Consider the following 58,998-nt stretch of genomic DNA (forward strand, 5'->3'; position numbering starts at 1 on the left):
ATGTGTAACATGCAAAATATGACTGTCTAGTCGGAAATATAAAGCACAGATATATTTATAGGACTAGGTTTTTGCGTAAAACAGCTACAGAGATAGAGCTACGTCGGCCAACAGATCTGCACATTTTTCTGACAAATCATGTCAAATTCAGACGAAAAAAAAACATTAATATTTTTGCACCAACGAGGTGATGCAAAAATTAAAAAGGTAATGGGGTTCATGGTGTGTAGGCTATACAGTGAAAAGATAACACTTAACATGATTGATGTATAGGAGAAAAATAAATCAGGGGCTATCTTTTATTTCACAGAATATAACGTAGCAACGCATGAATGCAAAACTTCAATACATCCTGTTAGGGAGATACCCCCACCCCTAACATTTTGACTTTCTAAGGAACAATACACTAAGTTAAGAATTTACGGTGTTTAATATGCCGATGGAATATCCCCTCGTGTTACTGTGCTCTAAAGATGTGCAAACCCTAAGCTCAATTAATGCAGTACTTTTTGAGATGCCACTCCTAACATTTTGTTTAACATTAAGTTTAATACACAATGCACTAACTAAGTGAGGAATTAAGTATCTTATTGTATTTAATATGTACACAACGAATCAACGATGGAATATTACCCCTCGTGTAATAGATGTCAATGGCTTTTAAGCCGTATTATTGGGGAAACAGAGCCCTCTCAATTCCGGCCTTTGTACCTGTCCTGGTCCGTTATTCCATTCTTTATGCCGGTCCCATTTCAAAACTTCTTCTTAGACCTCTTATATACGTGAAATGGCGGAGCGTATTCGAATAAACAGCCAGTTAAGCCGTCACCAGACTTGGACATTTCACTAGTTACTATGTACAGTACGGCAGAACACAGCCCCAGTATTTACATACATACACTTTAGCACATGAACAATCAATATGCCAGAACAATCAACATGCCAGAACAGCCAACATGTCAGAACAGCCAACATGTCAAACTTGAACTTGATCATGTTCCGGAAAAAGTTTAGTCACGTGACTCGACAAGGAATGCTTCCTGCAAAAACATAAGTTTTTCATTGCTTTTTGTTTTCTTTTTTATATATATTTCAAGCCTAAATTTAGATTTTGCTATGTGGAGGGTATTTAAAAAAAAACAGCCAATTAAGTCATCATTGAACCTTTACTTATTACTCAGTACAGTGCGGCACAACACAGCCCCAGTATTTACACACGTACAGTTTTAGCACATGAACAGTCAATATGCCCGAACAATCAAAATGCCAGAACAATTAACATGCCAGAACAATCAACATGTCAAACTTACCGGCTTCTAGACACCACAAAGCTGCGATCACAACACAGATGAATCGTTGTGAAATCATATTTCTAGGGATTCGTAGCAGGCTGAGTTCTGATTTCTGAGCTGTCAGCCTCGAACTGCGCAACATAACGTCACTTCGTTTGTAAATTATCAAGGTCCGGGTAAAGTTAGTCACACGTGACTCGACCAGGAAGTCATGGGTATATGCAGGATGCATGTGTGGCAATGCTTCAGCTTAAGTCATTTTTTTTGCTTTTTTATGTATTGTTCAGACCAAAACTTACATTCTATGCGATGTAATCCAAGAGGACGATAAAGCACTGATGAGAGTATTACTGAAGTACAGAACGATGTGACAGAATTGACAGCCAGTTAAGCCGTTATCACACTAGGACCTTTACTTATTACTCAGCACAGTACGGCACAACACAGCCCCAGTATTTACACACGTATAGTTTAGCACATGAACAATCGACACGCCAAAACAATCAACATACGAGAACAATCAACATGCCAGAACAATCAACACGCCAGAACAATCAACATGCCAGAACAATTAACATGCCAGAACAATCAACATGTCAAACTTACCCGCTTCTAGACACCACAAAGCTGCGATCACAACACAGATGAATCGTTCTGAAATCATATTTCTAGGGATTCGTAGCAGGCTGTGGGTTCTGATTTCTGAGTTGTCAGCGTCGAACAGCGCAAGATAATGTCACTTCGTTTGTAAATTATCAACGTCCGGGTAAAGTCTAGTCACGTGACTCAACCAGGAAATTATGGGTGGTTTCAGACGTGATAATGTTTCATTATTAAAAGTCATTTTTTCTTTTTGTTTTCTTTTTTTTATATATATGTTTCAGACCTAGATTTAGATTCTATGCTATGTGATCCAAGAGGTAGATAAAGAACTGATGAGAACGATGTGACAGAATTTACTAAAATTGGGCGCTTTAGTCCCAGGCATATTACCGGTGCCTGTTTTAATTCAAGCCTACTAAGAGAAGAAATATCAAAACGATTCAACACTTATGCGTATGCGACGACTTTATTTATTTGTTTTTTGTTTTGTTTTGTTTTTTGTTTTTGTTTTTTGTATTTTATTATTATTATTTTATTACAGTCTACCTGAGATTAAGAGACCTGTAGAAAAGAGGAAAAGCTTGTTTAAATACGCTTGTTTTTCAAACACTTCACAGAAAAACTTTCGTTGGTCAGTGCGATTAAAGTAAGATTAGTCACTCTGTAGTGACTAAGATAACCTCGTCACGTTGTGTCATACTGACGAATTTAAGCTTATATGCCACAATGTGATACGTTGTGTTGACTAAGGGTGAATTCAGGAGTTCATCATTTCGACTAACATATAATTATTCACCTAGTGTGACTAACATAATTTAACTGCAGTAGTCAACTTAACTCACGGAAAAGCAGATAACTTGCATTTTTCGTCCGGATAGATACGAACGTCTGGCTGTGGGGAACTCGAAGGCAAACCAATGGGGACAAACTCTTTACTTTGGTTACCATGTGAAATATTTAATTATCATTATATGATAGTCTCAGTGGATTTCGCCACGATATGGTTTAAATACTGCTAATGTGGCGTTATAAACACCAATCATTCATTCATTCAATGAATGGATTCAGCTTTGGCGCCGGTATTGTAATTTTGTTTCTGTGCTGGTACCAATCTAATTAATAAAAGCAGATCGTATATGTATCGTTAGCGCTGACTACATTCTTACTCTCTTGCTATCAGCATGTAAAAGTATGAACACGGTATTTGTTTTTAGTTCCATTGGCGTGGAAAATATATTCTGCCTATTGTTGGTTTGTCATTTTGAATACGGGTAGTACTGCATGTAGACCTATATACCAGTTGAACAGCAGTTTAGCGTGAATTTTCAGAATAGGTGAGTTAGCTGTGTGATTTTGAGTACAATGCTGGTTGATTTATCAGTTTAGTAGTTTGATTGTATGGATTCACTAATCAATTCACTGATTGATCAACATAAATCTTTATATTATCAGTCATATATCAGAGTGTCTGGCTGTTCATAAATTCAGGGTAGATAATCAGAATTTCTACTCACAAAGAGGGATTGGTTCTGCATTTTGTGGTGAAGGTAAAGGGTTAATCAGACGCAATCTGCTACCCAAGCAGTCATGTTTTTTTTATTCTGAATAGTCCACTGATCTAATGCTTCCATCTAAATTTAATTAATGTAAAAATCTCAACCGATCATTAAATTTCAGCGAACTCTTATACATTTTCGTTTCGATTAACAACAACAACAAGCTGACGACTTTTCGACTGGGCTCATGGTTACGTTTGTGTAAAAGTATACTGATAAGTTATCGATGGGTTTTTCCGTCCTGTTTCTGACAACTGCAGCGTACGGTTAATTCTGATGATAAACTGGATGTATTTACCAAACGAAAGCTGGCGAAAGTCTTTATCATCAGATCATACCAGTCTCACTGAGGAAGCATCCAGCATTCTGAAAACATATCTACAAGACCACAGAAACACTGACGTACAAGTATTACCATCTTTTTCTGATTTGCAGACTGGTGAGTTTAGGGAGGGTCTGAGTGCATCACTTGACATTAATCATACAGCAGGAAGTGATGTGGGGAATATCAGTCAACAAGCCGAAAATTTTGATTTTCAGCGACATTTTGCTTGCTTTCTCCTTTTCGAAATCAGTGAAGGTTGACGGTTTATTATATGAATCTGGTTGCGCTGTAATCACTTCTTTTGATCACGATTACTATCAGTTTGTTAAGATAGAAAGCCGTTTTGTGATTGGTGGACCTGTTCACTTTTTGTTGATGTCATTGTACACTGAGGAGTTTCGTTCTCATCTCCATACTAGTGTCTCTGAAACAGATAGGTTTTGCCTTGAATCAACAGATGCGCTGCTTTCACATCACCAATTGGGTATTTACAGAACTGGTTGGATTATTTGTATACAAATATCCTATATCCTGCATGCCAAGGTATTTATTAACCTAGATAATCCATGGGGAATGAGCTCTGCAAGTACATGTAATATATGTGTTATCAGTGAATTCAATTTCATGCACCAACAAACGTTTGTAAATGAAAGTCCATATAACTGTTTAAATGAACAAAATGCTTATGTAAATACTATTTTTCAGATTTTCCACTCCCTGCCAGACAAGGCAAAACTGTGTTTCATTGAGAGTGACTCAACAGCACCAACTGAAACACTGTCAGCAAACTGACAAGGCCAGCAATAATCCCGAATGTATCAGAGTGAAACTTGAGAATTCTCAAGCTGATGGCGACACAACAGACCCTGCAGTTAACTAAAGAATCAATGAATTCCAACATAGTGACACACTTTTCTAGCCAGTTCCAACTGGCCTGCAGTTCAGGTCAGAAACAGAGATCTTATTTTTCTCACAACCATTAAGTGGGTTTGTTATGAATATGACTTGTATAGAAAATATACCTGCACCCTATATTTTAGTAATTGGTTATTAGGGTATAGTCCTTAAACATATTACCCCTAAATTTAATGTTTCCTGTTGATTTCCAGTAAATTATATTGCTTAAAATGTGCTTCAATGGGATGTAGGTCAGTGGGTAAGCTGTGCGACTCAATCCTAACCTTTAGTCTGACACACTAAAGTGCAGGTTCAAACCCGACATGGAACTAGGAATTTGTAGATTCCCACATTTTCGCTATTTATAGGGCCTCAACAATAAGCTGTCAGTGGTGATTGTGTGGCCGTTTGTGTATTTAACTGAAGCTCGTTGAAAATAACTTGTCTTCCATCATTATAGTGTGCAAGGTAGCCTGTGTGTCACATATAATAAAGTTTGTAAGTTTGCATCTAAAGGTCAGTGGTTTTCCCTGGGCATTTTGGTTCAGGGTCTTACATGAACAATATTCACTGACAGTCATTCACTGACAGTCATTGCATACGTGAAAAAAAACACCTATATGGCATAAAACAACAGTCAAATGAACAAGTAAATAAAAAAATGTCTATACAATTCTCATGTACGCTGAGTACTTATGAACAGTGTATTCTCTTTTCAGTCAGATCATAAATTTCACTGCATCAGTGCAACAATGGCCAACACAGTTTATTCTACCCTCAGCCAGATTTCCGCAATCTCTTAGAGAGGCGTTACAGCAGGAAAAGCCCATCACAGGACTTCTGCTGTGTTAACTCACCCCAGCTATTTACGAGGAGATGACACATTATACATTAATATCTGCTTTCTTTACTTCCCTTTGCTGGGTTTCATTTCATTTTTTATAATAGTGTTGTATTGTACACATGAAGTATACGTAAACTAAAAAGATTGTCTAATTGATATTAAAGACTATTGTTACTAGATTTTCATATGGTGTCAATTATGTATTTTATATTTGTATTAATGTAAAGAATTATTGTATGGCTTTATGTTTATATCCATATGTGAATGATTTATGCATGTACATATGTTATTAAATTTCATATGGGGGTCTACTATGTATTTTATATTGTATTAAGGTAAAGAATTATTGTATGTTCATATGTGGGTATACACATAAGAGTTAATTTTGTATTTTTATATACTAATATATATGGTCTTATGACTAACGGTCAACACGGTGCTTTCCCTTCAGATTATTATACAGAACACAACAATCCACCAATTGTTGACCGTTAGTTCTACTTTATTCAACAGTCCAGTTTGTGAGTGAAGTGCTCACTGCTGGCTGTCCTTATACAGAACACAACAATCCACCAATTGTTGACCGTTAGTTCTACATTATTCAACAGTCCAGTTTGTGAGTGAAGTGCTCACTGCTGGCTGCCCTCATAAAGACACAGAAACTGTTGTCAACCACCACGTGTCCCTTCAAGTTACACTTGTGTTGTGTTCCCTATGGTGACCTAATCCCCAATCAGCGTCTGACTGGACATGGTAACCATAGGACTACTGATTGTTAGACAAAACTCAAGTTAAGGTGAAGCCTGCAGTTTGCACTGGTTTCCACAATGTAACTAATAAATCTTCCGCATCTAGCATGACAAGTAATACACACTTATTCCTACATCTTTGTTAAAAATAAGACCATATTAGTATATAAAATACAAAATTAACTCGTATGTGTATACCCACATATGAACATACAATAATTCTTTACCTTAATACAATATAAAATACATAGTAGACACCCATGTGAAATTTGATAACATATGTACATGCATACTTCATTCACATATGGATATAAACATAAAGCCATACAATAATTCTTTACATTAATACAAATATAAAATACATAATTGACACCATATGAAAATCTAGTAACAATAGTCTTTAATATCAATTAGACAATCTTTTTAGTTTACGTATACTTCATGTGTACAATACAACATTACCTCCTCTGCTTAAGTAATTTGCTCCGTCAAATTAACAAGGCACTCAATAGGAGCATAAAGAAAAAATGTCTTATATTGTTAATGTGATACTAGGCCGTTTATCCAAGTGTAAGTGTCAATCGTCTAAATATGCCCCAGCTGGGTACAGGGGTTTGCGGTCGGAGTCAGTTTCTGGTAATACAGTGTAACTATTTGGGAACATCCTTGTCCCAAGTGGATATGTAAAACCTCCGTGTGTGACCACACGATGGGCACACACCAGATGTTGGGTATTTAGCAGGATTTTCCTTATGGAATATGCCTGGAACCATGTAAGATTTAATTGCTTTGGAATGTTAAGAGGTTGAGCTGACCATTCTTAAGTTTTGTTTTCTGATTGATTCAATATGTTGCTCTAGTACCTTCATATCACTGACAGTCGCTGTGCCGAAAAGTGTTTAGATATAGATCCAATAAACGGTAATAAGGATCGTCTTGTTCTAATCCTTTTCGACTGGGGCTTTTCGGGAATGAGCTCCATAATTTGATCAACTGTTCGGTTAACCAGATGACTGCTAGATAACCGTAGAGCATTTATGTAGGAAATGACTTGGTTCAAGGTGGAGCAAACAGCAACAGTGTGGTGTTTTTGACTACACAGTTTAAAATTTTGTATCGGTGCCTTCTGTGGCATTTTAAATTCATAAGTATGTATCCAATAATCATGTGCAAAGCCAATAGTTCCTAAATCTTGGAACACAATGCCGTAATTTGGACGTTGCACTTGTGTCGTAGCGATGGATAGGCCAAATTTGGTTAGCATTAAAGTCAGGATGATCATAAGCTTGTGAATACCTCCAGATATTCCTTTCAAAGAGAAAGAAGAGAGGGTAAAGATTAGAGAATGGGACATGGGGGTGGCAAACTACACCATACATGGTGATCAATCCTGTTAGCACTATGACACTATGTGTCAGTTGGTGTGTTATACCGAGTGTCGGAAAAAATAGTGGTAAGGATATCTGAAAGTCAACTCAACCCGTGTCATCTGTGACCGGTACCACTTTCAAATTTCTCACTAAACAAAGTATTTTAGCCTATCAGGTTTCCTTCGCTGTCGGCCGGATGCCGTTCTGGACACATGAAAAGTCTGTCTTAGTTCTTGTGGAATGTTTTCAGCGCGCTCCCACGAATTCTCTACCTGACCTTTTTTCGTTATTAGATACTTTTTAACTTTTCCAAAGTATTTCATCTTATGTATCTTTTCTATATCGTTGCCCTTTACGACTTCGCTCTTCTGGGCATCAATATCTGTATCCTTTGTTGTGGGTGTTTGTTCAACACCCGGCTTATCAATGTATGTTTTAAGCCGTTGGGCGTTTATCAGTGACTTTATGGGAGAGTCGTCCGAACACCTCCTTAGTTTGTACGTGTGATTAGGATGCGCCACTGTGATGTAAAATTGTCCCACCCATTTATTGGCTAGTTTACTCGACTTCCCTAATTTAACTTTAGGATCAAACTACCAAACCTTTTGATCCACCTTAAATGAGGTTGCTCTGGATGTTTTATCAAAATAAGTTTTACTTTTTACCTGTGCTCTCTGAATATTTTCAGTTGTGACCTTCTCTATGTGCTTTAAATGCTCTATTAAGTTTTCGAGATGCTGTTTAGCGTCTTTTCCTAATGTTTCTTTGGGAACCTTGTCAGTGTCAAAATTCATGTTCATTCGTTTGCCAAATGTAAATTCTAACGGTGAGTGTCCTGTTGAATTGACACCGGGAGACATGCGAAGAGCCATCATTATTCCTGGCAGCAGAGACGACCAGTTGTCATGGGCTGGTGTAATGTAAGCACGCATCATTTCCATGATGGTTCTATTCTGTCGTTCGCAAGTAGAATTAGTTTGGGGATGGTAAGAACTTGTGTGGATTGGTTTTACTTCAAAAAGTTCACACACAGCACTGACTAACGTTGACATGAAATTTCTACCTCTGTCTGAAAGGAGGGCATGTGGTGCACCATAACGAGTAAAGATTTGCTCATACAGTACCTTCGCTACTTCGGTGGCTTCTTGCGTTTTTAAGGCAAAAGCCTCTGGTCATCGTGTAAAGCTGTCAGTAACTAAAATTATGTGTTTAAACCCATCTGGTGTTGTTGTCAAAGGTCCAATGAAGTCTATGTGCCATCGGCTGAATGCCGACGTGACTGGCATAGAAGTCAGAGGTGCATTACGAGCATGAGGGTGGTTTTTGGTTTCCTGGCAGACATTACAGCTTAAGATGTATTCTTTGACTTCTTGGTACATTCTTGGCCAGAAATACTTATCTCTTATGGATGCAAACGTTAATGATACTCCTGTACCCAGCTGGAGTATATTTGTGGCAACCTCCTGCTTTGGCATTATGGTAGCACGCAAGTACGTTTGATCTGAGTGTTTTAGGTAGGGCTACTTGTGGAATTAAGCGTTCTGCTTTAATTACGTTTTTAGATCGTGGCTGGAAGAAGTGATACAATATGTCGTCAAGTAGATCAAACTGAAAAGATGTATGTACAATGGTCTTGATTTTCCGTTCATCGTCCGGTAGTGTGTCATTTTCTAAGTATACTATCATGTCTTTGAAATCAGGACACTCCCTTTGCAGGCGTTTCAGGTTTTCTCTGCTGGAGACATCGGTTAAAGGGTATTCCAATGGATGTCCTTCAGATGGATTTATTGCTGCTACAGTGGGATTGTTATCTAGATGATAACTGAGCTGTATCTCAATGCTTTCTCTATTTCTGGAATTATTATTCCTTTGTATCTCAAGGTCTGCGTTGCCATGTGATTTTCCCGCCCTATGCTTTACCTCATACTGGTATGACTGCAAGGTCAGTGACCACCGATGTAACCTACTATTGGATAGCTTAATAGTTTTTAAATATTCTAGGGCCTTGTGGTCAGTGATAACTGTAAATTTGGTGTGGGACAAATACTCATGGTAATTTCTGATGCCTTCTACAATTGCTAAGCATTCAAGTTCAGTAATGTGCCATGGAACTTCGTGTCTCCGAAGGGCTCTGCCTCCATAGGCAATTACATGCTCTTTTCCTTCTTCGTCTAATTGGCCTAAGATGTACCCTATAGCAGATGTAGAAGCATCAGTGGTTAATATGAATGGTCTATCCATTCTGGGATATGCAAGAATAGGCGCTGTCGTGAGGGCTCGTTTTAAGCTATTGAATGCGCTTTCACATTCGTTCGTCCATTTGTATTCTACATCTTTCTGTAACAGCTTGTTCAGTGGGAGGGTCATTTGTGCATAGTCTTTAACAAACTTTCGGTAGTAGTTTGTTAAACCTAAGAAACTGCGTACTTGGGTTACGTTTTGTGGGACGGGGAATGAATCGATAGCATCTGTTTTAGTGGTATCAACTCTGACACCGTCTTTAGTTATTACATGTCCTAAGTATAATACTTTGTCTAAAGCAAATCTGCACTTACTTGGTTTAAGGGTAAGGTTAGCTTGCCTTAGTCGCTGAAAAACATTGTTCAAGTGGGACAGGTGCATCTCAAAAGTTCGGCTAAAAATCAAAATGTCGTCGATGTAAACTAGGGCGTATTTCCAGTTTATGCCTTTAAGTACCTGACTCATAACTAGTTGGAAGGTCATGGGGGAATTCATGGCATTCTTGTCCATTCATAAATCCCGGAATGAACGATAAAAGCTGCTTTGTGTCTCGTTGTATGATCCATCGGTATCTGCCAAAATCCACTGGCTAGGTCAAGAGAACTAAAATAATTTGCCTTAGGTTGACCTATTGCATCAAACACATCGTTCAATCGGGGTATTGGGAATGACATTGGTTGTGTGACGGCATTAAGTTTCCTATAATCAACTGCAAACCTGTATTTTCCACATTTCTTCTTGGCCATAACTACAGGGCTATGCCATTGTGAAGTGGATGGAACAATAATGTTATTTGTTCGCATTTCATCTATTTGTTTGTCAATTTCGGCTTTAATAACTGGGCCTTGCCTATATGGTGGTAGTCGTACTGGACGAGCAGTTCCAGTTTCAATGTGATGGTGGTGAAGGGGAGTTTCTCCAGTTTCACTCATATATCTGGAGAACATGTCTGCATTGTGTTTTAACAAGTCTAACAGCTTTTGCTTTTGTTCCCAATTTAAATCTGTTTTTGACAGGTCAAATAATGTTTCTTTGTCAGTATCATCTTTTGCATCAATGGATGAGATTACAGGTTTGGATTTAGAAGGATTTTCATTGCTTTCTGTAATCGGTTGTATTGTGCTCTCATCTACTTCCCAGGCTTGTGCAATGACCTTATCAACTGGGATTCGGATTGCTTGATCCGTATGGTTAAGAAGAGTAAACCATGCCTTGCCATTCTGCATTTTAACAAGACTTCTTCCGCCTGCCAAATTAAATTTTGGTAACAGTGATTTAACTGGTTCTAACAATGCAACAGTGTTCGGTTGAGGGTTGGAAATACGCACTGGAATTGTTTGCTGTGAGTTTGGAGAAATTGTGACGGTCGATACTGTTCTCGCTAAGCTTGAGGAGCACTGATTTATAGTCACACATGTCGTGTCCTTTATGTACATTGTTTTTGTTGTTAAATCTAGTTTTACCTCATTTTTCTCCAGAAAATCCATTCCTAATATCAGTGAATGGTGCAAATGTTCAAATACGTGGAATTTAAAGATAAATTCTTCCCTACCTATGCGAACAGGGAGGAGCATAGTGCCCAGCACAGCATGAATCTCTCATCCAACCCCAGTAACTTGTACTATTTCCGCTTCCTCACATTTAGTGTGGTTAATACCAGCTTTAGTCAGAAATGTTACCGAAACACATGATATACCTGCTCCTGTATCCACTAAGGCATTAGTGTATATGCATTCAGAACATTCACTCTAACAGTATTTTTTTCCATTGGAGTTACAAAGGCTACATGTGAGTTTTCTGTTAGGGATTGAAATTCTAGTGCTTGTCTATGTCTATGCCTGTTCACAGGTGTGTACCTTTGAACAGACTCACACCCCTATTGGTTACTATTAAGTGAACAGCACCTTGCGAAATGATTAAATGTGTTACACTTGTTACATTTTTTCCCTCTGCTGGACACCTACCGCTTCGCTTCCAACACTGCCAGCCACACTTGGAACACACTGCATTCTGCTCAGGTGGTCGGGGTTGCCTGCTGTCGTTGTACTGTCTTTAACCTTGCCTCGGGGTGTATTGTTGCTGTTGATAATTCTGTGCAGTATCCTTAAGTGCCGTTGTATTTATGGCATTCACTGCTTCTGTTTTCTCTTTTAGCGCTGTTCTTAGGTCCGCTATTTCGGCTCTCAGCATACTAACGTCCGTACCGGGAGTTTGTACAGCGGCTAAATGTGATCTTTCTGCCACGAGGGCACATTTCCTTAGATCCTCCACTGTTTGTGGATTACTCTGGATCACATAGCTTTTTAAATGAGGCTGTATTCCTTGGCTCAGGAGGAAAAACATCGTTGCCTCCGGCATGTGCTTGTTCACCGTAAGATGTCGGACACGTGAAAAATAGTCCATCACGGTTTCGTGCGGCCCTTGTACCGTTGCTGTAGCCGGTATATCCACTAAGTTGCTGTCTTCTGGAAAGGCAGTCTTGAATGCTCTTACTAATACAGTCCAATCACTCTTTGTGCCTTCTGTTTGGCTTTCATACCACTGGGTGGCATAAGTCGAGAGATGGAACGGAAATATTGCCACCTTTTGACTGTCGTCTATGCTATGGAATGTGCAAAATCGCTGGAACATTCCCAACCAGCTCTGTGCATTCTGTGAAGCATCTCCGCGGAATTTCTCTAGGGAGATCAGAGCACCAGGCATGTTGATTTGTCTTTGTCCGACTGATGACCTGACACTTCTATCTTCTGATGTGGATGGTTGATCTTCTGTGTTTGTCACTTGTGATAGCACTTTCTGACTCTGTAAAATTACCTTTGCGTTCCTGAGCACTTTTGGACTGAAGTTAAACGGTGTTACTCCTCGCTTTGACATGAGAGGTCGGTATCTTGAGTTCTCCACCAATTGTTGTGTTCTGTATAATAATCTGAAGGGAAAACACCGTGTTGACCGTTAGTTCTACTTTATTCAACAGTCCAGTTTGTGAGTGAAGTGCTCACTGCTGGCTGTCCTTATACAGAACACAACAATCCACCAATTGTTGACCGTTAGTTCTACTTTATTCAACAGTCCAGTTTGTGAGTGAAGTGCTCACTGCTGGCTGTCCTTATAAAGATACAGAAACTGTTGTCAACCACCACGTGTCCCTTCAAGTTACACTTGTGTTGTGTTCCCTATGGTGACCTAATCCCCAATCAGCGTCTGACTGGACATGGTAACCATAGGACTACTGATTGTTACAAAACTCAAAACTCAAGTTAAGGTGAAGCCTGCAGTTTGCACTGGTTTCCACAATGTAACTAATAAATCTTCCGCATCTAGCATGACAAGTAATACACACTTATTCCTACATCTTTGTTAAAAATAAGACCATATTAGTATATAAAATACAAAATTAACTCGTATGTGTATACCCACATATGAACATACAATAATTCTTTACCTTAATACAATATAAAATACATAGTAGACACCCATATGAAATTTAATAACATATGTACATGCATAATTCATTCACATATGGATATAAACATAAAGCCATACAATAATTCTTTACATTAATACAAATATAAAATATATAATTGACACCATATGAAAATCTAGTAACAATAGTCTTTAATATCAATTAGACAATCTTTTTAGTTTACGTATACTTCATGTGTACAATACAAGAGATGTGTGGTCTAGGGCTGGGTTATTCTGTGTCATTGTGATGTGTGATCAACGTCTGGGTTATCCTGTGTCTGTGTGATGTGTGATCAAGGGCTGGGTCATCCTGTGTCATTGTGATGTGTGGTCAAAGGTTGGGTTATCCTGTTTCAGTGTGATGTGTGATCAAGGGCTGGGTTATCCTGTGTCATTGTGATGTGTGGTTAAGGGCTGGGTTATTCTGTGTCATTGTGATGTGTTATAAAGGGCTGGGTTATCCTGTTTTAGTGTGATGTGTGATCAAGGGCTGGGTTATCCTGTGTCATTGTGATGTGTGATCAAGGGCTGGGTTATTCTGTGTCAGTGTGATGTCTGGTCAAGGGCTGGGTTATCCTGTATCATTGTGATGTGTGATCAAGGGCTGGGTTATTCTGTGTCAGAGTGATGTATGGCCAAGGGCTGGGTTATCCTGTGTCATTGTGATGTGTGGTCAAGGGCTGTGTTATTCTGTGTCTGTGTGATGTCTGGTCAAGGGCTGGGTTTCGAAAAATGCAAAAATAATTTTCCAGGTATAGTGGGCGTTATTAAATCATTTACTGAACAAAATTAGCTGTCTCGTTTATCTGAGACCATCAGCGGTCTGCTGACAGACCTTCTTTCATACGACCGTAGGGGAAGTCAACATGAGCCTTACTTGAACTTACAGTGACTCCATTGGTAAAAGGCTCTCGGTAATTACGCTCTGCTTGCACGGTATAAGCACCTCGGCCCCCTTTAATCTTCCGTTGTGAATCAGGGCCCGTATTCATCAAGCAACTCAAGACTTATGTCATAAATGAGGTTATTAAAAAGCCAAAGTCAGAAGAGGAAAATACTGAAATTGTGGGTAATCCATTGTAAGGAATCTGTGTACACAGTCTAAACTTTCAAATATTTTTGTTGTAGCTGTGTTTGAAGTTTTGACGTAAGTCTTTATACGCTTAATAAATACGGGCAAAGATGGAAGTTATAAATAAAAACTATTTTGAACTTCTGGGCAAATTCCAGTGTTACGTATGTATGCTTGGGGTTTAATGTCGTAATCAACATTTAATTCCAGTATTAAGCACTTCGAAGACAATTTTACACTGTTCAGGGGGTTATGTCGATATTTTGTTTAAAGATTTTTCAATTCAGTACGTGCCATGGTTCTTTTGGTGAATGTAATTATAGCTCTTTATGTGTATGCAATTTGAATTCAAAAGTCTGGCAGTCTGTGTATTATAAGTGACAAAACCTGAGGTGACCCATGCTGATATGGTCACACAAGGTCATAGTGGAATGTCACGACGTAAAGATCGTATGACTCAGATAATGTAAACGTTGAATAAACTGTAGACTGACACGGGTATTCAACAGAACAAAGGGTAAAAAGAAAAAAAAACGTTCAACTTTAATCCAAATCTGGATACTGTCAACAGTAACAAAAGCAAACAAATAAACCAGTGACCCTCATTTTACCAACGATGTAAATAGCGGCAAGGTTAAAACTATTTTGAAAAAGAAATGAACAATAGGGACAGCAGAACACAGCCCCACCCGTGAAATACAATAAGACAGACTATGACAATTGTCAATAGTGCTAGCCACTAGCTAGTTGTAGGAGATATTGTTTTCATAGTTCGTGTTTTATGATACACAGGGCTAGTTCAGGTTTTATGTTAGCCAACCCTTGGCTTGGTAGGACCGAGACTAGAGTGAGTAGTGGTTGTATTGCAAATGGGCAGAGTATGCTGCTGACTTCTTTGAGACTAAAGTTCAAGGGGATGGGTTGTGGACCTTCAGAATAGGCCCAGAATTGTTGTGAGTTTCGTGTCTATTGGTAGTATATCTTTCGAGTCGTTATTTCGAGTCAAAGTGAATAATTCGGTCACGTTCAGCCACGAGTTATGATGATGTTGTTGTTCCATATGTAAACAAAATTTATACATGCAAATGGTCATCCAGATAACAGGTACGTAAACGTAAAAACAGGATATAGAAATTATTGTAGGTTGATATGTAAATGTAAAGTCATTTATCTTTCAATGGTTAAATGATAGACATGGTAATTGAAGTTGGTAATGGTAATTGGAGTTGGTAATGGTAATTTGATATGGTACTTCGGGTTTTGGTTGTATTTCCTTGTACAGCTTGAACCACGAATGCACCCAAGATCACACACGAGTAACTTTCAAAATCTGTTGTGTAATTATAGAGAAGTCATGGATAAGAAATCAGTGTGCTTCGTGAGTACTGAACAACGTGCTTTCTGAATTTGTCCACTACGCTAGTATAAGTAAAATAATGGGGTAGTTCAGTTGTCTCATGCGTTACCACGGTACCAGAGTTTCAGTGTTTTAAATCTAGCCTTTATACTGCATGAAAGTCCGGGACCACATCCCCTGCTGATACGCACCGTGCGAGCCACACTGTAGGCCTAACTGAAATCAACCGTCAAATTTCCAATGTGCAACCAACGCAGTATAATTGTCAGGCAATGCCACAAATTCTGAATACAAGTTAAGTCCATATCACAAGTTTTGAACACAGGTGATTTCCATATAAAATTTTGAACAAAGGTGAACTCCACATCCAAAGCTGTGAACAAAGGTGAACTTCATATCAAATTCTGAACAAAGGTGAACTCATTATTGCGAGGGCTCTGTTGGTTAGCGCGCCAGCACAGCGCAATGACCCAAGAGTCTCTCACCAATGCGGTCAATGTGAGTTCAAGTCCAGCTCAAACTGGCTTCCTCTCCCCTGGGCTCTGCCCTATTTCTACCCACCATAATGCTGGCCGCCGTCGTATACATGAAATATTCTTGAGTACGGCGTAAAAAAACCAATGAAATAAATAAATAGATAAATTATCGCCATGAATAAAGAGCCAAGTACTGCTTTGTTTCACCACAACACGAATCTCTCTTCACAGTGAAGGAAAGATTCTCTTTCTCCAGCCAATAATTTTCACGGTGTCCTCCAAGACACCCCCCCCCCCCCCCGATCATCACAGTAACCTCCAGTCCTCTGAGAACAAAAAAGTCCTCCGTCCCACTTCGCCTTGCGTCTCGTGTCACACCTCCAGGAATGAATTAGTTGGTACCCTTCAGGGAACGCGGCAGCTTCGACATACCTGGTACCTGGTTCCACAGGTTAAACATTACTTAATGGTATTATGTATATAGCTTTAAAACGTCTCAGTCGGCAAAATGTTATCTAAATTTTTAAATCATTTTCCCTATAAACAAGGGATGTAGTTTATGTAGTTTACTCTGAAAACTTTATGGACAAACTTTGCTGCATGATAAAACTCTTCGATAAGTAGCTTTTCTAACAAGTATACAGAGTATATGTAGATGTCGTACCAAATATCAGATGAAATTGCTGAGCACTAAATAAGCTCCCGTACATTTTTCTACTTCAGTAATTCTGTTGTCTATGGTGCGTCCATTTTGACAGTGACCATTGACAGTGACCTTTGACAGTGGTTTGAATAGTGGTTCTCGTCGGAAGACGAGAAGATCGCAAATAAGCAAATCAGGAAAACACGCGTATTTGGACATTCCCTGACACAGAAAGTATAGGCCTACCAGACTAGAACCAGAAAATTAAACAACATATAACTTCTTTAACAGATTACATCGTTGTGCCTTTACACAAGCTACTTATGGTAACTACGTAGATCTCTTCTGGAACTGCCTCCAACTCGAATGCACCGCCTCAAACGTCTCTTTAAAACAAACCGTGCACATCTGCAGTTTCAGTTCTCTTGAAAATTGTCACGCATTAAGATAACATAAATTACATGTAAATAAATGTAAATAATGTTCATAGGCGGGTTAAAATCTTCGTTTCCAGGACATACACGTGGGTTAGCATTGTTCATATTCCACATGTATAACATGACTTAAATAGGAAGGACTACACATTACACAAACCGCATTTACATTGAATATATAGGAATATACAGGGGAGTTAAATGAGAACGACATCGAGTGATGACATTGTCGTAGTTTACAATGGTCATATACAAAACCGATGAAATCTGGTCAAATTGCCAATTTATACCCCAGTTAAGATTTTATTCTAGGCATGAGGTGGTTAACACACTGTTCATATTCAACATGCATGACTGGGTAATTTCTCCCTAAACACTGGTACACTGTATATGTGTATTTATTTTCTATTTTTCGACGACATTTTCACAGAGGAAAGGCCAATATTCATATTGTTGGTAGACCTACTGGTAACTATGTACCCGGTAACTGGAACGGATTTAACTTGTAAATACATCGCCGCGTCCCAGACACACGTGTTACTTCTCACGCTCACCTTATTCTTTGTATAAACTTTTCTGCAGCTACGCTTATGTCATGAAATATCCGTCACAACTTTGTTAATAGTATATACAATTAAACGTGAGTAATGGGTCGTTGATTTATGTTGTAGTCAGACCATATGTGATAAATAAGTCATTGTTTTTCTGTTGTAGTTAGACAATAAATGCTAAATAAGTCATCGGTTTTCTGCTCTGGTTCGGCCATCTCTGATAAATAAGTTTTGACGCCATGCCATGCCATAATGTTTAATTTATTGACGTGAAGAATTCAGTTGTCATGCGCATACATACACTGCAAAGTATTATAGTGTGATATACACTATATATCACTGGGCACTATTTGTTCACTGGTTCACCATAATATTCGACGTCTCGTTCATGATTTTATATCTCATTGGACTCGTCACATATAGTACACTTATGGTCCCTGCTTTATCGCAGGCTCAGTCTATATGTTTACTTTACCCCCAAAAGCAATAAAACTGCGTTCTTACTGTATTTTTGTATTTACGCTGTTTTTTTTGCATTCGAGTTTGCTTCCTGCATGTTAGTTTAATTATATTCCAAATGTGTGTAAATGTACATGTGGTTCACTGATGTTGAAGCAGTTCTCTTCTGTAACTTTCAGAATGAGTATTTTGATTCATGCGCCGGGTTTAATCTGTTAATTAACCTTTTTTTGCAAATACAGCTGTGGTGTACTGTCCAATGTCATTCCTCACCAACAGCTCACGGCAGGATTACATATGGAACATTTTACTTCAAACCATACACAAATACATAATACATAAATAAAACATAAGGTACAATATTTCATCAAACTGGGTAAATTTTATCTCCTCTGCGACAATTAAGGAAATGAAGAAATACATATGTAATATGTAAAGGTGACAAAGCTGGACAAGTATATTACAATTCAATATGCAATAGAGCTGAACAAGTATATAACAATTCAATATGCGATAGAGCTGAGCAAGTTTATAACAATTTAATATGCGACAGAGCTGAGCAAGTATATAACAGTTCAATATGCGACAGAGCTGAGCAAGTATATAACAATTTAATGTGTGACACAGCTGAACAAGTGTACAATCTAATATGTGACATAGCTGCACAAGTATATAACAATTCAGTATGCGACAGAGCTGAACAAGCTTACACCAATTTAATCTCTGACACAGCTGAACAAGTATATAACAATTCAATATGCAACAGAGCTGAGCAAGTATATAACAATTTAATGTGTGACACAGCTGAACAAGTGTACAATCTAATATGTGACATAGCTGCACAAGTATATAACAATTCAGTATGCGACAGAGCTGAACAAGCGTACACCAATTTAATCTCTGACACAGCTGAACAAGTATATAACAATTCAATATGCAACAGAGCTGAGCAAGTATATAACAATTTAATATGCGACAGAGCATCTCAGCAGTATATTTTGCCAAACTAGGTAAATTTTATCTCCTCTGTGACAATTAAGGAAGTGAAGAAATGCATAAGTAACATGTAAAGGTGACCAAGCTGGACAAGTATATTACAATATATGACGGTAAAAGACAATTTTGTAAATGTGATTGTGACGTCATAATACATGTACTCAGAGCCAAACTATCTAACTGTTTTGTAAGGAATTGACCTGATCATTTCATTACACCATCAACCTGCCTGAATATTTAAAACAGACACCCCGAATATATTTTAGGATGTGATGTTAATTGACAAGGGTTTTGGTTAAATTTCGAACAGCACTTAAATGTATTTCAAGAAATAAATCCTGGTGCCAATTTCACAAAGCCACTTTTAACTTTAATTCAAAACCTCATCACAATGTTTATTTTTTGGTGCTGAAAGTTTGAGACATTTGATAACAGTAATGTGGTGGTCACTATTGGGATTACTGGGGTTAAACAATAAGCTCTAAAATGGTATTCAAATCTTGACTTAAGTCACAAATGGCTTTGTGGAATTTGCTCCTGGTTTTTGCAAACAAATGCCTCTGAAATAAATGATTTAATGGCGTTTCAATGAACACATTCTTCACTGTTTGGTTGACGGCACTGTTGTGTTTGGGTAAACACTTGAGCTCAAATTGGTGTAATTGGTGTCCTTGTCCGCCTCCAGCAGGGATAAGCGGATCTTGTCATACTTCTTCTCGGTGACGGCTTCATAATGACCCTCCTCCTCGACCGCCATGTTGTAGTACGTGACCGTGTCGGAGTCATGTCCGGCATTTGGCACCTCAGGGATGGGAACCTCGTGTGTGACGCCAGTGTTCCTGGTTGAGCTCTCTGTTCCATCTGGGGAACCAGACTGACGTCTTCTTCTGAAACAAGACATGTACCTCCTGCTTATTTCATAGCGGTAAAAATCAACGAAACATGTCAACACAACGAAGTATACATCTGTTATAGACCGCACATTTAATATGTTACTGGACCACTCGCTGGCTGAGCGGTAAAATGACCTGTTCACATTTATATCCACTTGATCTTGACCCAAGAGGTCGTTGTCCTGTGACCTCTACCACAGAATTCCTTGACTTAAACCCGTTATACAAGCGAAAAATTTTCATGACTTTATGAATGAATAAAATGTTCCTGCTTATGCCCTTAACAGGGGTAAGGTCTCACTAATATCATGTTTTAGACTGTAACCCCACAAGAATTGATTTTTTTTTTTTTTTTTTTTGATTGGTGTTTTACGCCGTACTCAAGAATATTTCACTTATACGACGGCGGCCAGCATTATGGTGGGTGGAAACCGGGCAGAGCCCGGGGGAAACCCACGACCATCCGCAGGGAGCTGACAGACCTTCCCACATACGGCCGGAGAGAAAGCCAGCATGAGCTGGACTTGAACTCACAGCGACCGCATTGGTGAGAGACTCCTGGGTCATTACGCACAAGAATTGAGCTCCACCTTGATGGGACATACTTAAGCCAGCGAAGGACAGATGTTTCACGTGGCTGTATACAGATCAGAATGACAAATAGGAATTTGAAAATCGTTCGACACTTACACGACGAGGACCAAAGCGGTAATGATAGCTGCTGCCACAATGACACTCATCACAGAGCCGATAATCACACCAGTGTAGTCGATGACTAGTACTGAAATGATAGCAAGACAATCGTCATTAAACAGGTCTGTGTATTTTTTACTTATTTCACACAAGCTCCTTGAATGAGACTAGCGTTGCTATCAATAAACAAAACGCATCTCATGTGGAGATTTTCGGGTCAAAGTATAAATGTGTTGGATGAAAGAATTAACGTATTATTACAATTCAACATTATATTAATCGGCGTCTGGAGACAATAATTTAGCTCATTTCAGTTATTTATTTCATTTATTTGATTGGTGTACTCAGGAACATGTCACTTAGACGAAGGCGGCAAGCATTGTTGTAGGAGGAAACCGGACAGAGTGCGGGGAAAACCCACTACCATCGGCAGGTTACAGACAAACCTTCTCACGTACGGCCGCAGAGAAAGCCAGTATGAGCTCTACCTGAACTCACAGGAACCGCACAGGCTCCTGTGCCATTGCGCCGTGCTGGTGTATAGACCCCCTCGGTCACGGAGGCCCATCATGTCAATTAAGAAGCAGAAACTGTTACAACTAGGCATAGTTGATGTCAGATCTACTGAAATGATAAAGCATTCGGTGAAGGAAAGCTCTAATCTTTGCAGTGGAAAGAAAGGCATCCCACGACAGATCAATTTCCCGATGGTGATTGTATTTGTAGACATAGGGAGCTTTGCGGAAGACGTGGAGCTTCGTTGAAGACATGTGGTGCTTCCAGGAAGACTTGTGGAGCTTCGCGAAAAAAATGGGGTGCTTGTGGAGGACATGTGAAAATTCGCGGAAGACATGGGGTGTTTTCTGGAAGACATAGCTTGCTTCGTGGAAGAAACGAGGTGCTTCTCGGAAGATATGGGGTGCATCGCGGAAGACATGGGAGCGTCGTGAAAGAAAAGGGGTGGTTTGTGAAAGACATGGTATGTTTCGTGAAAGACATGACATGTTTCGGGGAAGACATGGGATATTTTGTGGAAGACATGGGGTACTTCGCGGAAGACAACGAGTTCTTCCTGAAAGACATGGGAATGTTTCGTGAAAAACAGCCTGCTTTGTGGAAGACATTGGGGGCTTCACGGAAGATATGTGGAGCTTCGAGGAGAACATGTGGAGCTTTGCGGAAGACGTGGAGCTTCGCGGAGAACATGTGGAGCTTTGCGGAAGACGTGGAGCTTCGCGGAAGATATGGGGTGTTTCGCAAAAGACATGGGGAGCTTGGTGGAGGACATGAGATGGCTCGTGGAAGACATGGGTGCTTCCAGAAAAGCATAAGATGTTTTGTGTAATTCATTGAATGTTTCGTGGAAGGCATGGCGTGCTTCAAAGCACCAAAGGTAACATTACACGTGGGACTGATGCAGTTCTCACTACAGGTGTTTACACAGTTATCTCCCCGTGACCCTGATTATGTTACCTGTCCCACAGCGCCCCCCCCCCCCCCCCCCCCTGTGTAACCAGAGTTACATTCTCCATCACAGACACCAGTTGTAACGTTACAGGTGAGCTTGACACAGTTCTCACTACAGGTAAGTACACAGTTATTTCCTCGTGGCCCTGATTATGTTACCTGTCCCACAGCGCCCCCCTGTGTAACCAGAATTACATCCTCCATCACAGACACCAGTGGTAACGTTACAGGTGAGCTTGACACAGTTCTCACTACAGGTAAGTACACAGTTATTTCCTCGTGACCCTGATTATGTTACCTGTCCCACAGCGCCCCCCTGTGTAACCAGAATTACATCCTCCATCACAGACACCAGTGGTAACGTTACAGGTGAGCTTGACACAGTTCTCACTACAGGTAAGTACACAGTTATTTCCTCGTGACCCTGATTATGTTACCTGTCCCACAGCGCCCCCCTGTGTAACCAGAATTACATCCTCCATCACAGACACCAGTGGTAACGTTACAGGTGAGCTTGACACAGTTCTCACTACAGGTAAGTACACAGTTATTTCCCCACGTGCCAGGGTCACATGCTGAAATGAAAATAAACAGATTATTTATTTATGTCCATACATGTTTAGAACTATGACTTCCTAATCCCAGTACACACTTAATGTCTAACTTGTACTTAAGGTGTATTATACCGGCTATGTTCACTCTTACGTCCTAATGATTTAGCTCTCTAATCAAGCTAAAGATCAATCTGCCATTTGTCCTCGAAGCTTAACTTCGTATTAACACAACATAAACAAGACGGCCTATCAGTAGATACAGAACTGTATCCCTCCTGTTTTATATACTCACAGACTGTGAACTACAGTGAGAAAACTCAGGAAATTGGGCGGGAACATATAGCTGGTTAAACACGAAACAAATATTACATTACAGAAAGGAAGAAGGATCAACTGTTCAATATGAACGCATGTTTACAATAAAGTTTTGTCTTGCGCAGCTGTTCAAGGTTTAGTTATTTACCACAGCTTCCATATATTGCTAGGTTTTCTGCTGCACGTGAGGTATACCCTTATCTCCAACTGAAATCCCCCATAATGTAATATAGTGTCGGTGTAGATCGGGCTAAAGCCGTCCAGTGTTTGAAGCTTTCTCACTGTATCTCTCCATCGATACAGCTTTTGTTTTTTGCTTTCAATGGTCAATACTCTACTTCTGCGTACTATATACCTCCAATTCGACTATTATAAAAAAAATTCAACTCTTTCACCACGGCGGTATGTGAAAAGGTCTGCCGGCAACCTGCGGATGGTCGTAGATTTTCCCTGGGCTTTGCGTGGTTCCCTCCCACCATAATACTGGCCGCCGTCGTATAAATGAAATATATTCTTGAGTACGGCGTAAAAGACCAATCTAATAAATAAATCAAATAAATCTTTCACCACGGCAGTTGGCTCGTAGAGTTCATAGGTCAACACATAACAGTGTGTCTTGGAAAAACTACAAGCAATCTTACAGCACAAGTAGGGGCCTTCGTGGCTCAGTTGGTTAGCGCGCCAGCGCAGCGTAATGATCCAGGAGCCTCTCACCAATGCGGTCGCTGTGAGTTCATGTCCACCTCATGCTGGCTTCCTCTCCAACCGTACGCGGGAAGGTCCTCCAGCAACCTGCGGATGGTCGTGGGTTTCTCGGCTTCCTCCCATCATAATGATGACCGCCGACGTACAAGTGAAATATTCCTGAGTACGGTGTAAAACACCGATCAAATCAATAAATAAATACAGCACAGCATCTGCAGAATTGGCCTTTAAGTTGAATTACTCTTAAGACAAGGCCTTTGCACACCAACTTCATTTGAGAAGAATATTTTCAAAGCAGTAGCGAACATTGCACCGACGAGTACACCGAAGTTATGTGTGTCCGGTGGCACAGCAGTGAATACCTGATGAACAGCTGTGAATGCAGTAAAGAAAAGTCTACTCACGTGTACAGCGAAGTCCTATATGTCCGGTGGCACAGCGGGGATCCCCCGTGGGACATACCCAGTCAGGGCCCCATCTGTACGAGCTGCAGCCTGATCGTATAAATAAATCACTGGTATTATTTGTCCAGTTTACAATTATATAACTAATCCAACGCCGATAAGTTTACAGGACCATGTTCAAATGTAGCTGTCAGGGCTGTCAGCTATGGCGAGGGTTCAAGGAAGTATTTCATGTGCCGATTCCTTGTAATTATTCAACATAAGAGGAGAAATATGAAGAAAAAATATCTGCTAAGACAGTTAATGCCCCATCAACTGAAACGAGGTCTGACATGGCTGACTGGTGTGAGCAATAAAAGTCTAGTGCGAAGTGCCTGATGTCAATTTCCTGACGTCTATGATTTTTTTGTCTCTTGAAAAGAAAGTTTGTTGACAATATCATACAGAAACCTTCTTAAAAATAAAAATATCATTCGTGGTTAAGATTGTCGTGCACAAATCATCAGAATTACAGAAAAGTCTGTGTCTACGGCAGCAACATAACAACTGAACCTGAGCTGTGAAGGCTGACATAGGGGTTTTGAGAAGTACGTGTGTGTTGAAATGATATGAAGTTGGTACCTCACTAAACAGCCGACTGATTCACACCATTTTTCAACACTGATGTGAAAATAGTTTTCATTGGTGAAACATTATCTTCGAAAACAAGGAAATTCCTGGCTTTGTAAATTGTCAGCCTCGCCCTGCTACAAACTCGGTTGACAAACAAAAAGTTAACTCTCTTTGGACCTTTCAAAAGCCCAAATAACATAAAATACTGATAAGGGGTAGTCTTTAAGATTATCGGTGAACCATGATTGAACTATATCAGGTATATAAGAAATAAAATCCTTCAGCTTCTCACAGTTCACAAAGTGATGCAGGAGATGTTCTACATATACATTACAAAATACACGTCAGTTAGCATGTATTAACCCGAACCTATACATTTTTTCTCTCGTATACACAACATCATGCTTTATTTTCCAGTCTAACTATATGCAATCTGTACTTTTTCCCTGAAGGACATACGTCTGTAAAGAATTCATCAAACGCTAATGTTGGGAAAACTCGACGCCAGTATTCATAAGCCGCAGGGTCTTTTTGAGAAAAGACTGACATTTGCCGGCTCACCGTCATGCATAGCCTTGAGTTCACATATGTTTTGCCATTTGCCAATGGACTTGTCGAATTAACCAAAAATTTAAAGTGTCCCCTGTTCTTAAAATCAGGAATTGGTGCATCACGAGATAGCTTTCATTAACATTAAGTACCGTTGAAGTGCCACATATGATATCTGTGCGTGCAGTATTAATGGAGACATGGGCCAGACTGCTATTCACATTGCTATTCACAAAAGCGCCTCCTGGTATTAGAATCGGCAATGACTGCATCACGTGATAGCCCATATCAAGAGTCATTAATGTACCAACTATGATGTGTGTAGATGCAGCATTAATGGAAATGTGGGTCAGACTGCTATTTACAGAAGCGCTCTCTGCTCTTAAAATCGAGAATTATTGATATTACGTGATAGCCCGCATTAAGTGCCGTTAATGTACCAAAAATGATGTCTGTAAGAGCAGTATTATTGGACATATAGCCTAATATATAATTTATAGAAATAATGACTTGTCAGCGTTGAATAGCCAACCGCTATCTGTGAAAACAGTCAAACTTTACTCATGTTCAAAAACTTAGATCTGGCAGCAAGGCTACCAAGAGCTGGCCTGTACGAGGCGAAGAAATGCATAACTTTAGTTCAAAGTCGTGAATTTGATAATTTACAATAATAAATATACACACAGAGCATCGACGATTGATCATACCCCTAGTGTCATAGTGCTTTATATGTATGTAATACAATACATTACTGTACAATACTCTCTGAGACACCATCCCTAACATTCACTTTAACATTGGTTCTAATACACAATACATAGCGCTGCGTAATGACTCAGGAGCTTCTCACCAATGCAATCGCTGTGAGGTCCAGCTCTGGCTTCCTCTCGTACCACTTCATCCAAGATTGAATTTATTTATTTATTTGATTGGTGTTTTACGCCATACTCCGACGGTGGCCAGCATTATGGTGAGAGGAAACCGAGCAGGCCGGGAAGGAGAGGAAACCGGGGGAAGCACACGACCATCCGCAGTTTGCTGCTTCAAGATTAGAAGTTTTTGACTTTAGCTCAAAGCGTTTTATCAAAACAAGCCCCCATGACTGCCCTCCATGCACTCACCTGTCTTATAAACAGGCCCCATGACTGCCCTCCATGCACTCACTTGTTTTACAAACATGCCCATGAATATCCTCCATGCACACATCTGTCTTACAAACAGACCCCATGAATGCCCTTATTACACTCACCTGTCTTACAAACATAACTCATAAATATCCTCCATGCACACACCTGTCTTACAAACAGGCCCCATGACTTCCCTCCATGTACACACGTGTCTTATAAACAGGCCAAATGATTGCCCTCCATGCACACACCTGTCTTATAAAGAGCCCATTACTACCCTCCATGTCCTCACCTGTCTTACAAACAGGCCCCATGAATGCTCTCCATGCACTCACCTGTCTAACAAACAGGCGCCATGAAGCCCTCCATCCACTCACCCGTCTCATAAACAGACCCCAATACAACCCTCCATCGACTCACCAGTTTTACAAACAGGTTCAATGACTGCCCCCCATGCTTTGGGCTAAAGTCTTATAAACAGCACCCATGACTACCCTACAAAAACTCTCCTGTCTTACAAACATGCCCCATGAATATCCTCCATGCACGCACCTGTCTTAGAAACAGGCCACATGATTGCCCTCCATGCACCCACCTGTCATACAAACATGTCCCATCATTGCCCTCCATGCATTCACCTGTCTCACAAACAGACCCCATGACAACCCTCCATCCTCCCACCAGTCTTACAAACAGGTCCTATGACTGCCCTCCATGCCCTTACCTGTCTTACAAACAGACCCCATGATTCACCTCCATGCATTCACTTGTCTTACTAACAGGCCCCATGAATGCCCTCCATGCTTGGGGCTAAAGTCTTATAAAAAGGACACATGACTACCCTCCATGCCCTCCACTGTCTTACTAACATGCCCCATAAATGTCTTCCATTACAAACAGGCCCCACGAATGCCCTCCATGCACTTATCTGTCTTACAAACAGGTTCCATGACTGTCCTCAAAGCACACACCCATCTTACAAACAGGCCCCATGACTTCCTTCCATGAACTCACTTTACATAGAAGCCCCATGACTGCCCTCCGTGCATTCGCCTGTCTTACAAACCGGCCCCATGAATGCCTTCCATCCACTCACCTGTCTTATAAACTGGACCACTGACTACCCCCATGCCCTCACCTGTCTTACAAACAGGCCCCATAAATGCCCTCCATGCACACACCTGTCTTACAAACAGGCCCCATAAATGCCCTTCATGCGCACACCTGTCTTACAAACAGGACCACTGACTACCCTCCATGCCCTCACCTGTCTTACAAACAGGCCCCATAAATGCCCTCCATGCACCCACCTGTCTTACAAACAGGCCCCATTAATGCCCTCCATGCACACACCTGTCTTACAAACAAGCCCCATGACTGCCCTTCACGCCCTCACCTGTCTTACAAACAGGCCCCATTAATGCCCTCCATGCACACACCTGTCTTACAAACAGGCCCCAAGACTGCCCTTCACGTCCTCACCTGTCTTACAAACAGGCCCCATTAATGCCCTCCATGCATACACCTGTCTTACAAACAGGTCCCGTGACTACCCTCTACTACTCACTTGTCTTACAGACAGTTCCTTTCCAGCCAGCGGCACAACCCTGGCAGCTGCCATCAGTGTGATGACAGGATCCAGTACCATCAAAACAGTTTCCACACTCTTCAGCACAGTTACTGCCATAGTAGCCATCATCACATTCTACAGAAAAAAGATTACAGGACTGAAGAACTATGTACACTATATTACTATGTACATCATGTTGCTTTTTTCGTTAGGATTTTTCTTCATTGGTAAAAGTGATGTTTCACTCAGTTAGATACAACTTTTGTTATTATATGATATGTTACACACACATGCCATGATGTCAAAAGACAAGCATTTTATGACGTTCCCATCCATACTTCCCGCATCAACACACGACATCACACAAGATGTCATACTCGTGTGAGAGATGAAAATGATAACCCACGTGACGTGAAGCCTTGTACACAAGTGTATTTAATAGCTGTTAAGCGCGGTACTAACTTTAACCTAAACTGAAGTCTTAATAGTTTTGTATTAGGCCAAGACTGGGGTTAAGATTTAAGCCTAGCCCCAGTAGGATAGCAGTTCTACTGCTTGTCAGCTGTTTCTAAACCTGCTCCGTGACTGGAAACCAGGTGCCTTCATCAGCTGGAAATCCACTGAAAAACTACTGATATTCAACTGCCATTTGGTAATGAACTTAAAAGAACTGATATACCTAACTTGTACAGCTCTAGAATACCCTTTGACCATGAACAACGGATGAGGCAGAAATCATTCTCTTCCTGTTCATATAAACTGTTAACATAGTTGTAGACATGACAAGGTAATACATGAAATACAGATCCCTTGCAAGAAACTAGCATCAGAATCCGATCATGATGTAACTAGCGGATGCTCGGATCACTGAACAAGTGAATGGGCAGGCACACTCCAAAAACCGATCAGTTCCTGTTATAAAGTCTTGCAGAATTACATTTAATGGTAAACTTCAGACCAAGGTTAAATAATTTCGTAAAAGGGGTTCTGGGGATATCGTTATGTAAACAATCAATGCCCTCCGTGGCCGAGGGGGTTAACACACCAACGCGGAGCATTGACCTAGGAGCTGTGAGTTGAAGTCAAGCTCATGCTGGCTTCATCTCCGGCCGTGCGTGTGAATAAGGTCTGACAGCAACTTGCCGACTGTAGTGGGTTTCCCCCAGCTCTGTCTGATTTCCTCCCACCTTAACGTCGGAAATATTCTTGAGTGCGGCGTAAAACACCAATGAAAGAAATAAATAAATATAAACAATCAAATTCCTGAGATATCAAACAGAAAAGATGACAGCCTGCTTCAATACCAATATACTGACGATCAAAAAGTAACAGGCATATCCTCATGAAAAGGCTTTAAGACAGATTTGATTAAATTTGTCCGAACAGCATTGGATCGAGATATCGCACAAACATGACAGACCAGATTTTTAACTACTGCAGTGTCACAGAACAGACAAACAGACGAATGAACTGACCAACCCCAACAGTTGATCAGTTCATAATGCCTTTCTTTTTAAAATTTCAACATAAATCTGATGAAATTTGGTTCAGCAGTTCTAGATATTTATAGGACGGATAATTTTATTGCACATTACAATATCACAATACTGATGAGCTTGAGCAACCTAATGAATAAGAAAAACCTTAAAGTTGATCAATGCTCGAGACTCATGTCATAATACTTGAACACAAATTTGGTGAAGACAATGGCCATGGTGAGTTCCCGAAGCTTGGTACATGTTTGGCACGAAAATAATATATCTACATAATATTTAATATAATAACAAGTGTCATTTTCAAAGGCCCACAACCATGATAAGATTTACAGTACAGGCCCCAAATTCAGCCGGATCTCCAAATTAAATTATCTTAATTAGCTCAGATGCATAAACTGAATTGATTGTACATTACTTGTCTTTATACCAATAAAAGAATATTGAAGTCACAGTTGATTATTATGTCACAGTATATAACACATGTGTAATATCCTCTGGGGTAGTATTTCTACAACTCAGTTATATCCTTTGTTACTGCTACAGAAAAGAGCTATTCGAGCAATAACTTGATCAAAAACTGAAGATGATGCTTTGTCATTCTTCAAAAAGTTACATATGCTCCCATTATCTAGTCTTAACACTTACCGTGTTCTCCTGTTTGCACAAAAGTATTGTACTGTCCCACTCATTCTCCAATTGTATACTAACAGTATTTCATAAACAAACCATCCATCGATATGGCACCAGGGCACAAACTTGAAATTTATAGTGTTATGTTTAGCGTTGTTATCTTTTTTGTTATTCAGTCAATTTGAATGTTGCGTGTCCCAGGGAATAGAATAAACTTCCTTTAAACTTCGGAGAATAAAGTTCTCGGTAAAATTATCTCATTTAAATCTAAATTAAAATCTTACTTTAACGGTTCAGTTGTTACAAAATCATATTTTCACACAACCATCTATGCCATATTGACGCATGCTCTTTTATGATTATTATCTATTGTGTATATTGTTATTACTTATCTATAATCGTATTTATCATTACATATAATTTTGATGCCATATATATATCCTGTAAGTTCAATATTTTTCTACGTAATGGGATAAAAAATGCTCTTTTGGAGCTTTATTCCCGCCAGATTCATACCAGCAATACTATCAATATGTTTTTGTTTGCAAACATTAATGACTGCTGAGGTAAAATTGTATCCTTTGGTTCTGATGAAATAAAAGACAATTGAAAATCACGTTATATGAATATAAAAAATAAGAATATGCACTTGGTTTTATACAATTACTCCTAGACATAAACTCCTTAAGCTCAGGTCTACCATGTGTAGGCTAGGCTAGCTCACCTGTCTTACACTTGTTCCCAAGCCAGCCTGGGGCACATCTTAGTGTCTCTGTGCTTGGGCACCACCCACCCACTCTGTCACACTTATCTGAGCCACCTGCACATTGACCACAATCCTCCTCACAGTCCGCACCATAAGTACCTGCTGGGCAGTCTAATAACCAAAAAAAAAATTACCTTTGTTTTGGCAATTTAATTATAACATAATATGTTTTATCCAGTCACAATTACAGTAAGTCTTAGATGCAATTATTTTTTTTCATCTATACATTATTTTTAAAGGAAATGAACATGTTTAAAATATTATTCCACTGTTATCCATACTTTCATCACACTTCCTTCCCTGGTATCCAGCCTGACATCTCGGATTCGGTGACCTATCCGGACATTCTCCTGTTGTCCTGTCACAGACTGTTCTTCCCTCAGCACAGTATCCACATCTCTGCCCACAGTCAGGGCCATACTCTCCTCCATCACAACCTGCAGACAGAAATTAACAGTCATACCTCACTTATTGTTTTTTGTCACAGACTGTTCATGCAGATATATGTACACCAAACAAGCATGACATACGAGCGCATATGCATTACCTCTGACTTTTAGTTTTGCAACAGGCACAAATTCACAAACAGACATCTCCACACAGGACGTGAATCATGTCCTTTCAATTCAGGCCCCTTGAATCAACAGAACAGCCCATATGATAAAATGTAAAGAAGCCAGAGTTAAGATACATGTAGGATGTAAAAAAAACACCGATCAAAAGGTTTAAAGGGCTGCTCATTTGTAGCAAAACACACTGTAAATATCACATGTAATGCTTAGATGCCATATCATCCGGCTGACTCATAGTTATACGTTAAAAATTTCTGTCATTTCTATGTCACATTGACTATAATGATTTGAGATCTGTTTCATTCTTCCCAGCTTAGGTTTCAGAACATATATATTTGTGCCCTAGCATTCACTAACCTGGAACTGTCACATCACATATAGTGTTCTCAACATTATAAAATCTTGTTTTAATCAGGTACAGGTATTTTCATTTTCAGATTACTTACTTGTTTATGAATGATGAAAACCATCACGTCAGAATTAACATGAAGGTTAACTGTAAATGACACCCTGACACTTGTATCCGAACATTCGTACTTGGCCTACATTTACTGTACATGTGCATCACGGATATGTACATGTACACCACGGATATGTACATGTACACCACGGATATATACATGTACAACACAGATATCTTCACCACCTATATGTACATGTACACCACGAATAAGTACATGTACACCAATAATATGTACATGTCCACCACGAATATGTACATGTACACCACGGATATGCACACCATGAATTTGTACGTGTACACCACGTATTTTTACATGTGTACCACGCATATGTACACCACGAATATGTACATGTACACTACGGATTTGTAAATGTAGACCATGTATATGCACACCACGTATATGTACACCATGAATATTTACATTTCCATTATGGATATGTACGCCATAAATATGTACATGTACACCACGCATATGTAGACAACGAATATGTACAGGTACATCATGGATATGCTCACCATGAATATGTACATGTATACCACCACGAATATGTACATATACACCACGGATATGTACACCACACATATGTACTAGTACACACTGGTGGTGTACTAGTACACCATGGGTATACACACCACAAACATACACACGAACACCACGTATATGTACATGTACACCACGAATATGTTCATGTACACCACAAATATGTACATGCACACCACGTATATGTACATGCACACCACGTATATGTACATGCACACCACGTATATGTACATGTACACTACAAATGTGTACACCACTGATATGTACCTGTACTCCACAGACATGTACATGTACACCACAGATATATACACATACACCACGAATATGTATATGTGCACTACGGATATGTAAATTTACACCACGTATATATACATGTACACCACAAATATGTACACCACAGTTATGTACATTTACACCACAGTTATGTACATGCACACCATATATATGTACATGTACACAACAAATATGTACATGTACACCACCGATATGTACATGTACACCACCGAATTGTACATGTACACCACAAATTTATAGACCATGAATATGTACCTGTACACCATGGATATGCAAACCACAAACATGTAGATGTACACCACAAATATGCACATCTAAACCACACATATATACATGTATACCATTGATATGTGCATGTACATTACGGATATGTACACCACGAATATGTACGTGTACAGTAGTGATATGTACAAGCACACCACGGATATGTACATGTATACCACGAGATATGTACACCTACACCACAGATATCCACACCACGGATATGTACAGTGGATGTGTACATCGGATGTACAGCGGACGTGTACATCTACACCACAGATGTGTACTTGTACACCACAAATATATACACACCATGAATATGTACATGTACAAAATGGATATGTAAACTACAAATATGTACATGTACACTACGAATATGAACACCACGAATATGTGCATGTACACCACGAATATATACATGTACACCAAGAATATGTTTATGTACACCACGAATATGTACATGTACATTATGGATTATGGATGTACCCTACAAATATGTACACCTCGGATATGCACATGTACACCACAGATATGTAAACCACGGTTATGTACATGTACACCATAAATATATACACCATGAACGTATATGTACATGTACACCACAAATATGTACATGTACGCTACAAATATGTATATCTACACCACAAATATATATGTACCCTACAAATATGTACACCACGGATATGTACATGTACACCACGAATATATACATATACACCACGAATATATGCATGTACACCACGAATATGTACATGTACATTACGGATATGTCCACCACAAATATGTACATGTACATGTACTCCACGAATATGTTTATGTTTACCACGGATATGTACATGTACACGGATATGCACACCACGGATATGTACATGTACACCATAGATATGAACACATGAATATGTACATGTACAATACGGATATGTATACCCACACCCAGGATATGTACATGTATACCACGGATATGTACACCTACACCACAGATATGCACACCACGAATATGTACATGTACAATACGGATATGTATATCCACACCACGGATATACATACCATGGATATGTACGCCACAGTTATATGTATGTACACTATTATTATGGTGATAAACAACACATTCTGGGGCATTAACTTTTCCTCATTTTTGCAACTACTATAAACTACTGTGTAAAAAAAAATGATCTTAATATGTTAGCATCAACCAAGTGCTGCCCAACAATTAGCCCCATGATTGGTATTTATGGGGATTAGAGCTTTTTTTACACTTCCAGCCTATTTTGGACAAAAACAAATAGGAAATATAGGAATTCTACACCCCAAAAGTAGGAGGTTAATAGGAAATTTTGGTAAAAAATAGGAGAATTATAGAAATAGGAATATCTGAACACTATAAATATAATGAGCCAGACCACCCTTTACAGGCCCTGACAAAGCTCTTTTTATTCACAGGAAAGCGATAATTGAAAACAGAAATGAAGACGGGCTGCAAGTCATAAAATACAAAAAAGTCTTTTGTTGAATTGACTGGAGGACAAACAAATGACCACATAACAACTACATTTGATGGTCATAGTCTTTTAATGGATGCCTCAGTCAACAGACACCTTTCTTTTGCAACAGTCTTGCCAATAATGGTAAAGATCATGTCAACGTCACTATTGTCATGACACTATTTTTCAATACACTCTCAAAAATGCTCTTGTCCCTCTTCAGTGATCTGCATGTTAAGGCCTATTGCTAACTATTTCTCCATTTCCACCCCTTTCTTAAAAGTTACACATGCCCAATTCAGGTCATTGGGTCCAAGATTTGTCTCCGAACTGAAGGAGCACTGATTGGGTAATACTGCCACACAGACAGTTTAGGTTGGTGATACACTATAAATATCTGCACTGCTATTTTGCACCCAGTTTAAATCTATGAGAATTTTCTGTGTTTTGGATAGAACTGAAAACTGTTTTCCCAATTTTTGCCTCTGTATTCTCCTGTGCCTTCCCATCACACCACATTAGTTATATTTTGTATTTTGCTGTGTATTTTCCATTGTCTATCATCGCATTTCCATTATTTTGTTGTTTGTTCCCCACTATCTATTATCCCATTTAACTTGCACTTTAGTCTGTTCGTCATTGTCTATCATCCCATTTCCATTAATTGCACTTTGTTGTTTATCCTCCATTGTCTATTATCCCATTTCCAGTGCTTTTTGCTATATATTCACCATTGTCTGTCACCTCATGGTCATTGCATTCTTTGTTGTTTATTCTGCCTTGTCTACCGATATCATCCAATGTTCATTGAATTCTTTGTTATTTCTCCTTTATGTTTTTCACTTCGTGATAATGGTTTTATCGCCACCTTTTTATTACATTTTTGTCTATGTATTCTCCATTGTTAAGCTATTACATAATCCTAGTTATATTCTTTGCTGTTTATTCTTTGCTGTCTATCACCCAGTGTCCAAAGTATTCTTTTGTTTATTTTTCTTTTGTGCAACACTCCATGTTGACAGCAATCATTGCTCTTTGTGAATAAGTCTGTTTCCTTTTGCTTTCTTTGTTCTGTGCTATTCATGTCCATTGTCCATCAGTCCATGCCGGGTGCACAGTTTGTTGTTTATACGCGATATTCTGTCACACCTTTTCAATTACATTCTTGTCTGTGTATTCTCCATTGTCTAGCTATTACCTAAATGTAGGAATGTTGCTGATGACAAAAACGTATCAGAAAGTTAAAAACCTATGAAAAGGAGGCTAGCAAGCTGTGTTGAGCTGCCGTACAACATCTACAGAACAAGGTACCTCTGGCCAGTGATATTTTGAAGGATGCCATATGTTTGAATCCGCAAAGCTAACTGGTCCCTTGGTTCAGAAGAAGTCTGTGCCAGCAACTGAGTTGAGGACATGACAGTTCTGTCACGTTCTGTCTGGCTTATGGATTGTGAATGTACCATGAACAAAGTGTACCTTACAATATTTCTCAAGGTTAAACGAGCGCATCGATTGATAGTGAACATCCCAGAAGTATGTTTTGGTTAAAAGACTGATCTCCACACAGTAATCATATGATTGATAGTGAACATCCCAGAAGTATGTTTTGGTTAAAAGACTGATATCCACATAGTAATCATATAACTGACAGAGAACATCACAGAAGCATGTTTGGTTAAAAGACTGATCTCCACACAGTAATCATATGACTGACAGAGAACATCACAGAAGTATGTTTTGGTTAAAAAACTGATTTCCATACAGTAATCATGTGACTGATAGTGAACATCCCAGAAGTGAGCTTAGGTTAAGAGACTGATCTCCACACCATAATCATATGACTGATAGAGAACATCCCAGAAGTATGTTTTGGTTAAAAGACTGATCTCCACACAGTAATCATATGACTGACAGTGAACATCCTAGAAGTATACTCCGCTTAAAAAACAGTAATCATATGACAGACAGTGAACATCCCACAAGTATGCTTAGGTTAAAGAAATATTGTCCACAAAGTAACCGTTTGTAGGTGATAGTGAACATCCTACAAGTAGCCCCTATAAAAGATCTTATTGAGATAAGCAGATAATCTGATATTAGAATTTGATCATCATCAATGGATGTTACCTTGGGATACAGTCATACAGTACATGTGTTTGCCATCAACGATGGAATATCCCTCTCATGTTTATGTACTAAACATGTGTGCAAACCCTGATCTCATTACCTGCAGTACTTTGTAAAATACAACCCCTAACATTTTGTTCAACACTGCTTTCCCTGTTATAACACGCTGACGCTCAGGGTACGACAACAACTAAAAATTATGGAAGAGAGTGAAATGTCATTTCCAAATAGTGCAGTTTAATTTGAGCTTTTTTTCTGGCAGGCGAAAAGGGTATTTGAAAATATTTTTGCCTGGCGGGTATTTGGTGCCACGTCTAATCTCCATACAGTAACCACATAATTGATATATACCTTTCGGGTAATATAGTTTTTACATTATAATATTCTAAAGAAGGTTTAGAATATTTAATATGAACATTATTTTAACTTGTAATGTTTGGTATTAATACTGCTTAGATATGGCATATGTTTGTGTATTTCCCTTTGACTTACTTATATTACAGGAGGGTCCTTTATATCCAGCCGCACATTTGTTATCAGGGCATCTGCCATCGGTCTTGGCACACTGAGCTCCACCCAGGCAAAAACATTTCTGAGAACAGTGCTCACCCCACTTGCCATTCCTACATTCTGAATAAACAAAAAAGAGATTAATGGATTAATGGATCATTCAGCAATTACATACAAAAAATCTAGGGTTATGAGAAACACAGCAGCTCGACCATCAGTGCTTCAGATTAAACAGCCACAGCTTAAGTTGACTTGACATCGGACGCAAACTAGAAAAGTACAGAAGAACAAAACTTGGTACTTCTACACAAATTCATATATTATTTCAGATCTAAAAGGTCTGCAAGGCCATATTTAAGCTTAAAATGCGAGGTGAAGTAGAAGTGAAAAATATAAAACTAGTTAACTCAAACATTAAACTTTATTATAGGATCTGATAATGTGGTAGAAAAAAATTTCAATAAAAATTCAAAATTAGAACTCCTTCACGAGGATGAAGTGAAAACTAAGACATTAGCTGACCCAAACAGAAACCTGTCATTGTCACTGCTTCGCATAAAAGCTAATTCATATATCATCATTAAGAGCTTTACATATTCAATTCATATCTATCATGCAGTTCCATTATATAAAGTTTCCTGAAGATGTAGCGAAGTCTGTGATACTATTTGACCCAAACATAAAACATTACTCTGGGGCTAAACTTGCATCGAAGCCTTGGAACCATTGAAAAAAATAATATATGGCATCTCGGCCATCGATAGAGAAATCACAGTGAAGAATAGAAGTAAAATGACTTTGTTGTAAATTGTTTATTGATGAAAAAGTCTTTGTCTTTGCCTCTTTGTAGCGACGACCTTAAGAGATATTTTGCTTGCATAAATGTGCATGTGCTTTGGTTTGCCCAGGGCAGACGGGCAAGTTTTGAGTTCTAGCACTGTATTTTACGAAACACTCACCTTCACATCTCAGCTGACTGCTATCACAATGTGAGCAGTTTGAAGAGGTTTCACATTCATAATCACATTCTTCTCCATACCATTTTTCACTGCAAACTGTAAACAACAGTCCACATTCAATAAGTCATACGATGATCAGCTCCCAACTATTCATATGACTATGATCAGCTCCCAACTATTCATATGACTATGATCAGCTCCCAACTATTCATATGACTATGATCAGCTCACAACTATTCATATGACTATGATCAGCTCCCAACTATTCATATGACTGTGATCAGCTCCCAACTATTTATATGACTATGATCAGCTCCCAACTATTCATATGACTATGATCAGCTCACAACTATTCATATGACTATGATCAGCTCCCAACTATTCATATGACTATGATCAGCTCACAACTATTCATATGACTATGATCAGCTCACAAACATCCATATGACTATGATTAGCTCACAAACATCCATATGACTATGATCAGCTCACAACTATCCATATGACTATGATCAGCTCACAAACATCCATAAGACTATGATCAGCTCCCAACTATCCATATGACTATGATCAGCTCCTAACTATTCATATGACTATGATCAGCTCACAACTATTCATATGACTATGATCAGCTCACAACTATCCACATGACTATGATCAGCTCCCAACTATTCATATGACTATGATCAGCTCACAACTATCCATATGACTATGATCAGCTCACAAACATCCATATGACTATGATCAGCTCACAACTATTCATATGACTATGATCATCTTACAACTATTCATATGACTATGATCAGCTCACAACTATCCACATGACTATAATCAAAGCAGATTTACCAAGATAGGTCACAATGTATTATATGTACTGGTTTACTTATTCATAAGCGTAAATATCAGAGAGAAAGGACTGACTGACAATACAGCTGCATGATAAGGGAACAATTACAAACCATTTACTCTATCTGGCTCCTGCATCTCAAAGCACTACAATTTATTTATTGATTTAACTGGTGTTTTATGCCGTATTAAAAAAATATTTGACTTATGTGACAGTGGTCAGCATTATGGTTGGAGAATACCGGGAAGATGGAGTCCAAGGAAAACTCACGACCATCTGCAAGTTCCTACAAGACCTTGGAACCTAAGACCGGAGAGAATACCAGCATGATCGAGCTGGAGAGGAACTCACAGCGATGGCATTGGTCATGTTGATGAGAGGCTGCTGGGTCATTGTGCCCTATAACACGCTAACGGAAAGGCCACTGAGAGCACGTACAAACAACTGATGATCGATATTACAGGTATACCACACTGGTAAGAGACAGATAAAAGGCATAATTTCTACATTAGAATTCTTGTTGTCAAGCTGTCAGAGGGTTCTCCACGAAGGCATATATCCAAAATGACCAATGGATATCAGCCTAAGTCATAGCATGCTGCTGTTATAAAGTTCCTGTCAATAAAGGGGACTACATCTGCAGCCCTCAAAAATTGGCGCAAACGATCGCTCGTTCAGTTCACGCAGAGGTTACGCAAATTCAAAAAATCAAACAGTTTCTCATTCGCGCAAAATAGCACAAAAAAGAAAGACTGAAGTAAAAAAGAAGTGGCAAGTTGTATCATATCTCCATCAATTGCGTGGGCAGTTAAAACTTTATTTGGTGTGAAAATTGACAGCAGTTGAATTTGAATTGGGTCGAAATAATCGCTGGCCTGGGGATAGGGTGATATACAGCAGGGAGGACAAAAAAGGCATTAAGTATACAAATTGTTACGAATCCCGTCTTTAAATATTGTATTTTGTTATTTTTTCTTGAGCTCTGACCTACATTTCCCCCTCTGTGTACGTCATAGCCTTCACTGTAATTCTGTCTCAAGGCTTCGCTGTTTAAGAGTTTAGTGTCACTGTATATAGATATATAGAGTATACTTTCTGAAAATATGTAAAAACCATCCAGAATTTTCTTTGTGTTAGTCTATAAATATAAGCGACGGAGTTGTGAAGCTCGCAGTCATTTACTCAAGTCCACTTGAGAGCAATTATATTCACTGTCATCGACTCTGATGGATTTTTCTGAGTTTGGAGATATCATCATTCACGCCATTCAACATTTGTCATTTGTACCTCTTTTCCAGTGCGTAGCACTTTGTGAGCTTGTGTTTCGCCATTTGCTAATTATTTGAGATATTCTTTTGGAGATTGTATCACCCATTGTCTCTTTGTGCGATTACGTACATTTCATCCCAGTTTACCCTGAATGTGACTGTGTATATATCCAAGGAGTGAAACATACATCGCCTGCTCGACATCACCGAGGTTACTGTCAACCCGTCCCACGTGAGAAGTTACACCTTCACAGGCAGTTGAGGATCAACCATCGTCAGCGTGCTGTGCCCACTACAGCTTGTCACTTATCAGACTGTCATCCTTCGATTGGGGAATTCCTCTTAACTGTGGATTCTATATTTCCGTGGTCTGACTCGCCTTTGGAAGCCGGAATACTCCATCCGGTTTTCGACGCTGTCATCAGTAAGAGACTGTATACTTTTGTAATCATTTCTATTGTTTTTTTTATATTATTGTCAGTTGTATTATTTGTCTGTTTTGTTCAAATATATGTGTTGAACTTATTCAAGCGATTTCTTGTTTCTTTGCTTGATCTTGTGTAAGGCCTATCGCTGATCTGAGAGTTGAAGAAGCCAGTTGTTTCTCATATTTACTCCCCGATTGCGATACCCTTACAAGATACAAACTCTGGTTTGGGCGTACTTTGTGAGTAAACAAAGTGGGAGTTAATTCGTCTTACTTTAATAGATCTTTCGGCATGCCGGTGAAAGTGAAGGAAAAATAGATAAAAGTACATTGCTAACTTCCAATGAATGACATTTATGATAAGCGCTATCCCATTGGCTGTGTCTCTCATGTGGATCAATGAGTGCAAGAGCTTCTAACAAATTGTTGGAAGTGTCGTCGGTGTACGACAAAAGGACAATTTGACGACTATGGTGGTAGTAGTGGTTTCTGACTGGCTACAGAGGATGTTTAAAACCAAAACAATCCAAAACTAAGGAGAAGATTTCAACATAGAGCTATGCCTGAACAGGGTGTGTGAACACGGTAAATGACCTGAAGTTTCGCCCTTGGATTCGAAAAGTGCATCCCAGGATTCATTGCGTTGATTGTGGTTCTCACTGAGTGGGCGCCGCGGGAGAGGATCAGGGATGGTCAGGGGATTATACTAACAGTTCCAGAAGGTAATAAACAACCCCACGCTTCATTGAGCAGTCAGTCTATGCTCCTACCATCAACAGTTCATGTTTTCTGCAGTTTTAATCATAATAATGTTACTGCCCTTCACAACAGGTTATTTTATTATGGTTGTTTGGGTATAAATGGGAATTGGGGAGAAAACCCTGGGGAGAATAAGCCTGACTACCCAGTTCCTTTACACATGTGGAGTGTCAGGTCAAATATCCGTTTTTAAACTGCAGGGCTCTCCGTATACAAAGCTGTATCAGAATTTAGCACACCGAGAATCCATACTTGTATACTTGTCAAGACTGTCAACTTCCGCCCATGTTTCATAAACATTAATACTTAACTTACTTCATATTTAATCGAGTTCCCTCAGGTGAAATTTTAATCATACAGACTGGTTTTATCTACACGAAGACACAAGCCACTTACAATCACAAGACTCGAAATTTTCACGTGTCTACCCATCGGTCATGTGACGTTTGCTGGCAAAAGGCAAAACAGTAATCATAGTTGTACACACCTCACTGGAACTAAAGCTGATTGGTCTACGGATGGTTTTTACTAGTATGTACTAATGTTATTAAAGCATATGCGTGGACTTCCAGTCCCCAAACATCTTACCCAATATCAAAAGTTCACAGCTGATTTCTTGACTACAATCCTGCATAGCCTATTTCCTTAAGAACATCGCCTATATTCAGCTGTCTGTAAAATCATTCATACTCGGTACTAAAATTGCCTTCCGTCCGTGAAACGCAACAACACAAGCTCTACCAGAAATTTTGGGAACGAGTATGACTTATCTTACAGGCAGCTGAATATTGGCGACTCTCTATAGGAGATAGACGATACTACCTGAACTCCTTTAATAAAAACGTTTTCTCATGTCATTATTAATTAGTCATATCTAATTTAATTCGAAAGCTATTGAATTATTACAACATTTTCCTTACAAATAAGGCAACTGGAACTGTCAATCACTCAATGGCTTACAAATGGTGTTTACTGTACTGGGAGTGTCCAGTGTAAGATAAAATTTGTCCACTTATCTAAATGTTTTGTTGTAACCCATTTGTAGAACTCGTAGGGTATGCAAACACCATTAGCTTAACCGAACTAAAGGTTTCGCAAGATACATATGAAAATTAACCTTTGTTCTGGTTTCAAATTTTGAGGGTTGATCTGTGTAAGTTACGTGAATATTAATGAAGACAAATATTCACTTTGACCAATGAAAATTTGTACTCCTTTCCCATCGTATTTTTTCTTAAGGAAAATTCATTGACTAACACGGATTGCACGATTGTTCACACATATCAGAACACAAGGTGTCTTTCGAGAGAGCATTGGGCTGGTGCATTTGACTGGTCTGTCGTGGAGAGAGTTGAAGTCACCTAATTTGGAGTTCATGGTACACTACTCTGTACTGATAATTAAGGGTTCACGCAGCTTTACGGGAATTCCTCTTGTTTTTCTTATGGTTATTATTGTAATTCTCTTTACGCAGAATCTATACCACTATGGCTAGAAATCTGTAATTTTAGTATATGATAGGTATTTAAAAGTTACGCCAGAAAACAAAAAAGATTTATGTATTTCACATGGTTTGGCAGCTTTGATTGCCCAGAGAACTGCCAAAAACGAGACACACAGCTGATCATAAATATTTCGTCAGATTATTGAAGTCATATAAAAGCTTAAGTGAATGGACGAAGACAAATTTATCTGGGACTATTGAGGTGGCAACCGTTATAGATGATTTTTTACTGTCTAAGTCTTGAAAAAATCCTAAAAACCATCTGTCAGTAAACATTACCCATAAAAGACTTTGAACTTTGACTCACATTGTAATATGCTTGAGTGAGTGAGTGCTTGGGGTTTAACGTCGTACTCAACAATTTTTCAGTTATATGACGACGAAGGAATCCTTAGGGTGCATGTACGTGTAATGTGCCTCCTTGTTGCAGGACGGATTTCCAACGCTCTTTTATTTAGTTCTGCTTTACTGAGACAACTTACCGAAGGCAAGTAAGCCGCCCCGCCCAAGCCATTATACTGATACGGGTCAACCAGTCGTTGCACTATCCCCTTCATGCTGAACGCCAAGCGAGGAAGTTACAACTTCCTCTTTTAAAGTCTTAGGTGTGACTCGATCAAGGATTGATCCTGGATCTACCGGTCCCGAAGCGGACGCTCTACCACATTGTAATATGATATATTGCATTTCAATGAACAACATTCCTATTATAGCATGTAAAGGTACAATTAAAGCGCTCCACTGTAGTTGTGCATAGTTAAGTCATCCATTAAGCACTTTCAGCCAGGTAAATCCTAATAAAAAGAAAACGTATCTCACAAATACATGTATCTAATTGCGTCATTTGTTGTTGGAACCCTGTCTCACAAATACATGTATGTAATTGCGTCATTTGTTGCTGGAACCCTGTCTCACAAATACATGTATCTAATTGCGTCATTTGTTGCTGAAACCCTATCATCACTATCTGTGACAGTTCTTCAAGATGCAATCCAATCCCACAGTCCAAACATTTACTTCCATCTTGATGGTGTTATTTCTCACTGAATGTCTGACGTAAATATCTATGTTAAACTATGTTAATTAGAATGCAATATTCAAGATCTTTCCACTGGGAAGAAAGAAGGAAGGCTAATGCGTGCGAAACAGAAGCTGGGAAACAAAGTATCAAAGTTGCCCCTTTTCACCGAGGATATACACGTACATGTAGCCTGTGGGAGGTGACCCTGGTTGTATGGCAACACACTTTCGGATTCATACGAGTGACAGTGCTTCAACAGAAAGAGCCCCAACCAAAAATAAAGTTTACCGTATATCAGCACTTCACAAAGGCTCAATGGATACATTCGTGTCTGTTTAATCTGGACGACGTTTCCTCTCAGAGGAGTGTAATTCCCACAATCCCCCTTGATTGTTGGACCAGGACCATCGCTACGTGGGCCTCCTTGTGTTTGGTCTCTGTAACATTCTCGGTAGTTTGCTGAACCAGACGATGTTTCACCTACGCTGAGCACAAATTGATTGATACGCCCACCACCTAGTAAAAGTAAGCAGAGCATGCAAGAGTTTTTGTATACATCTATATACGTTACGAGTTTATAAAATTCCCACAACTTCTGTGAAATAGCATTTCTGGTAATTTTATTTGCCAACTCAATGTCATCTTCTTGATACAATACAACCTTCAGTCAGATGTATATAAAGAAGAAAACAGGTCAACTTCTACAACAAAATGTATTCTGTCTGACTCGGAAACGTGCATGTAGTACGTGGATATGCCTAATGCGTGTTTTTACACTTACAACAACCATCATCATCCCTGACGTCGATGGCGAATCTGTAGATATTGTAGGTCTGATCCAAGGTGACATTCCACTCAGCCAGGGTGTTAAGAACAGATGTACGACCTGCTTGAGTACATGGAGTTGCGAAGAAGTCATACCCTCGTTTACCATCTACAGCCAAGCTGGCATTATGACACGTGCCAGGACCCCCTTCACAATACGTGTCTGGACTATGACTAGCTGCCTGTTGCTAAGCTACATTCTCTGAAATAATAATGTAAATGATGTTAGACTAACACCAACAGCTGACTGTCTATCTTGGCAGTCCATGCACTATACATGTTTGCTGAAAATCCTTATGCAGTTACCCTAGTCAATACAAGTACATGTACATGTAAGCCTACATTTAAACCCTCAAACACATACTTATTTGAAGATACTGTCTAACTTCATATAACCTGGTTCTCATGATGAAGAGAAGGGATTAGAATTAGTAATAACAAAAACTGACTGTAAAGGAACATCACTGTTTTATATGCAAGATAGTTAATGATGAAGTTGAAAATTGTACATACTAGCTATCAAATAAAACAGGATTTGTGTCCACATTGATGATTTATTCTAATTAGCTACACCTGTTTATCATTATTGTATGTGTAGATGAGCAGTTTGGACAATAGTTATCAGCAGAAATTCTGTGTCTGACTGTGCTGTTACAGTGTGGCTTATGACCAGAATGCTAAATGCACACTGCAGCTTTACTGAATACACAGTCTAGCAATGCAATTAACAAACCACAAGTAACACATAATGCACACAAATAAAACCAAAATTATAGGACTCTGATGTGTAAAAAGTTAACCTGGTAGAAGTTTTAATATTCTGAGCTTTCATACTTTGGACTGGAGTCACTTAAAATTACAGTTATACATGTACTGAATCACATCTGCCTGCTGAAAGAGTCAAGTGCTTGTAAACAAAACAGAGCCTACAGGAGGACACAGAGTTAAATGTAGACAAGGTAATCTGATGCAAAGCACAGAAGGAAGTAAAACACCTGATTCATAATATACCCATCTCTCTTAGTTTTTAGCTGTTGTAAAGGCTGGTATGGTCGATCTATAGAGCCAATGTACTGGGTTCTATATGACACAGTGCCTTCTATCAGAGATGTATCTTTCATCATGCTCAGCACACAGGCGTTTGGCTGATGTTCATATATGCCCACAATAATTCAGGTGATGTTTCGCTTCGATTACAGGATATATACTCAACAAAAAATATCAACGCACGAAGCAATTTAATTTATATTGTTTTCTCTCAGTATTAAATAACGTGTTAACTCAACAATTAAGGCAAGTTATCATTATCAATTGTGTCTTCAATTTTAATTGATACATAAGCAGCTATAAAATTGTGAGAGTTTTCTAACAAGGTTTGAAGATATTTGACAAAGACATTAAATGTGCTACATTAAAATGTATACTGATCGGTGCTCCTCATTAGGTTGTAAAACATATCCCTGAGGAACCCTGCAGTTAGTTGTTTCATGTCTGCAGATGACTTTATAATAATTGGCACTCAGGAAGGCATGGATTCACAGTACTGAACGTGAGGATCGTGTTTTGTACCAAACAAGGAGAGTTGTATCTGTTCTTGTCATTTTACTACCGAAAGCTATACGAGAAGAATTAAAAAGAATTCCAAATGAATCATAATTATGAAAATACGAAGCTTTCATCTAAAAAGAACTCATGAGTTCATGAGTTGTGCAGATAAGTTCTGACATCTAAATATGCACCTGAAAGACTGAAAAAAAATATACTCACGCCTCTGGCAAGTCGACCCATCCCATCCGTCAGCACAGTTCCCACCACAGCCTGTCTGAGGATTACAGTCCACACCTGGACCACAGTGACAGTCATACCTACAGTCTGGTCCATACTTGTTCTGAGGGCACTGACCTGAAACTAAAACACAGACGGTAATTACTAAACCAGTCTGACTCTGAGTCACGTGGTCTTAGGACACCCTGTCTGAAGCTCACAGCTCACACCTGACCACAGTGACAGTCATACGTACTGTCTGGCCCACACTTGTTCTGGGGACACTGACCTGAAACTATAACACACACGGTAATTACTAAACCAGTCTGACCTTGAGTCACGTGGTCTTAGGAAATCCTGTCTGAATCTCACAGCTCACACCCGGACCACAGTGACAGTCATACCTACAGTTTGGTCCATACGTGTTCTAAGAACATTGACCTGAAACTACAACACAGGTGGTAATTACTAAACTGACCCTGACCCTGAGTCACGTGGTCGTAGGACATCCTGTCTGAAGCTCCCATCTGATCACAGACATATAGCCTAGACCATACTTGTTCTCTCTCAGGGCACTGTAATGCTCCGGTTTACCGAAATGTAGGTCCCAAAAATCTGAGAATGGTATTAATTCTTTGTGTGGAAACAGGGTGAAGGCACGTTGCAACAACCATAAATGACTACGTACTGAGGCATAAACAAAAAGCGATGTATTTCTAGAATGCATGTAGTCTACTGTTACGTGATACAGGTACACAGTTAAGTCACTCTGTCGAACTTAAAGAGGCTTGCTACCGGTGGTGTTCTGTTCCTTCACGTTTTTGCTTGACCCACGGTTTTTTTTTCCAACTCTAAAAACTACCTTGTTATTCTGAAATCCATAGATCTAAACGTGATGGTCATGTATTTCCACTTCCGCGGCAGTAAGGGCTAAAAGTGTACAAATTTTCCGTTGGGAGGCGTTGAAGCTTGCAAATTCTTTCGATTCCTCGTGAACTGACATGCGTGACCCAAAACAACTTGTTACTTATGGACATCAGACGTCAAAACGGTAAGTAGGCATTCGTCTTTGTTCTTGCAGTTAATCTTGTGACGAGGTGTGTCTGAACTCCCGATTGGCATTTTCTTTGAAATTTGCACCCGTCCATAAAAATGTTCATTGGAAAAGCAAAACCTGTCTGGTAGGGTAATACTATTTAATACGAAACTGGTTATGCCTTGCTACCTGTTATTTATTTTGACCATGGCGGATATCCATTTCTGATCGAACACCGCATACCCTTCCATCACAATGTCCCTTTCTTGTCTAACATTTATTTCCAGTAAAACTGAAATACTGTCTCGTCGTTTACTTATGTTTTTTATTTATAACTTATATGCAATTGTTGTAGAAAACAATATCGTGAATATCGGCATGAATTGCTGAAATTTTAATATCTCAAAGTAGGCACCCCATTTCAATTTGTCACTAATGGCTATGCGTTTGCTCCAAAAATACTGAAGTGACAGCCAAAAGTTCTGACAGTTTTATGATTCACGGTAAACATAGGCAGGAACGTGATCGTCGCTTGAAGAAAGCAATGGATTCAATCTGTGAAATGGGTATAACATTGAATAAGGACAAATATCTATTTGGACTACCACAACTGGAATTCATGGATCATAGGATATCGAGTAAAGGGATAGACCCTACTGAAGGAAAGGTAAACACTCTGACCTCAGCAAGAGACTGAGGTTTGGTGGAAATTTAACACAAATATATCTACAATGGCTAAACCCATGCGTAGGTAAACACGTAAGAGTTACGCTGATCGATTTGTGAGATAAGTAGATTTTCATAAATAATGATAATGTGAACAGCCTTCGTTGTACGTAGGATCGAGAGCAGGGGGATACGCTCAGCCTTCTGCTGTTCTATGATAGACAGATGTGAAGTATATAGTTGTATGAAAAGGAAGGAAATGTAACTGATAATAGGTTTCTTTGGAGTAAACACCAATGTCGGACAGATAATTATGCTGCATTAGTTTTTATAACTATACTTAAATTAGCTCCACATATGTAAACCATAACGAGATGTCAGAGGTTCTAGGCGTAGTTCATCATTAGTGAGGGAACGCCGGTCCACACATTTTAGAGAAATTATGAATATTAACGGAAGAACTAACAGGATATTGTATGAAGTTTCCAGTTGATTGCAGTGTTAGAATTGTTCACTTAGTAATGTTAGATACTTTGTATGCTCAATTGCGTTAAGCGTATGTTAATGCAATAATGCTCAGTATGTGTATTTCTGATAACCTGTGTTTTCAAGTAGTACGGTATAGAAGGTTCCAAGTCGGTTAAGAAATGATAAAAGCAGTTATTGTCAGAGAAGTTTTATTCACAAAGATATTCAATGCTGACTTGTGTACACCTGAGTTACACAGTAATCGTCGAAAGCTGTATTACCGTAAAATACCGAAAAAGATCATTTGTTATTGTTGCCAAGAGTTGTCGAGATATGATGCAAGGTTAACCGAGTCATTCTACAGTAACTAACATATTGTTCGAGGTATTTTGATTCCCATGGGCTTTGAATAAAAGCAGCGAATCACGTTCATTACACATTCAGTGGGACTTGGGGAAACCATACGTAGTCAAATTAGAGCTTACGTGTTCACGATATTCTCTGGGAAGAGAAAATCATAGAGCCCCAGTCGGTGCAGCTGTCAGTGGTGTTACTGACAAACACCAATCCGTGAAGCTGAAAACAGTCTATGTTCAGAAACTATAAAGGCACGGCAAGCTTTGTTATATGTCACCTGATAAGAATGCAAAAATATTTTCCTTGTTTATTCTTAAGGTGAAGTTATTGGGCCTATGCTAATACTATGCAGGGGAAATCCATGTAGGACCGCCCTGGTTTAAAACCCCAAATTTTACATAATATCGCACACATCGACAAAACGACTTCTCAATGAACACATGCATACAGTAATCTTTATTCTCCTAGGCAAATATCTGACAAGAAAGATTACAGTTTTCGTTATTATTTCCAAAAAGTAGCCGGTAACACCACTGACACGGGTGTAACACCACTGACACAAGTAACACCACTGACAATATGGTAACCTGCACAGAGTTTTCACAGCATACAAATATATTTTACCAAATGTATGTGAAACAAACTGTGTTGAATTTAAGTTTAACATTCTGTCTCACTTCAGGTAAAGCAAAAACGGCAATTAATGGGAACAGACTTTTGTCAATTTTACTATCATAGATGTAATTCTGACATGGACGAAAAAGTAGAAATTGTGGTGTTTGGGGCTTGACAATTTTTATACACAATGGCCAATGTCAGTTATAACGCTCTTTGACATTGCCATTTGGGCACAAATATGTTGAATGATAATGACATGTGTGTAGTTTATAGCACTGAAGAAACTTAAAATGTCTGCTCGACAGGATACTGCCAATGTTAAAACCGAATGTGGTCAACATTAATATAAGGCTTTTGCGCAGTAGGACAAATTTTCAAAAATCCAACAAATAACAGTTTCTGAGGTTCTAAGGTTAATCACGTGGAAATGTGGCTTCGATTTGCTCCCAAATTAATTTCTCAACCATGACATGGCGTCTATTGGCGTACACTGGTTCGGGAATAAAGCAAAGGATTTGCTCGTCTGTGTACCAATTAACGTCTGGGTGTAGGGGCCAGAAGAAGCGATTCATGCCAACTTTTTGCATACATTGCACTTGGATATCATCGTTCTCTACAGCTAAGACTCGACCAGGATATCTTTCGCCGTCGTATTCAATGATACACCACTCTCCAACTTTATCCAAACAGATGAACTCTGGACGATTTATGCCAGATAATGTATGGGGTGATGCTTGTGACGGCTCTGTAGTATTTTCTGGTCTAACAGCGGCTGTTACAAGAACTGGCGCATCAGCTGTTACATGAACTGGCTTGTCGGCGGTTGTATCAACTGGCTCGTCGGCGGTTGAATCAACAGGCACCCCGACTGTTGAGTCAACTGGCACCTCGGCTGGTACATCGCGTGGGATTAAGCGAGGGGTTCCATCTGAGCCTCTGCCATCTGCAGGTTGCTTAAAGACGCTTGTATCTCTTAGGTTAAAGCACAGACAGTCAAGAACGCCTTGCTCCTTGCCACACAAACAACTTACAGATCTAACTTTCAGAGTATTAGGAGCTAGGCTTAGAACTTGGTGTATTTGCATAGTGCCCTTAACAGCAGTAAGCGTACCGGCCTTGATAAGTTTTTCAGTTTTAAGATCCACTGCATCGCTGTTTACAAAAAATAGGTGAACGTTGGTGTTTGCGGTTTTCAGGTGACGGAACAGGGTAAAGGCGTTATCAATGTCAACTCCTTCGCGTGTTAATCGGTCTGCAGCTCTTTTAAGAGCGCCGCCCACACCATCTGGAGCGCCTTTTCCGTGACTTGCCTCAAAAAAATTCCATGAAATTGTACAGAATCCGTGATTGAATGGCTCTGTAGAAAGAAGGAAGAAGTTGGCTTTTTTGCCGATACTACGTTGAGGGGCTGTCGCTGAAAAAGTGCAATGTGTTTATCAATGGATGTTTCTGATGAATCCATGACAGAACTGGATCCAGGTGAGCCCAGATGGCAGCTGGGTCATGTCGCGTTGAATTTGATATGGTGCTGAATGGTATTGCATCTTGTGACGAAGAGACGTACAAAACCCCTGCGTGTATGCAAGCATGTTGGTGTGAGCCCCCAAAATGCACAGACTGGATTTCGGTCGAATAACGGCATTGGTAATCCTCACAGAAGTCAATGTGGATCAGACACTCATTGGGTTGTAGACTTTGTCGTAGGGTTTGATATATATGGAACTGCCGCCGGATGTTGTAGATGTGCTTTTTCAAGCGATCAAGATCAGACTGAAACCTCTGAACGAGTTGGTCCTCTTGGATATCCACAGCACCTTTCACTGTTACGACAGAATCTACCAATTCTTCTGTGTTTTTCTGCTTGCCTTGTCTTCTTTGTCTCTGCCACTGAGTTACGGACACGACGTCTTGACTAGGAGATTTATTTACAGGGTAGGCCGTTAGTTTACACTCACTGCAGGTACCATACGCACAGTCTTTTGATTTGGTGTCGCATACAACTGCTGTAACAATGCTGCTCACATCATCTCGCAGAAAGTAATCATGAAGTTGTTTACGTAGGCCAGTTGCAGCTCGACTAGCCCTGACGGTCCCTCGTCGTTGGTTGCTTGAAAACCCAATTGTGTTTGCAGCCATTGATAGAAGTTTGTACTTTCGCAAGATTCGTCCTGTGAAAAGTCGGGCAATCTGTTGCTTATCTCGCTGAGTTTTGGAAGCCTTGTAGGGGTGCTGAAGACCTTGGATCATTGCGTGATGAAATGTCAGAGTCTTTCGTACTTTCTGTGGTGAGCGGTATATGTTTCGGAGTAGTTTTCTGGTTTTTGACCTTGGGCTATCCTGATTTGGTGGGTTCGAGAGTCTACTGATTCGCTTTTTGTACCTGTTGATTTCCCTCAATTGCCTCTGCACTGTTTCTCTTAACTTCAGATTGTCTCGGTACATTTTTGATCTGCTTTTTGCCACTAATCTTCTTCCCTGAACTCTCTGCCTGGAGAAAAAAAATGGATTTACTTTACCATTTATTAACCTTATCTTAAAACTGTATATACACGGGATTTTGCAATATTAAACGTTTTAGTTATATTGTCATTTATTGTATAATTATGAGTATACATATGCTTTTTTATCTAATATTTTATGTAGCCTATTTTTACTTATATATATATATATTATATATATATATATATATATATATATATATATATATATATATATAAGCCTAATGTTGCGTTTTTTTCCATATATGTGTTTTTCATGTATGTGTGCATATGTGGTATGGACAAATGTACATGGATCTAAATGAAAAGGTGAAATAAAAGCTTCTTCAACCATTTTCTGACACGTTTTACAGTGTTATGTCACAAAGATAACATTTACCTTGTTATGTCCATATCAACTTGTGGTGTTGGGGGCGGTGTTAATTCCAGCAACCTTTTCTTATTGAGGCTGTTTCGCTGTTGTTGTGCCCATACCCGCCTCTGGAGACGTTTTCCCCTCGGAGTCTTGTTATTTATGCCTCGCCGCTCAGGATCCGAATCACGCCTCTGTCTATACAGTCTTTGCTTCTCGGCGTTGCTTATGCGCCCCATAATGTAATCTGCAAGTAGCCATGGCATGAAAGATTAGCGCATTTGGTCTTAAAGTCAGTGGTGTGACTTTGATGTCAGTGGTGTTACACATAACCTAGTAACACCACTGACTGGTAACACCACTGACATTTCGAACAAAAATAATGATTACTCCCTTGCATAAGATGGAGGCCTGGACATGAATGGCAATCTAGTGAGAAGACGAACCGGCCAATGCCCTAAATTAAATAGTTTATATTGTTACTAAATTAGACCTGTTGAATGGTGGTAACACCAATGACCTATAAAAAAAACTCGCACTTGCCTTGCTCTGAGTTTTCCGCATTTATTCACACTTCGCCGACGACAAGTCCGCCACGCTCCTTACCAAAAACCGCGCCAATACTCACTGCCCCCTCTAGTGGCAGAGATTTGCAACAAGAGGGAGTACTCTTTGTTTTGGTGCTCATGCCGGTCTGGGTAACACCACTGACATAAAAAAACTAGTGACATGAATTCAAATCATAATTTACTGGTCGTTATGATAGTTTTGCGTGTTTTTATATACTTAGGCTGTAAGAGTAGTAGTAGTAATACACCAGGACACAGCCAAAATCAACAGCATTTATTCATAATTAGCACTTTAAATCGAAGGCGGAAAATATACAATCGGACTGGTGACATAGCAATTGAGCCGATATTGAGGCCGTTTATGTTCAGTACAATGTAATTAATTTTAAATCTTCATGCATTTACAAGTGAACAGTATGTGACACATGCAGATCGTAGATATGCTGTCGAGAAAGGCGTTAAAATCCCAACACAAATCACCCCAAATGTCCTGTGACATAAATATTGCAGTTACTGTAGAATGACTCAACTGTGACAAGATAATAGAAAAGTCTTGTTACGCATCCCAACATTGTTCTTCAATGAATATAGATTACCATAAATATGTTAATAGTTTGTTGGGTTTTATCTGATAAATTGAACAGCCCCGTTCAGGGGAGTGCTTCTTCTGTAATATCGCCGAGGCTTCGGATTAAAGTAACGTAATCCTATTTACATGTGTTGAGTACTTTCCTTTCAGCATCTCTTGATTCCACGCTGAATATCCATATCTCAACCAGAGGTGGGGGACACAAGTGGGATAAGCCAGAAGGTACATGTACCTTGTGTTACAGCCACAGCGATGCACTTACTAACAGTTTATGAATTACTTGTGGCAAGTAGTCGCAAATAACCTGTGAAATACAGCTTCTTGTCAGTGTACCTCAGTCAGGGTTTTATTAACATTATGATTCAATTTAAATTTCATCAACAGGAAAATGACCCGCGCATGCACGCATCTAGGCAGTATCTTGGACAACCAAAATGGTGTGCGATGAGGATGTAAGCGCAAATTCGGCTGTTTCAAAACATCCGCTTGAAACATGGGCTTAAAACAGTGTCAGTCTATCACGATGGAAGCAAAGACTGAACGGGATCGATCGCCATTACCAGACTTATGGTTCAAAGCGTTAACAAACACTTAACGACACTGCTTCTATTGATAAAGCGAAACCCACCCGTTTCATCACAACAACTTATCCGTGTGTGAAATCTAACATATCACTTATCCTCAAGAGATATTGGCATCCTCCAATCGGATGAATCTGCATGGAAATTGTTTTCGTCTAAACCGATGATAGTATACAGAAGAGGAAAGAATCTGGGAGAAATAATCTTCCGAGTTTAGATATGACCTTAAAGCACATATACCATTTTTGTATTTATTTGACTGGTGTTTTACGCCGTACTAAAGACTATTACACAAAGCACATATAATATAAACAGTACTTTGAAGCGCTGATCATCCAGTCTCATACCTACAGTTAGGTAGACCCCTGATGAGAGATAGACCTTGGTTATTTTAATCCTATATACTTCCTAAAAATTATCCGAAACAACTGATCTGTCAGCAGTCACTGACTTCATTAAACTGATGTTCAGTTACAGGCAATTGTCGGGTCAGATATTATGTCATGAAAGTCGGTATGTATATGGACATTTATATTTACCTTCGACAACCAAAATGGTGCCCGATCAGGAGCTAGAAGCAAATTCGGCTTTAATATAAAGGATTTGATCTTAAAACAATGGTTGTCTGCCATGATGGAGGAAACATCGGCTGAAAACAGTGGTTGTCTGTCATGACGGAAGAAACATCGGCTTAAAACAGTGGTTGTCTGCCATGACGGAAGAAACATCGGCTTAAAACAGTGGTTGTCTGCCATGATGGAAGAAAAGGCTGAGCGGGATCGACCCCCAGTACTAAATTTATGTTTTTTCTGACCATGTCCTGGGCGCGTGCTGTTGTTGTTGGGAGTTAGTTATTTTTCGCCAATAAATAACGTAACGTTTACAATATGACAGTCATGTCAGAAATACAAAGCACAGTCATATTTTATAGGACTATACAAGAGATAGAGCCACGTCGGCCAACAGATCTGTACATTTTTCGGACAAACCATATAAAATCAAGAAAAAAAAAACGCTTTAATCTTTTTGCAGCATCGATGTAAATTTTCTTCCCTCTCAAGAATATTCATGGGGTGTAGGCAAAAGGTGAAAAGATAACTTAACATGATTGATGTATGTGAGAAAATAAATCAGCGGCTATCTTTCATTTCACAGAATATACTAGCAAATTAGACTTGGTAGCAACGTGTAGGTACACATGAATATAAAACCTCCAGACATCCTGTATTTTTCTGAGACACCATCCATAACATTTTAACTTTCTTTCTAATACACAATACATTAAGTTAGGAATTTAGGGTGTTTAATGTGCACACACCGTATCGACGATGGAATATCTCCCTCGAGTTACTGTGCTCTACAGGTGTGCAAACCCATTCTTAAATAGAGATATACCTACTGCCACTGTTGAGATTACATCTCTAATACGCTTTGGCGCCATATCTTTTTTACAACAGCCACGTCGAAAGCGAGGCTCGGGCATTGTCCTCACCTGATCTGAGGTGACTACTTTTGCGTCATGTAAAGAACTGCACGCGATGGCGAACGTACCGAACTGTTGAGCAGTGCCTATTTACAGGCTCCGTGGGTATTATTATCATATCCGTCCGTGCTCAAGCTGAACCACAGATATTTAAATATATTTACACACTTACCACATGATTCTGCATGGCAGAATTCACAGGGGATACAGCAGTAGTTATCGCGAGTTCTACACTTTGTTCTCGAGGCTGATATGCAAGACCACACCCAGTCGAGCAGACTCAAATAACATTTCTTTTCACATGCCGCACGAAGAGCGGTCACCTGTCTTGCCTTTAGCTCTACAGTACAGCTCTGACCTCAATACCTGCAGTACTTCAGAAATACCACCCTTGACATTTGTTTGCTTTCTCTGTTATTAGACACTGACACAGACGCTCAGGGTAAGACAGAACTTATGTAAAGGACAGCTATCATGATTTCACAATAAATGGCTTGTAGGCCGAATTCTTGAGAAAATAGAGAATAGAATCCCCCTCAATTCCGACATTTGTACCTGTCCTGGTCTGTCACTCCGTTCCTTATGCCGTTCCCATCTCAAAACATCTTCTTTAACCCCTTTCATACGTGAACTAGCGGAGGGTATTCGAATAAACAGGCAGTTAAGCCGTCATCAGACTTCGACCTGTAGGAATTACCAAGTACAGTAGGGCACAACGCAGTCCCAGTATTTACACGCGTACGGTTTAGCATATGAACAATCGACACGCCAAAACAATCAACATACGAGAACAATCAACATACCAGAACAATCAACACGCCAGAACAATCAACATGCCAGAACAATTAACATGCCAGAACAATCAACATGTCAAACTTACCCGCTTCTAGCCACCACAAAGCTGCGATCACAACACAGATGAATCGTTCTGAAATCATATTTCTAGGGATTCGTAGCAGGCTGTGGGTTCTGATTTCTTAGCTGTCAGCGTCGAACAGCGCAACATAACGTCACTTCGTTTGTAAATTATCAAGGCCCGGGTAAAGTTTAGTCACACGTAACTCGACCAGGAAGTCATGGGTATATGCAGGAAGTATGTGTGACAATGCTTCAGGTTTAGTCATGTTTGTGCTTTTTCTTTTCGTTTTTATGTATTGTTCAGACCAAAATTTACATTCTATGCTATGTATTCCAAGAGGACGATAAAGCACTGATGAGAGCATTACTGTAGTACAGAACGATGTGACAGAATTGACTAAAATTGAACGCTTTAGTCCCATGCATGTTACCGGTAACTCTTTAATTTAAGCCCACTGAGAGAAAAAAAAACCAGTTTAACACGTTTGCGTATGCAGGCGACTTCATTTGGTTTTTCGGCGTTTTTTTATTTTTATTTTTTAAAATTTATTTATTACAGTCTACCTGGGATTAACAGAACTGTAGAAAAGAGAAACAGCTTGATTAAATACCGGATTTGTTTTTATATAGGCACTAAGTATATTAGTCAAGTTCGATGTTAACACTCTACCGGCGTATACCATACCAACAGACCTGGGCCACTTTTCATAGAGGGTCATGCATGCCTAAGTTGATTTTAAATCACTCAGCCGGTTAAACTGTCATCAGAAACCCACTCAGATAACGATCGTAGCCCTACAGTACAATCGACACCCTCTTTCATAAAGGGATTGCATGATATGATAGTCAAATTAAGTCAAAATTACAATCGAGTGTACCCTGTTGTCAAAATTTACAGTCGCTACAAAGTCAAGTACAAACACTTGCCTTAGGTAGACTTGGTTGGTAATTTTTGGCTCTGTTGTGAGATGTGCAGTTCAAATGTCTAAAACAGATGCTACGAGAAGTTGTTCACGTGTTTCTGTTGTTAGCTGCTGAAATGTAGAATGTAGAACTCTTTTGAAAATGAAGACAAGAAAAAAGCCGAAAACACCATTCATGACACCCGAGCCCGTCACATTATAATAACACCGCGCCAACCAGCCCTGTTTCCTTGCTCTAACCTCTCAGTGCGCCAACCGAGGCAGCATGAAGTACCATTTCTAAAGTCTTTGGTAAGACTCGACCCGGGTTTGATCACAGATCTCCCAAAAAGAAATTAAGTTTGAGGTAAACAAGGGGAAGTCTATGTCATAATATCACGAGCTGAACAGAATAAAATATGTTTTTCCTTGACTATGATAATTGCACAGATATACTTTTAGTTCAAACATTTGTGCGCGCAGATAAATAATCTCATTTTGTCAAGATAGAAATGAATAACTGACCACATGCTGAGCATTGTATGTAGGCCTACTATAATTTGTCTGATAGCCGTTTTTTCTTTAAGCGCTTTCATTTTGTCCGTGCCGTTGTATACTTGTTTTCTTTTTATTTTATTTTTTTTCTGTATTTTTTGAATTAGTTTACTGCCATTAAACTGTATATTGTGCCGTTGTGTCCTTGTGTTAAATGAATTAGAACTTCCATTATACTATGTTTGTTACACGTATAATAAGTGCCCTGGCTATATATGCGTTACCATGGTAGATCACGTATACCGTGAGACCTCAGTCGAGATATCAGAGCGGAAAATACCCATCACCCAGTATCCTCTTTTAGGGTCCATTTGTTTAGAACTTATCCCATCATCCTCGCACCTCTGTTTATATACATAGATATAGATATAGACAGATATATGTGTGGATTAATTTCAGGCTGAGCCCGCAGCACTATTATACTTATGTTTTTCAGTATTAATTGCCTATCATTCGTTATAGTGTGATATACACTGTATATCACTGGGCACTATTTTGTTCACTGGCTCACCATAATATTTGACGTCTCGTTCACGATTTTGTATCACATTGGACTCGTCACATATAGTACACTTATGGTCCCTGCTTTATCGCAGGCTCAGTCTGTATGTTTACTTTACCCCCCAAAAGCAATAAAACTGCCTTCTTACTGTATTTTTGTTTTTATGTTGTTTTCTTTTTTTTTTTACATAATACATAAATAAAACATCAGGTACAATATTTCATCAAACT

At 39.4% G+C, this 58,998-nt stretch overlaps 1 protein-coding gene across 1 annotated transcript; it reads right to left on the bottom strand.

Moving 5' to 3' along the window:
• Positions 1–22,791: 22,791 nt before the first annotated feature.
• Positions 22,792–44,655, bottom strand: LOC135470830 (scavenger receptor class F member 2-like). The gene is made up of 7 exons (XM_064749875.1): positions 44,434–44,655; positions 38,320–38,415; positions 37,343–37,480; positions 31,393–31,548; positions 28,217–28,354; positions 24,362–24,451; positions 22,792–22,958 (listed from the first exon to the last, which is right to left on the bottom strand). Exons 1-7 carry the CDS (start codon positions 44,468–44,470, stop codon positions 22,792–22,794), a joined length of 822 nt encoding a protein of 273 aa, XP_064605945.1. The 5' UTR covers positions 44,471–44,655.
• Positions 44,656–58,998: the final 14,343 nt, after the last annotated feature.

Source organism: Liolophura sinensis, chromosome 7 (assembly GCF_032854445.1).
Source record: "Liolophura sinensis isolate JHLJ2023 chromosome 7, CUHK_Ljap_v2, whole genome shotgun sequence".
NCBI classification, from domain to species: domain Eukaryota; kingdom Metazoa; phylum Mollusca; class Polyplacophora; order Chitonida; family Chitonidae; genus Liolophura; species Liolophura sinensis.

Coding starts and splice junctions, on each gene's coding strand:
- LOC135470830 (XM_064749875.1), bottom strand. CDS start 44,470: ATGTATCCATTGAGCCTTTGTGAAGTGCTGATATACG. Junction 37,481..38,319: donor CAGTCAGCTGAGATGTGAAG/GTGAGTGTTTCG, acceptor TTGTTTATTCAG/AATGTAGGAATGGCAAGTGG. Junction 24,452..28,216: donor AGGAACTGTCTGTAAGACAA/GTGAGTAGTAGA, acceptor TTATACGATCAG/GCTGCAGCTCGTACAGATGG.